Source organism: Spea bombifrons, chromosome 5 (assembly GCF_027358695.1).
Source record: "Spea bombifrons isolate aSpeBom1 chromosome 5, aSpeBom1.2.pri, whole genome shotgun sequence".
NCBI classification, from domain to species: Eukaryota; Metazoa; Chordata; class Amphibia; order Anura; family Pelobatidae; genus Spea; species Spea bombifrons.
The window spans coordinates 70,548,279-70,620,367 of record NC_071091.1 but is presented as its reverse complement, the minus strand read 5'-3'; positions in this window follow the sequence as shown (position 1 = coordinate 70,620,367).

Sequence of the window (72,089 nt, the reverse complement as noted above, 5' to 3'; positions counted from 1 at the left end):
AAGCTGGCCACTCCGGCGGAGGTAGCAGGCGTTGCCACACCGCAAACAGAGGCAGCCAGGGGGGAGAAACTGCCCTTACCATTAGGGACATTTTGGGCATGACTCTAGCCAGGAAGCGAACTGGCAGAGAAGAGATGCTGGCACCACCACCAGCAGCAGCATTGAAAAGGCGAATGAGTGGGCAATTGGCGACCCACTCACCTGTTTCACCCCAGGGCAAAGCACCCAAACACTGTCAGTCTTAGACGTTTGGCAGCAGACTTCCAGAGCTCAGACACAAGGCCCTAGCGTAAGCTGGCCACTCCGGCGGAGGTAGCAGGCGTTGCCACACCGCAAACAGAGGCAGCCAGGGGGGAGAAACTGCCCTTACCATTAGGGACATTTTGGGCATGACTCTAGCCAGGAAGCGAACTGGCAGAGAAGAGATGCTGGCACCACCACCAGCAGCAGCATTGAAAAGGCGAATGAGTGGGCAATTGGCGACCCACTCACCTGTTTCACCCCAGGGCAAAGCACCCAAACACTGTCAGTCTTAGACGTTTGGCAGCAGACTTCCAGAGCTCAGACACAAGGCCCTAGCGTAAGCTGGCCACTCCGGCGGAGGTAGCAGGCGTTGCCACACCGCAGACAGAGGCAGCCAGGGGGGAGAAACTGCCCTTACAATTAGGGACATTTTGGGCATGACTCTAGCCAGGAAGCGAACTGGCAGAGAAGAGATGCTGGCACCACCACCACCACCACCACCACCAGCAGCATTGAAAAATTGGAAAGGCGAATGAGAGGGCAATTGGCGACCCGCTCACCTGTTTCACCCCAGGGCAAAGCACCCAAACACTGTCAGTCTTAGACGTTTGGCAGCAGACTTCCAGAGCTCAGACACAAGGCCCTAGCGTAAGCTGGCCACTCCGACGGAGGTAGCAGGCGTTGCCACACCGCAAACAGAGGCAGCCAGGGGGGAGAAACTGCCCTTACCATTAGGGACATTTTGGGCATGACTCTAGCCAGGAAGCGAACTGGCAGAGAAGAGATGCTGGCACCACCACCAGCAGCAGCATTGAAAAGGCGAATGAGTGGGCAATTGGCGACCCACTCACCTGTTTCACCCCAGGGCAAAGCACCCAAACACTGTCAGTCTTAGACGTTTGGCAGCAGACTTCCAGAGCTCAGACACAAGGCCCTAGCGTAAGCTGGCCACTCCGGCGGAGGTAGCAGGCGTTGCCACACCGCAGACAGAGGCAGCCAGGGGGGAGAAACTGCCCTTACAATTAGGGACATTTTGGGCATGACTCTAGCCAGGAAGCGAACTGGCAGAGAAGAGATGCTGGCACCACCACCACCACCACCACCACCAGCAGCATTGAAAAATTGGAAAGGCGAATGAGAGGGCAATTGGCGACCCGCTCACCTGTTTCACCCCAGGGCAAAGCACCCAAACACTGTCAGTCTTAGACGTTTGGCAGCAGACTTCCAGAGCTCAGACACAAGGCCCTAGCGTAAGCTGGCCACTCCGGCGGAGGTAGCAGGCGTTGCCACACCGCAAACAGAAGCAGCCAGAGGGGAGAAACTGCCCTTACCACTAGGGACATTTTGGGCATGACTCTAGCCAGGAAGCGAACTGGCAGAGAAGAGATGCTGGCACCACCACCACCACCAGCAGCAGCATTGAAAAATGGGAAAGGCGAATGAGTGGGCAATTGGCGACCCACTCACCTGTTTCACCCCAGGGCAAAGCACCCAAACACTGTCAGTCTTAGACGTTTGGCAGCAGACTTCCAGAGCTCAGACACAAGGCCCTAGCGTAAGCTGGCCACTCCGGCGGAGGTAGCAGGCGTTGCCACACCGCAAACAGACGCAGCCAGAGGGGAGAAACTGCCCTTACCATTAGGGACATTTGATTCATGACACTAGCCAGGAAGCGAACTGGCATCGAAGAGACACTGGCACCACCACCAGCAGCAGCAGCAGCAGAATTGGGAAAGGCGAATGAGTGGGCAATTGGCGACCCACTCACCTGTTTCACCCCAGAGCAAAGCATCCAAACACTGTCAGTCCTTGGCGTTTGGGAGCGGACTTCCAGAGCTCAGACACAAGGCCCTAGCGTAAGCTGGCTACATTGGCGGAGGTAGCAGGCGTTGCCACACCGCAGCAAGTGCAACCAGGGGGGAGAAACTGCCCTTACCATCAGGGACATTTAAGGCATGACACTAGCCAGGAAGCGAACTGGCAGAGAAGAGATGCTGGCACCAGCAGCAGCAGCAGCAGCAGCAGCAGCATTGGAAAAGGCAAATGAGTGGGCAATTGACGACCCGCTCACCTGTTTCACCCCAGGGCAAAGCATCCAAAGACTGTCAGTCCTTGGCGTTTGGGAGCGGACTTCCAGAACTCAGACACAAGGCCCTAGCGTAAGCTGGCTACATTGGCGGAGGTAGCAGGCGTTGCCACACCGCAGCAAGTGCAACCAGGGGGGAGAAACTGCCCTTACCATCAGGGACATTTAAGGCATGACACTAGCCAGGAAGCGAACTGGCAGAGAAGAGATGCTGGCACCACCAGCAGCAGCAGCAGCAGCAGCAGCATTGGAAAAGGCAAATGAGTGGGCAATTGACGACCCGCTCACCTGTTTCACCCCAGGGCAAAGCATCCAAAGACTGTCAGTCCTTGGCGTTTGGGAGCGGACTTCCAGAACTCAGACACAAGGCCCTAGCGTAAGCTGGCTACATTGGCGGAGGTAGCAGGCGTTGCCACACCGCAGCAAGTGCAACCAGGGGGGAGAAACTGCCCTTACCATCAGGGACATTTAAGGCATGACACTAGCCAGGAAGCGAACTGGCAGAGAAGAGATGCTGGCACCACCAGCAGCAGCAGCAGCAGCAGCAGCATTGGAAAAGGCAAATAAGTGGGCAATTGACGACCCGCTCACCTGTTTCACCCCAGGGCAAAGCATCCAAAGACTGTCAGTCCTTGGCGTTTGGGAGCGGACTTCCAGAACTCAGACACAAGGCCCTAGCGTAAGCTGGCTACATTGGCGGAGGTAGCAGGCGTTGCCACACCGCAGCAAGTGCAACCAGGGGGGAGAAACTACCCTTACCATCAGGGACATTCGAGGCATGACACTAGCCAGGAAGCGAACTGGCATTGAAGAGAGACACTGGCACCACCACCAGCAGCAGCAGAATTGGGAAAGGCGAATGAGTGGGCAATTGACGACCCGCTCACCTGTTTCACCCCAGGGCAAAGCATCCAAACACTGTCAGTCCTTGGCGTTTGGGAGCAGACCTACAGAACTCAGACACTAGGCCCTAGCGTAAGCTAGCTACACCGGCGGAGGTAGCAGGCGTTGCCACACCGCAGCAAGTGCAACCAGGGGGGAGAAACTACCCTTTCCATTAGGGACATCTGAGGCATGATTTCAGCCAGGAAGCGAACTGGCAAAAGATACTGGCACCACCACCAGCAGCAGCGTTGGAAACGGAAAAAGGTGAATGAGTGGGCAATTGACGACCCACTCACCTGTTTCACCCCAGGGCAAAGCATCCAAAGACTGTCAGTCCTAGGCGTTTGGGAGCGGACTTACAGAACTCAGACACTAGGCCCTAGCGTAAATTGGCTACACCAGCGGAGGTAGCAGGCATTGCCACACCGCAGCAAGTGCAACCAGGGGGAGAAACTACCTTAAACATTAGAGAGAAAAAATTTAACTTTCCAAGCTAAGAGCTGGGTAACCCAATTTGGGCAGATTGAATTTAAGAAAGGCAATCTGCTCCATCAGATGAGGTGCCATGCGTGAGCGCTGTGGACTCAGTATGTTTCCAGTCATAGAAAACACGCGCTCACTTTGAACAGTGGTTGGCGGACATGATAGAAGCTGCTGCGCAACCCATGAGAGTGCAGGCCACACACTCTTCTTTTCATCCCAGTAGCTAAGAGGATCAACATTAGGAGCAGAAGGAACTTCACAGAGGTAAAGTTTGACCATTTCAGCAGCACTACTCTCCTTTCTGCTGCTAGCTCTGTCAGATGGTCCAACTATACTGCCAAGTGCCTCTTCCCAAAACGCAGCTGCTCCACTCAGCTGTGTTGTGCTGCTTGTGGCACTGCTGCTGATGCTGCTGCTAGGGGTAGCAGACCACATCATCTCTTCCTCCTCCTGCACCTCACCCTCCTCGGACAGCATTCCCATTTTACGCTGCCAGTCACGCACCTTGTTGACCAATTGCTCCCGGTAGCTACTGAGAACATTGAATTTCAAAGCTAGCTTTCCCTTAATTCTTGGATCACAAAGGCACGCTAGCATCATTTCGGGACTCTCTTCCATTCGCTTGCGAAGGTGTACTTTTAGCAGATCCTTCAGCTTCCTGACTATGGCTGCTACGTCAGGATGTAGAGTGCCACCTTGAACAGCCTCACGGTTTCCAAGGAACACATCCATCTTGCTGCCTAGATGGGAGAACACTGGGATTACCTGGGCCAGACTGGCAGTGTTTGAGCTTAAATTTTCTGTGGCATCCCTGAATGGTTTAAGGACTGCCACTAGCTGGGCGATCACTGTCCAATCCTCCCTATTCAATGGAGAGGTAATCCCAATATTGTGCTCTGAGGCAAGATTATGGATTGCCCTCTGCTGCTCCAAAATCCTCTCTAGCATGTCTAACGTGGAGTTCCACCGTGTACTGACATCCTGACGTAGGCAGTGTACGGGAAGACCTGACCTCTCTTGCTCTTCCCTCAAAAGTTGGCTAGCCTTAACACTATGGTGAAAGTGCCCAGCGATCTTTCTGCAGCGGGACAGAACTACTGCTGCCACATTAGTTCCTTCTGACATTGCTGCCTTCACTACAAGATGGATGATGTGGGCTGCACAGCGCACACCAACAATATGACCATCTCGCAGCGCTTTCACCATATTGGCACCTCCGTCAGTTACCACAAAACCAACTTCAACATTGGTGCCCGCCTCTGCTCCCACCCAAAGGCTAAACATTTTCCTAATCGCATGCAGAATATTTTGGGAAGTGTGCTTTTCATCCATCACTTCTGCATGGAGAAGGAATGATCGGTAGCCTGCTGCAGCAACTTCCTTAGACACACCGGGCTGCCACCAGTGTGCTGTCAAAGAAAGAAAGGCATGCTGGGCGCTAGGTGCACTCCACAAATCTGTAGTGAAATGAACACACTGACCAGCAGCCTTGGAAAGCTCCTCTTTCACTGCTGCAACACAGGACCGATACAGCGAGGGGACAATGTTCCTGCTGAAAGTGGAACGTGACGGAACTGTGTATTGTGGAGCCACAGCCGCCATCAATTGTTTGAAAGGCTCCCCTTCAATCATGGAGAAGGATGCCCCTCCAACAGCAATGAACTGACCAATAAGTCGCGTTACTTTATTGGCCTGCTGTTTGGGCATCGTTCTCTTGGAGTGGAATGCCCCAAAATCTTCCAGGGTGGGCTGGGCATGCAGTGCTCCAACCTGCCTTGGTCTCTGGCTGCCAGCACTAGTTGCTGCTGCTGCTGCTGCTGCTATTGGCTCAGAAGAAGAAGCTGTTGGGGTTTTTCCACGGCCACCAGCTATGCTGCCTGCACTAAGTTTTACCTCTGCATCTTTCCCCAATAGCACAGCGTTGTGTTGAGTGCTGAGGTGATGCTTCATGCTAGCACTGGTAAAATGGCCAGACACTTTCCCTCTGCTTATTAGCTTCCCACAATGTTTGCACTTTCCATAGCGCCCTTCTTCAACATTTTCAAAGTGCTCCCAAATTGGGGCGCGCGTAGCCTTGGAGTGTGCCTTGGGTGCTGCTCTTACTGCTCGGGGTGGATGAACAGAGGCAGAACTAGTGGTGGTGGGACTGGTGGTAACAGTACTGGCCATAGTGGGACTGCTAATTGCTTTAGATTTGCTAGGTTTTGCTGCTGCTGCTGGTGGTGGTGATGGTGATGATCGTAGCGGAGAAGGTGGAGGCTCAGGGGAAAATTGTGCACTAGTCATTTGGACACTGCTCCCTGAGGAATCTGATTCCTGACCACTCATCTCCTCTACTTCCTCTGGCTCATAGTCTAGCTCTTCATTAGCCAGATCGAATGGAATTCCTGCTAGGCTGGAGCTAAGACTGATATCGTCGTGAGACTCGTGACTAGTAGTAGTGCGAGCAGGAAGAATAGACTCTGCACTTGGCCTCTCAGTCTCAGGCTCCTCTGCTACCTCGCTAGGTGGAGTTCCACTATGTGTAGCCCTCTCTCTAACTGTCTTTACAAAAATTTTGTAAGGACTTGGTGGCTTGCTAGAGGTACTAGGAGGACATGGCGTGGCGGTACCAGTGGGAACAGTAGGCGCAGCACTAGTGGTGGTAGAGGCGGTAGAGGTGGGGGTGGTGGTGGTGGTTTTCCCTACAAAGGAATGAGATCGCTTTGGTTTGGGACCCCTCTGAGTCTTGCTGCTAATTTGGCTCTGCTTGGTACCTTGCATGCTGCTGGTGGATGGGGAAGATGCTGCTTGGGGCAAAAGGCACTTCTTTTTAGTCACTGGGCTGGTACTACTTGTGCTACCCTTTAACTTTGAACGTGCTTCTGGTGCTTTAGGCTTTCCGTAAAAAACCATAGAGCTTGTGGGCCTAGCCGCACTACTACTGCCTGCTTTTGGTGCCTTTCCTTTACTTGATGATCCTTCAAGCAATGCTTCCCCAAATGATAAGCGAGAGCTTGGCCTACTTGGCCGACTAGACTGACGCAAAGGCTGCATCTTAGAACTGGTGGTGGTGCTGCTGGTGGTGGTGGTGGTGGTGGTGGTAGATGGAGCTTGTCCCTCCTTAGTCCCAAAAGGAGGATCCATTTCAAATTTTGTGTTGTGTGTGTAGTGTAGTGTAGTGTAGTGTAGTGTTTAAAAAACTATAAAAAAAAAATAAAAATAAAAAAAAGGAAAAATGAATTAAAGACAAAAAAATTAGAGGAAGTTCTCTTCAGTGCTACTGCTTAAAAAGTAAAACTATGCACTACTGCACTGTGCTGTGTGCAATCTGCCAAAATCCTAAAGTTATTTAAATTATTAACTCAAGATTAACTATTTAATAACTAGCAGTATTTTATTTTTAATTTGAATTTACACGGGCCTAAGAGCTTAGCCTACTACTATGCTAGCCTAAAGCTATATTTCCTTACTATAAGTCTACCTCTAGGCAGACGCTCTCAAACCCACTAAGCTAAAGTGAGGTTAAATCAGATTCAGTATATGATTTATTAATTAATATTAAGTTATATAATATTAATAGATTAGAACTAATTTACTTATATATTATGTATTATAGATAGAAGAATATAGATTATGAATTAGAATTTAGAATTAGAATTACTTATATTATAGATTATGAATTAGAATATTATTATTTATAATATATTATAGATTAAGATTAAAGAAGATTAGAATTATTTTAGTACTACAGCTAGTAGCTTGAAGCTTTGCTTAGTACAGCTCGTCACAGTCAATTTTTCTTGAAAAGAATTAGAAATAAAATAAAATGTCACAGCAAAACAGTTATCTTCACTGCTTGCTGCACTCACTAGCCCAACAAGTTCACTTCACTGATGGACTGAGGTGAGCAAAACACTAAGGGTACTTTTAATAAAATTGAAATAAAATGTAAAATAAATGAGAAAATCTTTGCAAAACAGTTAACGTCACTGCTTGCTGATCAAAAAAAAACACAGCACTTATTCGGCTGCACTCACTAGCCCAACAAGTTCACTTCACTGATGGACTGAGGTGAGCAAAACAAATGAAATAAAATGAAAGATTAATTAAGAAAAATTGACTTGGTCTCTTACTGTTGCTAAAACAAAGCACAAACTATAGAGCTGCAGCACCAGTACTAATAAGATTAGCTGAACTATACGCTAGTAGTAATTAATTAATATTATTACTTTTATTTATAGCTAATTTAATTAACTATTAAGATAAGAAAGAATTAGAGAATTATTGATATTACTGATTTTAGATTAGACACTAGTAGATGTTCTGAATGTCTACAGTACACTCTACACTAGTATACTATTACTAACTATAACTGACAAATATATATATAATTTTATAATGAATTCAATTATTAATTATATTAATTAATATTACTGATTTTAAATTAGACACTAGTAGATGAATGTCTACAGTACACTCTACACTAGTATACTATAGTATATATATATATATATATGACTGACAAATATATATATATATATATAATATTATAATGAACTATTAAATTATAGATTCTATTAAATTGTAATTTATAAATTCTATTTAATTTATTTAAGCAGGACAGGCAATAGGCACTAGTGCCAGCCCAGGGCAAGGGCACCCCAGTGCCACTGAGGCACTGGGTGCACTGTCAACTCAACAGCACTTACACTAAAGTTGATGACAAATTAATTTAAAAAAAATTAAATTAATCAAATTATTATTATTAAATATATTAATTAAGTAGCACTGAAGTGAGGATGAAGTACACAGTGAGAAATGGCAGGCTAAGGCTTACCAGTCTCACACAGAACAGAACAATCTCTCTCTGTAACGCTCGGATGCAGCACAGCAGTGTTGCCAAAGCAGTCACAGCGAAAAATGAATGGATCTCTCAGGCAAGCTCTGGTCTTATAAAGGCGCCTTCAGAATTCAAAAAACAGCAGCACAGGCATTGGACGAGACCCTTAGCGTTACGTCACAAGAGTGAGCTGATTGGACAGACGAGGTGCAGCTCACTCCTGTTTGAAATTTTGGCGGTTGCGCGGCAAAAACGAAGACGATCACGAAGAATCTTCGATTCTTCGTGATTGTGAGTCTTCGTCTTCGCCTACGGTTTGCCGGCACTGTATTCTGTTCTACGTTCCTTCGGAACGAACAAAAAAACGGCCTCTTCGTGCTCGTTTTCATGTTCGCCCGAAGACGAATGCACAAGTCTAGTTTCCATAGAAAATGAGTGTGGTTAGAAGGGGGGGGGTATCAATATAGCCACAATCACTTGGGAGTGCCAAAAAAAGATATTGCACCCAGCCGTCAGTGACCCTAGGATCGGCCCTGACACTCATCATCATTTTGGTAGCATTGGGAGTTTACAGTTTGTGTGCATTTTTTACGTTTTTACTTTATACATTTTTTATACAGTTTTTGGATAGAAACAAGTAAACCAGGATACAGCATAATATTAAACAGGGTACATTACACATTGATACTGTTCTCTTTGTTACATCTCCCCAGATTAAACATTCAGATGTAAAACACTGTGATACCAGAAAGCAAATGGGAAAACTCCAAATGTCTATTCCCCCCCCTACCAATCAAACTGTAGCAACATGGTTGTCTAAGAGAGATAGAGCTAGTCACATAGCGGTACTCTGTCCGTTATCACTTAGTCCAAGAAAAGTCTCATGCACATGGATTTCTGCCCCTGAGTAAATGTGCACCAAACCAAGAGGTATCTTGGAATGTTTGTTTTATCAGATGTTTCATCATTTAGTGTATAAATAAATTTAAGTTTTTTAATAAATTTATGGGAAAAGTATTCAGGTTATATCAGATCTAATCCTCTCACGCAAACAGGGATCACACAATTTCTCCTGCACGCTGACAAGCTATTGAATCATTTTGTCATAACTAATGAAAATAGCATGTGCACTAAGCTCCTGGTTTAATTCACTGATCCCTGCTTCATTGGTGACATTATTCACCCTATCATTTGTACATTTGGTAAGCAATAGGCTTCTCTGTATTAAGAAAGAGTTGTGTGTAGATTCATATGATCCAAGGGACCCGGTGAGAAACAGTCTTGACCAATTACCAGGGGAGTCCAGAGTGCCATTATTTATGAGATAGATGATTGGCCGCTGAGGACAACTTTTTGCCAACCACGTATCTCCTTTGTCGTTGCCCCTTACAACATTAAAGTTAGCATATGTAAAACTACAAGGACTTGTAAATAAATAATACAGGTAATGGTTTTGAAACAGAATGTTTTAAGATGGCATGTGCCACATGGGAAAGAAGTATATTGCGTTTTATATAGTAAATGTACATTAGTGCATTGCAGTTATCTATCCTACCTTTTGATATAGTTGTACGTAAAAAGTAATGTTGCAACTAATAAAGCCCTTCAAAAGTATTATTATCTTTTATTTACATAGCGCCAACAATTATGCAGTGCTTCTTAAAATACATATATTCAAGTAGTAGAATTGACAGACTAAATCAAACCGATACATTTGGTGGAGAGAGCACTGCTCGCAAGCTTACAATCTTGAGGATGCACTTCATTTGTCATACCTTGTCCATCAAACTGATCGGAGTTTACCAATAAGGTCTGTAAAAATGGCACAACAACTATAATGTTCCTCCACATTTTTCATTATCCTTGCATTGCATGCTACCCTGGCATTGATCAGGTTAAGAATAAATAAGCATAGTCATGCATGTCTAGCAAAATAAGGGAAAAAGTATTTCAATGAAAATGTTCCTGCAGCACAACACCAATACCACGAAAACGCAGATGTGGATAAAGAATACTGACATCTAAAGTGAAACATTTGCCAGCAAAGCGGCCAACTAGCATGGTTATTGAACATTTTAAAAGCAAACAAATTGTAGGCCAGAGGTCCTTCTTATATTTTGTTAGAAGCCAACTTTCATTGATACTACCTACATGTCAGACCCTTTTAGCAGCCATTTGTAAAAGGGACTGTGATGTGTGATTGATGACTTAAATACTTCATCAATCAATGCTTTAGCCAATGTGTTGTTCAGTGATTGGTGGAGAATTCGAGCAATCCATCTTATACTATAGTCTGATCTCTATTCTTTTCAGGTAGTGCAAATTTCTTGTCTTTGTAGAGAAACACTCGCTAGAGGACAAATCCTAAAGTGCACATATAGAAACCTTAACAGTTTAATCAAGAGTCTCAAGTACTAAATACTGGCTAGACGGCTTCAAAGTGTTATAGTATATACATATATATATTAATATTTATAGTTATAAGTGAAGGAATATATATATATATATATATATATATATACACACACATACATGTTTATCATGCACTACTGAGATCTAAGACTGAATCATCTGTATGTAGGTGGAACACTCTGGCTCATGCAATTCCAAGTAAATGCTATGCGTAAAGCAATGTATGAATTTGTATATATACAAACAAGGAAGCCCATGTTCCACTGTTTAAGAAAATCGGATGATACAGTGTTTATGTGTTTCACGTGTATTAACAATGGAAACTAAACTTTACATAGTGTGAACATAACAAGAAAAATGATCACATTTCAGGACAGTAATATACTGTATCACCTTAACAATGTTTTATATGACTGCTCATTATAAGTGATACAGATTGAGGTTTGTAACGTGACCTCACAGGTGTCCTCCCATTCACTTCCACAGCTTCCCGTAGGTCTGCCTCCCATTTTGCAATATAGGAGGGGCAGTAGCAAAAACTGACCTCAGTACTTGTAAACGTCAACCTCAGAAGCCTGTATAAGAGTAAGCTGGGATGAATAATAATCCAACTGTCAGGAACTGGGTCCAAACGGATCGCTGTAATGACCCAGAGCTCCCAAGGGTGGAGAAATTCAGGGATTAAGCATGCAGAAGCAGAGCCACAGGACAGGGCCTGGTGCAAGGCCACTGCACTCACCCGGATGTTGAGCATCTAGGGTTGTGCAGCCACATACCAGCGCCCTGACAAAGCAGCGGAATCATGTGCAGGATGCTGCAGGCTGGGAGTATGGAAGATAAGCAGAGTAACAGCTGAAACATAGCAAGCAAGGGACAGGGAGACCAAGCAAGAAGCATAATCAGACAAGACATACATGATACAGTGCACAAGGCAAGGAACACAAGGATGGAGTGAGGAGCCAGAATCCTTGGACGCGTCTCCTTTAAGCAAGGATAGGACATCTTAACTGGGATATGGGGAGAGGAGAGAGGAACCGAAATCCTCAGATGATTCAGGGAAAGGGAGGCAAAGGTTCATAAGAGACAGACAAACATGAATATAGGAACTAGCCTAGGACTATGTGATAACAATTGGAGATCCCGTCACATCATATGGCCATAGTATGCTTAGCCCACCACTACCCCAAAGAACTCCAATATTCGGTGGGTCCTAGCACTAAACCCTACCTACAGCGGTACTAAACATGAAATCTAAACACATATTAAAGAGACATACCTGTAGACTGCAGACTGAGACAAACATAATGGGTGGGGCACACCTTATCAAGGAAACAGAAGCTGAAGCCAAGAACAGGACTGGAATCCAGGAATCAGAGGTTCAGGACAGAACATACAGAAATCCTGAAATGGACCACAGCAAGACAGGGGAACAGCAGCAAGACAGGAAAAGTGTAGCAAGACAGGAACAAACTGACATGCAGCTCCACAGCCTGGGTAGAGTGTGACACCAACATTGTCATTAAACAAAGATCTGATACCAAATAGAAGCTAGATAATGAAAAGTCTCTGTTCGACCTACCAGAGTAGGCTGCCAGATGGCTGCCAGAGTGGTCCTGTTGGGCTGCTAATCGGTCTGTGACGTGCAATAAGGGGCACACCAGCAACACGCAACAAGAGGCGAGGAAAGCTTGCGGCAGATTTGAAAACCTGCTTTATCATAGTGTGGTCCTATTTGGCAAATTGATTTCTAAATGTTACACTTTAACTCCTGGCTTGTATGACCATCCTCTGCCTAGATATTTTGTATTCTTCTGACCTGATCTGTGTACCATACCTGGCTTGTCTGACTTCCTGTTCCATGTAACGATCTTGGCTTGTCTGACTACCTGCTTAGAATACCGGGTGTGGCTGCAGTATTACATATACAGGTTTCTGGGTATTCATACAGTCTTTTGCCACCTATATTCAGTGCCTATTTATACCTGCCTATACCTGATGGGTTAACTGCCCATACTGTTGGGATTATCAAAGTCCCTGTCCTCTTATTTTGGGGCTCAACCCCTCTACAGTGTGTGCTCCTGGGTGACAGCAGTCATGACATTACACTAAAGTCATGGACTAGTCTATGAGTTTGGCAAAGCTGTTAAGGCCAGATGCTGGTGCAGTTCAGTAGCATGGAGGCCAAGTTTGATCAGCTTACACATGCTATCCAGGTATTGATATCAAAATTAATCTCTAATTGCGATCTTAATGTCGCAGCTGGAATCGAGACTCATCAGACCAGGCAAAGTTCTTCCAGCCTTCTATTGCCCAATTCTGGTGGTATTTTGAATTCCCAGTCTTGTGTTCCAGTCCACAGGAGAACTTTTAGGCTAGGTTTCCACTTGGTTTTTTTTGCTAAAAACGCCTATAAAAACGCCAATAGCGCCACCTGGCGTTTTTTTTGTGAAAAACGGCTGCAGCCAGATGTTAGCTGTTCTTCAATAGGAAATCGCAAAATGCCATTTCCACTTGGCGTTTTTCTGTTTGGCGTTTTTTCAGTCCTCTTTGGCGTTTTTCTGCTTTTTTGGGCTCTGTGGCAGTTTTTCAAAATCGCAGCATGTTCACACTCTGGCGTTTTTTGCAAGAAATCTTGGCGTTTTTTCTCCAATAGAAGTCTATGGGAGAGAAAAAACGCCATGAAAAAGCCATGTGGGTTTATTGCCTTGGCGTTTTTTATGGCGTTTTTTCCACAGTTACAATGCAGAGGATGGACCCAGTATCTGTGTGTCCTACGAGAAATAGGCTGAAAACAAACAGTTTCACACAAAACAAAGTCCTGGACTGGTTCATATTGAATTTTACACCATTTGGAACAAACATGCCATTACAAACAAACATACGCGACTGGATCCTGCGTGCCAAAAGCAACAGCAAACAATTTGCACCATCATTTGGGGCCAATCTTCCCAGAGGAGCAGACATTCGAAATAAAGCATGCCTTGCAAACCACAGAAAAGAGACAAAAGGGTCTACCAAGTAAATGACATCAGGAGAGGGCAGATACTTGCCATTTATCCTAATCCCTTTTAGCTGGGTGAAACTTCTAACTTGTAAAGGCTGGAAAAACTGCCTAAGGTCAAAAAAAGCAATTTCCACAGAAAGGCTAAAGCGCCAGAAAAAACTCCAGAAAAAACGCCAAAACGCAGGTAAATGCAGTGGCAGTTTTCTTGGCAGTTTTCCTGGCGTTTTTCATCCAGAAAAAAACGCCGGACAAAAACCCAAGTGGAAACCTAGCCTTATAGAATTATAGAGTTGGGAAATTTGCTAAGAGCTCCACCTAGAATTCTTAATGTGAATTGGAAATGTTTATCTTAAGAGCAAGTTTATTTTCAGACATACCCATGTTTACATGGGTATTTTATTTTGCCAGATATATGCAAAGTTATATATACAGTATTACTTTCTATCCTTAGAAATACCACTCTAAATGTCTTATTATGTGGATAAATAGTTTCAAAAGAATGCATTCATAATTCTATAGTGAAAATATGTGTGTTTCAAAAAACTATTGTTTTTAGTGATTTAGATTCTGAATTATGATTTTTTTGTTTTTATGTAAATTGACAGTACTAATCTATTTTTACTAGAACAATGAATAAGTAGGATTTTGGTGTGTTTTAAAAGGCAAATAAAACATAATTCATAAAATACACATTCGTTATCACATAACTACGAGAACAAAAAAATAATAAAAAATGTATTACTTGTGCTAATAGGGAGTGAATTAAAAATGAAACATAGAAATTAATGTGTCATTGTTTATCCTTGTCCGGGAACAACCTGCAGAGAACAGAAAATACGCTGTGGAAACTTGACTTGCACCTGTGGGGTTGTAGTGAGTTTATGGTTCAACAATTTACTCCTATGTGGCTTGGATCCTCCACACTGGGAGAAATGTTATGTTACAAAGACGAAGTGGAAATGAAGAGCTGTGTAATTATTAGTTGTGTTCCTAACAGATCAATCATTGGAGATGAACTGCTTACAAAGGTCATGTATGACCTTTCTGCTGGAATTTAACTGGCACTGCAGTTGTGATTTGCTCACAGTGGCAATCCCCTGCTGACTGTATTATAACAATCTTGGCAGCATTAAAAGGCGGTCCTGCATTGCATGCTGTTGGTACTCTTATAATTATGACAAATAACTAAATGTGTTATTTTTCAGAAAAAGCAATAGCAGTCAAAAGGGTACTTAGAGTTTGTAAGCGGGGATAGCTGGTGTGATTTTTGAAAGCTTTTATTTTTGAGTGCAGATTGAATCGTACATGGCCACCCCACTGATAACGGAGCTGTGTGTTTAAACCATTTCACACAAGGCCTGGGCTGTCAACAGCTGCGATGATGCTTCCTTTTTTCCGCACTAAATGTGAGAGGTCTCCTGCTTCACAAATGACACTTGGAATAGTCTGTACAAGCAATAATACATGCTTTGTTCTATACAAAAACAATAGAAAAAAGGTAACCTAATCATTACATGGCTCATTATATATATATATATATATATAAATGAGCAAACCGTTTGGATCACAGTTATAATGGTATGAATCAAACACTTAACATTGTATTCAAACAGAAATGCTCACAATAATAATATTTCTTATTTTTGTACAAAAATTACAAATTTTTTAAAATTTAAAATTGTTGAGAGAATCTTTATTTTTTTAATGATATTTCCATATCTATCCATGCAATTTTTAATAATACATAATAATAAAAATGGTAAACAAGTTTAATGATGGGCAAGCAGGATTAGATGTAGTAGTATTCATATTCGGTCATATTCGGGCGAACATGAAAATTAACACGAAGGGTGCGTTTTCATTGTTCAGCCCCAATACCGAACATGACGGTGGCAAAGTGTATACGAAGACGAAGACACACGACCCTTTAGCTCCTGACAGCGAACCTACGGATTTCCGCTCCCGTTAACCCCTGCGATGCTGCGTAGATAACGGGAGCGGAAATCCGTAGGTTCGCTGTCAGGAGTTAAAGACATTTAACTCTTAGAGCGGGGAGTCAGGCCAAGTTCCCCGTCAGGAGTTAAAGGCCTGTGCAAGCGGTCGATGCCAGAGGAGGCCCCTGCAGGCGACCAATAGAGTCACCCGCATTTCCCTTTAACTCTTGATGGAGGAACTTGGTCTCCCTGCTCCAAGAGTTAAAGGTCCGTACGAGTGACTCTATTGGTCGTTCGTATGAATTTTTAACTCTTGGAGTGGGGAGACTAGTGGACTCCCCGGCCAAGTTGCGGTACCAGGATTTTAAAAGTCTGTATGAGCGACTCTATTGGTCGCTAGCAGGGGTCTTGTCTGTCATCAACCAATCAAGTGCACTTGCACTTCATTGGTTGATGGCAGAGGAGGTCCCTGCCGGCGACCAATAGAGTTGCTCGCAGGGCCGGCCTTTGGGGTGTGCGACCTGTGCGACCGCACAGGGCGCCACACTCCAGGGGGCGCCGCCGCCACGGGGTCCTCCGCCGCCGCCACGGGTTCCTCCGCCGCCGCCGCGGGGTCCTCCTCCGCTGCCGCCCCCTCTGCACCTAAATGAAAACGTTGTTTTTTTTGTTGTTGGTTTTTTTAACTTTATTTAATAACCTCCATGTTAAATAAAGTTTTTTTTAACTTTATTTAACATGGAGGATGTTAAATAAAGTTAAAAAAACCAACAACAAAAAAAACAACGTTTTCATTTAGGTGCAGCGGGGGCGGCGGAGGAGGAGGACCCCGCGGCGGCGGCGGCAGCGGAGGAGGACCCCGCGGCGGCGGCGGAGGACCCCGTGGCGGCGGCGGCAGCAGCGGCGGCGGTGGAGGACCCGGCGGCGGCGCCCCCTGGAGTGTGGCGCCCTGTGCGGTTTGAAGGGGCAGAGGGGGGGTAGTTTGAAGGGGCAGAGGGGGGGTAGTTTGAAGGGGCAGAGGGGAGTAGCTTGAAGGGGCAGGGGGGGTAGTTTGAAGGCACAGGGGGGGTAGTTTGATGGGGCAGAGGGGGGGTAGTGAGGGGGGGCGCCAGAGGAGTAGTTCGCACAGGGCGCCGGAACACCTAAGGCCGGCTCTGGTTGCTCGTACGGACCTTTAAAATCCTGGTGCCAAAGCTGCTGCGTAGTCCGTACCTTGTTAACCCCGTATTAACCCCTTCTACAAAAAACGAAGAAAAAATAAAACGAAGATTTTTTTCCCCACAAGGACAAACACGAAGAGTTGGCGGCTCCCAAGTCTAGTTTTTAGTACCTGTGTTCCATAGATGTTAAAAAGAATAACCAGAACCTATAGCTGGAGAGCCAGAATTGTGTTGGTCCATTTCGTCTCATTAAGAGTTCAGGAACAAAAAGTGATCCCTGACAACTCGTATGAAGCAACATTATGTACATATTTTATTTGATGCGTTCTTTACTGTCAACTACTAGACATTATAAAATCATAATTCAGTATATCCTTATTATTTGAAGTAGTGGGTAGCATGGGCATTTTTATACAGAACCACACTATTGCATTCTCCAACACAATGACAAATTTATAAAATGGTTTTAAAATCCATAGTTTTTTTTTTAATTTTCTGTGTCGTCTTATGCCGTTAAGAATGTGAGCATTTTTTTTACAGTCAATCAAGTGATTCAGAATAGCAAATTAAATTGCATGAGATCCTAATCATCTATGGCATTTCCATGCAATTCAGAATGTAAGCATAAATTTTCATTTGATTGTGAAATATCTATTTTAGAGTTATTTTTTAGAGGTTTGACATGGCTAGGCACATGTTGCCACTCAGGAAAATAATTCGGCCCACACTGAACCATGAATTCCCCACACTGCAAAGCTCCAGCAATATACAATACATTGTATTCAATTTCAAATATGATAAACTGTAATAACTTAAAAGCAATAAGAATAACAGGTACAATATATTTTTATATTAATTAATTTAAGTAACACTTTAATTCCCTTAGACGGCAATCATTATGTGTAACTTCTACACTTAAACTAATGTGCATATAACTACAGTATATGTTTAATGCATCAAAATGAGTTCTTATTATGTCAACGGGATACAAATAAATATTTTAACATTAAATGTATAATAAGAGATGTTCAACGAGTAACAGTCATCTTTTGTTTCAGCTTTTACACATTAATTCCGGATACTATACGTATAATGAAGAATCTATGATCAGACATCAGTGAAGCTAACCCTGCTTTACCAATCCCTTTTATTTGTGTAAAACAACACAGCAGCTGCCTCCTGATCTCCACACCTGCATATGCGCAGCTTCACACACACAAGCATCTAGACACCTGATAACCTCCCAGGAGTGGCTTTAAGTAGGAGCAGACAACCTTTAGTATGAGCAAACTTAACTGAGAACAGGGAAAAGTGGGTGATAGGTCAGTGAAACATATGTGGAAACTGGTGGGCAACATACCGCTATGATGCCAAGAGAAAGAAGAAACCGACCTGGAGATATGTGCTAGTAGGTCTTCACCCAGAGACTCCTGGTCAAACATTGGCACACTTGTCAAGCAGACCCTAAAACATGCATTCAAACTGTTGAGATTCAGGTCATATTATGTAGTAGCATATGCAAGGAAGAGGGCTTAGATCAGTGATCCTGGCCTAAAAGACCACAAGCTTTGCATGTTCTTAATTGTTTGATTAGAAATGTATAATAGGAATATTAACACTATGGAATATTTTCAGAAATTGAGGACTTTGATGACATTGTTTTATGTAGACTTCAAGTAAAAAAACGTTTAGATTTTCTTGTTTATGGCATTGTTTGTACATTTAAAACTGTTCCAACAAGAAAATGTAAATTATTTTTCAATACATACTATATTTTTTATAAGCTATCCTGTGGGTGTTGAAAAAGTTATTTTCTTTTAGAATTAGTAGATAGAAATTGCTTGCATGGAAAAAAAATGTTTTGGATTTTGGAGTCCAATGACAATAATGCACATTGCATAAAATCCATTACTTTATGGTGCAGAAAGGGCTGACATTTTAAATTATGACAAATGCAGGCAATATGTGTGCTAAATCTAGAATATAAATTTTCATTGCCATTATTTCTTAATCAACCATGCCTTTTCCAGATTTTTATTTTTCACTTAAACGCTTCTGTACCGATTGTTTTGCCACATACAAAAAATACAAACAAAATTAAGTGGCAGTATTATATATATATATATATATATATATATATATATGACTTTTAGACATACCGTATTGGCTCGAATATAGGCCGCACTTTTTTCCCCCACTTTAAGTTTTTAAAGTGGGGGTGCGGCCTATATTCGGGGTCTAGCGCCCGACGCCCGGGACATGCAGTCCCGGGCGCCGGGCAGGCAGCGGGGTTAAGATACAGATCCCCCGCAGCGGTGCAGGGGACCTGCATCCTTCTCCCCGATACGCTCAGACAGCCTCCCCTGCCAGCACTTCCCACGGGGGGGGTGCCGGCACGGGAGGTTATCTAAGCGTTTTACCTCTGCCCACCCCCGACTTACCGGAGCAGACTCCCGGGTGTCTTGCGGGGCCGGCGGGAGACATTTACGCAATACGCAAATGCAACTTCCGGTAACGGTACCGGAAGTTGCATACGCGTATTGCGTAGATGTCCCTCGCCGGCCCTGAAGACACCCGGGAGTCTGCTCCGGTAAGTCGAGGAGGGGGGGCAGAGGAGGACAGCGGCAGCGTATCGCGGGGAGGGAGGACAGCGTATCGCGGGGAGGGAGGGCAGCGGATCTCGGGGAGGGAGGGCAGCGGATCTCGGGGAGGGAGGGCAGCGGATCTCGGGGAGGGAGCGCAGCGGATCGCGGGGAGGGAGGACAGCGGCAGCGTATCGCGGGGAGGGAGGACAGTGGCAGCGTATCGCGGGGAGGGAGGACAGCGGCAGCGTATCGCGGGGAGGGAGGACAGCGGCAGCGTATCTCGGGGGGGGGGGACAGAGTGGCAGCATGTTTTTTTTGGTGCTTTTTTAAAGAAAAAAAACTTTTTCTTTAAAAAAGCACCAAACTTTTAGGGTGCGGCCTATATACGGGGGCGGCCTATATCCGATCCAATACGGTATATTAAACTCTTCATTTAAGTGACTTTTGTAGAATTGTTTTTCTAATATCGTTGGAGAGCTGTAAATAAAAATTGTGTTATAAAAATATATTTACTAAAAAGGTTCTGAAATAATTGTATCCCATTGCATCTCAGTGTTTGGGTAGACCGTTATTTGGGACCTGCAGTTTGGCTTTAAAGTAATGAAATGTTTCACAAATTCAGTGCCGCATCTGTGCTAAATATCTCATCTTGGATATCTTGTTTTATCTGAACAATGTACTTGGCATGTCAAATTTCAGAGGCATGAGTACTATACATAGATGTCACTAATGAGTTAGAACTAGACTTAAACTCAAAGTACAAAACTGAGGGATAAGTTGTATCTAGAACCAGATATATTTAACATTTTGCCTACCACACCACCATTTCCTGGTTCTCTTCAAATAATGTGATACCTAAGTACATGTGAGCAGGATATTATGGGGTAACTGCCACCTCTAATTTTGAGAGGCCAAATGCAACAGGTCAGAAGGTCAGAGAAAGGAAGAACACACCAGGTGGAACCAGAAAGGAGCATGAAAAAGGCATGACAAAGGCATGTATTTGGCACATTAGGCAGCATCAGGTTCTTTTGAGTTAAATATTTTGGGCCACTACCTGAAAGGAGCTAGGTACATTGAGTGTGTTCTGCCAAATGTGATTTGGACTGCTTTATTACTGGACTGCTTTCTTAGACCTGCCCTCTGCGCTGAATGCTGGCAACCCTTCAGACCTAATGTAAGAGCACTAGGAATATGCAAAGTCAAGAATGTACAGTCTAGTAGGGGAGTATTAGTAGATGCAAATTTATACCACAATAATTGTTTTATAGTATTTATAGTACTTGTCAAAAAGTGCCAAAATGTATCAGTGACTGAGTGACTGAAGCTCAAGAATCAGGTCTGTCATACAACTGTTTTCCCGGTATTTATCTATTTTTTTTATTGGAATTTTTATGTTCATGATTGATTGACAAGGTAATATTGCCAAGGAGATCACTTAGAAGCAACACTTGCATCAAAAGCTTTCTTAGTGCTTTTTTTTTGATCCCAGGAGGTCATTGATCACATATCAGGGTTATATTAATTTCATTTATTGAAGTCTTCACTCTAAAGGGATTGATGAGATTAAATATTTATGCTTGAGAGCATTTTTAAAAGATCTCTAGAGGTTGTCGTTACAAACCTCAATTTTTCTACTCAGAACAGTGAAGCATTTACTACAAAAGAAGAACCATAGCAAATACTTTGGTAATGGTATGTTAAGGGATTACTAACCAAGAAAAGAGATAAACTCCATTCATTCCCTCTGGAAAAAGTTTTTTCCCCAATGTTATTATGCTGAATTATTACAAAAACCAAGACCTAAAAATATCTTGTCCAAGTGATATTTCCTAAGACCTGTTGAAAGCCATGTGAGTGAATTCTGATTTGTAATCTCAGGTAAACAAAAAATAAAACTACATGTTTTATTAAGTTGATTAAAAATCAGGAACTTTCATACTTTCAATAGTATCAGATTGAAAGTTAGGCATTTAACTCAGGAGTATAGATCCATCCATTAGATATGAGGAGGTAGAAGAACATACTGTAAAGGTTCACATTATTTCAATGGGTGCACCACACTGCTAAATTAAGTTAAATGTGCTTTTTTCTCATATTACATTTATTAATGTTTATTTTACATCAGCTTCTGTTGTGCATCGCATACCCACACTTCTACTTGTGCATGTTTTTGTCTGTACATGTGCGTATCAAGCATGTGGAGGTTAAAGACTATATACTCAATATATTTATGCTTAATACTAGATCTTTATGATACAATATTACAAAATCTTACAGGACAGTTCATTGATAACAGGCATTTCTAGTTTAGAAATATTACAGCCAGCCATGTGTTTTTGTTTGTCTCTGATAGAGAAAGCATGATTGCTGGGAAATGTTATACTGAAGACAAGGCAGGACAAAGGGTTTTGTTTCCCAACGTAAACTATGTGTCTGGTAACCCTGCCCCGACTCATACACAAATGTACCACATGCACTTCTTTGTGTGATTAACAGTGAGGTGTGATGTTTGAGTTAGTTGGTGTCAGTGTGAGAGTGTGTGTGTTTGTTAGAGTGAGTGCATATATATTCAAGATTGTAAGCTTGCGAGCAGGGCTCTCTCCACCTAATATATCGGTTTGTCTTAGTCTGTCAGTTCTAGTCTTGTCATATCCCTTGAATATATCTATTGTAAGATGCACTGTGTAAATTAATAACAATAGTAATAATAATCTTCTATGTGGGTCCAGCCCACTTAGAAGATTAAGCTTTCAGCTTAATGTAGTTTTCCAAAATATTGTGTTGACAGCAGAGAAAAAAACATTCAGCGCATCCAGTCTACCCATTATGATAGTTGTTAAAATCTCAAACCTCATTGGTTCATTGATCTTGTATTCAGGATAGCCATAAGTACAGCATATAACATTCATAACCCACTACAGGGTTATGAATGAAATAACCATGTGAAACTTTTATCATGTACATAATATATAACTGTAAAAAGAACCTTGCTGAATTTGTTATCATATCCATGGCAGCTTTTTGTGATCATCAAGTTAATATCTCCTTTTATTTTTTGTAAAAGAGGACTGTTGTCCTCAAAAGAACAGCCATGAAAAAGGTCATTAAGGTTTGTTGGAAAGGGTGATATAACTGCTCATCTTAAACCACAGCAAATCAATCATAATTAACAGTGAATTACTTCCTGCATATAAGGCCCCTGGAGAAAAAGGTCAATACAATGAATCACTGGGTAATATTCAAAGATGCATCCAAACAACTAATTTTTCTACTTTTTGTCAAGCCTCAAGACACGTCAGTAGCCATATAATTTATGTATATTACAAATCATCTGTTTCTTTGGGGTGCATAAGTATGTGAAATATCTCGTAGATCACAATCTTTAAAATCCTTTTTCTATACGCATTTTCTATATACATTGTTCCCCATGATGCGTTTTCAAATAAATTTGGTTGCCTACAATTAGAAACATAATTGAATATTGAATATGCCATTTATCCTGGAGCACATACAGCCTTTATTTTGTGATTGTTACTGTTATTATTATTATTATTATTATATTTTCTTTTTGAAATAAGCAGTAAAATGAATATTTGGTGGTACATGTTCTAATAATGAGATATTGTATTTTTATACACATTATATTTGCAGGGTGTTGGATGTACCAAACTTTCTAGATGAGACCGTATTTTTCCAATGTGTGTTATAGATATATATATACTGCTTGAAAGAGAAAATGTTTTCTTCTAAATAGCTTGAAAAAAGTTACAACTGGTGAATGAAGACCCTCAGGCTACTGCACACAATCCCCTTTAAACAAAAGACAATTCCTGTACTATACCACAAAGCTCGCACCCGGCCTACTTCAACTACTTTTTGCTTCCTGTCACACATTTTAAACATGCTGGAACAAAACAACAGACACCTTTGCCCAGATTAATAAAAAAAATCCCACCTTTTCATACAGGCCTGAGTTTAATTTGTTTAATATTCCCGGCACTAATGATTTCTTTTTAAGACATCCTTTAAAAAAGTTAGTAACATTAATTTAATGGAAAAATGCCAGCACTGCTTCAAAAACTCCATTAGACATTTCCCCGTTAAATTAATGTTACTAACTTTTAATGGATGTTCTAATTAGATGTTATTATTAACAGAAATATTAGTCAAATTAAAATCAAACCCTAAGAGAGACAACTTAGGTTTACAAGTATGTTAAACATTAGTATCTGGATAATGTATATGCAATGTGGCGATGCCAGATGGCCTACGTTTTATTTTTTTCCCTCCAGTAACCCTCTGTAGTACTAGGCACACATGGTTTCGTTAGTCCATAATACCTGCAGAAACAGGGCTGTTATTAACATACCCACTTATTTAAGGAAGGGGTGGCTTCTCTGTTTACAGTGCACTACACTTGAGATTGTATAGGGAGCTCCATCTCTCAATTTCACACTCAATTGAAAGGGTCATTTTGGAGGTGGACTGATTAGTTTACGCAGTTTAGAATTGATTGGTTTGGTTGTAAAGCTTCACAAGAAAGAAAGAAAGAAAGAAAGAAAGGAGGAAGGAGGAAAGAAAGAAAGAAAGAAAGAGACCCTGCCACTACACTGTAATTGGTAGATAAATGAGCAGAAAGAACATACTGAACTAGCCAAATAATTGTCTTAAACATTTCTGTATTATTTAACCAGAATGATGTTTCACATTTTTTCACAGAAAATATCTTAATTGATCCATCCTTGCCTCAAACAGCTTGCCTGTGACATCCAGTCACAAACAGACCCTCTATGGCATGCTTGCCTCTAACAGCCTCCCTGTGCCATCTTTACCCCCCACTTACACGTCCATGCTATCACACACATACTCATTAATTCCCTTCATTCAATGTACACCTCCCCCCACCCTCTTACACCAACTGCAGATTTGTCTGTGGCGGTCGCTCACTTCCGCACAGGCCGACAGCTTATCTCTGCGTTGCTTGCACACCGTGCGAACAACCTCTCTTTTACCGCACATGATGTAATGTGACTCCTGGATTCCTGCATCCACAGGAGGGATGATTGCAGGGGTGGTCTGGGTCCCCTAGAGTTGTCAAGGAGCAGCTGCTAAGGGCCCCCCAGGAATGACTTCTTACTTATTAACTCTTTAGGCTAGCTTTATGCACCCAGTCTTTCTTGAACTCCTTTACTGTGTTTGTCTGTACTGCTTACACTGGAAAGATATTCCACATATCTACTACCCTGTCTATAAAGTATATTTTTTCACATTACGCCTGCATTCCATATATTACCTTTCAATGTTAATTTCTGTATGGCCGTGTCTTATTTTACTGGCCCTTCCTTGAATTCTGTCTGTTACTTATATGCTTTTGAGGCCACATTCTCCTGAACTGGACACCATATTTTAAATAAGGCCCCCACAGTGATCAATTAAGTGGAATTTCCAGCTGCCGATGACTAAACAACATCCTCACTTTTTACGCTGCTTCACTATGCTGCCTGCTCACCTTTAACTCTCAAGTGCCCTTCTTCCCATGAAATGTCAGTAAACTACAATTAAGTTTGTATTGTCTTTAGATGCTGGTGTCCTAAACGTATTATATTACACTTTACCACATTAAAATTTAAGTCGCAGATATTTGTCCATTCCTCTAGTTAACAAAAACTTCAAACTAACAAATTTATTTCAGACATTCAGACATGCATAAACTATATTTCATATGTTGAATAGAGCTATGTATAAACTAGTTTGGATGCCAAACACAAAGTACATTTCCAGACAATTTTTACAAGCCTTTTGCTCTCAGATAGAGGTGTGCAAAAAACATTTACACAACTCTCATCATGGTTTGTAACTTTCTGTTCTGAACCTTTTCTGGGAATAGTTTTAAACCCTGGTAAGAACTAAAATAGTAACAGTTAGACATCTGGATTATTATCATTGATTGTTGTCAAGGAATATAAAATTGTGATGCATTCAATGTATTAATTGACGTTTGACACAAAATTGATTGAACCTTCAGAATTAAAACTCTGCTAAGATTTATATCCTTACATACAAGAGAGAGCACATAATTTCCTTCTATGCTCCAGCGGCTTCCTTTGCAGAGTGTAAAGACAAGAATGTCTAGGATGGGTTCCTGGAATTATGAACCAGGAACTTTATTGATTGACCAACAGCATAATGTAACTAGGCTATTGGCCTACATTATCTCATCTTCTTTCTGAAACCAGGAACAACAGTTTATTCTAAGCCAAATCACTGTCAAGCCATCTTTAATGACTAGGGAATTATATGATGATATACCAGATCCTTCTGCTGACATGCTACCCCAAGCTCACACATCCCTTCTCATTATGAAAGGTGGGAAGGGGTGTGAGGTAAGCCACATAGGAGCAGGGCTATACCCTAATATACCTCTCTGATTGTACCTTCAGCGCCTCTGTCTCCAGTAACACTTCCCCTCCCCTTCTCAGTGGGGGTACCCCAAGGCTCAGTTCTAGGACCCCTTTCCATTCTCTTGCTACACTTCCTCACTTGGCAAACTACTCTCATCCTTTGGCTTTCAATACCACCTGTATGCTGATGACACCCAGATCTATCTATCTATCTATCTATCTATCTATCTATCTATCTATCTATCTATCTATCTATCTATCTATCTATCCCCTCCTGATCTCCCTCCTTCTGTCTTAGATTGTGTAACTAACTGTCTCGCCTGTCTCTCTACCTGGATGTCTGCACGTTTCCAATCGTTTATCATCTTTCCTCCCTCCAGCGCTAAGATTATCACTCTCTTGGTGTCACCCTTGACTCCGACCTTTCGTTCACCCCTCACATTCACTCTGTCTCTAAAAACTGCCGTCTCCATCTTAAAAGCATTGCCCGCATCCGTCCCTTCCTAACACAACAATAAGGCTCTTGTCCATGCCCTTATTATCTCCCGCCTTGATTATTGTAACTCTGTCTTAGCTGGTCTCCCTCTTAACCGTCTCACCCCTCTACAATCCACCATGAATGCTGCTGCCAGACATCTCTTCCCTCTGTCAGTCTCTTCACTGGCTGCCTGTGCGCTTTAGGATTCATTTCAAGATCCTGATTCTTACTTTCAAAGCCCTTCACAGCGGTTCCCCTCCGTACATCTCCTCACTCATCTCTAAATACACTCCTAACCGTTCTCTCATCCAGTGATCTCTTTCTATCCTCTCCTTTGATTTCTAGCTCTCATGCACGCTTACAAGATTTCTCAAGGGCTGCCCCTGTTCTCTGCAATGCTTTCTTCCGGCCTATCTGTGCCTTTATTCCTTCAAAAAATCCCTCAAGGCCTACTTCTTTAAGAATGCTTATAATATAGTACATTAACGCTCTCCCATATTCCTTTAGCTCACCTTTCTAGTCCCTCTCCTGCAATACTTTTACCAGTGTGGCTGGTCCATCCCTAACAACGGCACTTTTACCTATTGTGTAATACACCCTAACTCCCTGTAGACTGTAAGCTCGTATGAGCAGGGCCCTCCTCATCTGTTGTTTCTGTTTGATGGCACTATATAAAATAATAAATAATAATAATACCTATAGGGAGCAGGCTGGTAGATTAAGCATGATCAAATGCTACTTCCCCATCTAGACACTGAACACTAACCTAGTAATCTATAATTTCTGAATCCCATATATATTGAAAGCAGACGTATTTTGACAAATCTTGACAAATAAATTATATGAATCCTTTGAAATGTATGTTTAAATTGTACAACTGTATTTTTTAAATCATATGATAATACAGCAGATACATACACCAACAAACTCATTTAAACCCATGTAACACACACATATGCAAGCAAGCCCATGTATATGTGATTATTATTAATTATGTTTTATTTATATAGCACCAACAGTTTACGCAACGCTTAATTCAACACATAAATTCAAGGGGTATGACAAGACGAGAATTGACAGACTAAGACAAACCGATACATTAGGTGGAGAGAGCCCTGCTCGCAAGCTTACAATCTTGACGGAATGAAGGGGGTATAAATATATATATTGTGGTAAAGTGTATGGGAGAGTGGTTGATGGGATATATATCTCACCTGGTTTCCTCAGCCAGGCACGGTAGCAAACCCAGGAGCCCTCAGGTGAGGCTTCCTAAGCTCATTACTGGGGAGGAAGCCTTAAAAGAGACGGCTGTTAGGTTTGCAGGGGGGAGAAGAAACTGAGTGAAGGAGCAGCTACAGCCAGCGCTGCAGCCCACCAGGTATGAAGCTTTACCTAGGGAAAACCTGTTACTTTGCTTTGTGCCGGACCTTAGGCTTGTAGAGAGGCATCCGGATGTTTAGTTAGAGCCGGACAGGCTTAGAGTTTGTTTTGTTTACAAGGTGCTCTGTGCCTACAGCATTTAAATAAACACGCTTTACGTTTGAAACCTGTGTGAATACTGTCATTGCCGCCCCATGCGTGAGCTGTTCTCTACAATATGTGTATATATATATATATACTTCAGGCATTACCTGGCATTACCCGTGACACAGACACAGACTGAAACATAAGTGTGGCTATAGCAAATATAGATGTTTTTAGTGGACAGGTTACTCTAAATGAGGTGACTAACTTGGAAAAAAAATCTTATTACCGGTATATTTTATTATTAACATATACTTTATATTTAGGAAAAGATAATGTGGGATATTTTAATATCACCACGACAAGGAAACCACAGGCATCGGTTTATCTGTAACTGCAAAGGAGGCACTTCACATGCACAGAAATGTCAGAATGGAGAATCGTATGGGCAATCCCACCACATGGTCCAAGTCTGTCACATCCGTTCTGCATTCTTCCTAAAAAAAAAACACATTAGAGATCACTAATAACAGGAGGACCAAGTATTAAAGTATGATACACAATTGTGATAAGTACACCAACTATTCATGGTAAAGAAAACAATTTTAATGCATTGACAATACACCTAAAAAACAACGTTTATCAGAGTCTATTTTTCAGTCAACGTCCCGGAACATACACTGCTTGCACCTTATCACAACATTTCTTGGTCCCCTGGAATTTGTTTGTCTGGATACTTTGGCAATAGTTTCTCTGATATGAAATATACACAAACATACACAGTACGGTTTATCGAGGCAGTCTAGGCAGAGAAGACCTCTGTTTATGCAGCTTGTGGGAATTCCTGTTGAAGGAGGAGTCATCATAACAATCAGATGTACATCCCCGGCCTGGGAAAAACAATCATCTCCCAAATGCCTTTTACTTGTATTTTTTATCAATACATTTGACATCAGGAAATGAAACATTATCGTCCTTTTATAACTGTCCTCTTAAATTCACTCACAGTAGCCAAGTTGTTCCACAGATGATTCTTTTTAATAATAAAGGTAAATATTTTTGGGAAAAAAATATTGAGCATTAGCCAGGGGTGATACTCACAGCTAAATAATGAAATATTTAGTACTCTGACAATCAACAGTTAAAGCGAGAAGGAAGCTCATATTAGGACAAATGCAACATTTTTCCATTGTCCTAATAATTCTGCTATTGAATGTGGGGAAAACATGCAAATGTCATTATTTTTCGATGAATTAACAATCTCCCATGGGATATTTTTATTATTATTATTAGGAACATCCACAATATTTCCTGTATTATTATTTTCTTTTTTGTTCAAAGCAGATGAAAGAAGTCTCCTGCTGGCTACTGCATTTCTCCAAGTTTGTATGTGTGTATGCGCTTTTATGGGGAATTAATTTGCATTACCTGGATCTATAGAAAACAAATTAATATTAACTTATTGTTAAAAACTCGATGCTAAAAAGATCGAGTCATGTAAATAAATATATATTTTCATTTTGCAACATTACCATAGCTTGTTAAATTCAACTCTACGGAATCTGCTGGCACTACATAAATAACTGTAATGTAGAGATCCATGAAACACAGTACTGAAATTAAATGGGAAAGTCTCCCAAACATATCATTACTAGAAGAACAGTGGGAACCCCATTCCTTGTTTTCACCGACCATTCCTATCCATTCATAAAGTTATTAAAATGAGTATTTGCCATTTCCTTAACTTGTTAAAGTTAAAACATGAATAATTCAGTGTTTCTTATGCAGTGGATTATATTTGCCCTTTAGACGCTGTGAAATGAGAAGTATCTGTGTTAAAATAGAAGAGATTATGTATTTTATCATTGTTCGTGTGCATTTATTCAATGCATACAAGAAACCACTTAGCGGAATTTCAAGCAGGTAAATGGTAATAATCATTTTGTTTAAATGTAGAAGGTTGCACTCTGCCTGCTTGGAAGCATATTGTCCTTGCTCATTATATTAGTGAATTAGCAATCATTACTGTAATAGTAGAAACATCCACAGGCAATAATAATTTACATGGTGTTTAAGATGATTGAGTGTTTCTTTCAAATGGCATAGTATTAAAGGGTCAGATTTTCCGGGGAAAGCAGTATATTTGCTGTTAACTTGAGTGAATGGCTTGGTTAAAGCAATATCACAACTGCCTTGTAAATAACCAGAGCATTTATTAGCCACTGAAGTGCCAGAAGGGCATGTAATGTTTTTCAGAGCATTGCATTTTCACCTTAAGAGACATCAGAATCAAAGGACTATTTTACATATGTAATAAATATTAAGCCTATGTAAGAAATTAGGTGTTAAGGTTTTGCTTTCACATTGCTGAATGAGTTTCATTCTTTTTTTTCTTTTCTTTTGTTTTTTTTGTTAGCTATAGAGTATAGTATATTGCAGCCAACTATCATACTTCCCAACAGTCTTGATTTAGATGGAACAGTCCTAACAGTAGCAGTGTAATATAAAAATATAGTAATATAGCATAGTTATTATCTATTCCCTCCTACTCTAGTCATCTATAACCACCATCCCACTTTGCACTGGGTTGTAGTGAGGAAAGTGGCACAGTTGGCCTTGAAAAGAAAAACCTCCTCAAGTGGTCTAAGTATAACCTTTCATGGCGTGGCAGAATAGCTGCCTATAAAATGTCTGCATTCCCAAAGATTTTATATTTCTTTTGAATGATTCCTTTTGCGGATCTCGAAAGCTCTGATCTCTAAAATACAAAAGGATGTCCATAACTTCATACACATTTCTAATGAGGACTTGGGGAAAGTATTGACTTGGAAGATTGGGAAGACATAATCTTGAATCTACATTGGAGTGTCAAGTACTAAACACTAATGATTTTATTAAGGTGGTTCCATGCCCCTGAAAAACTTCATGCTGTGTTCTTCTGTCCCGGTCACATGATGGAGAGAGTGTGGAGGGCAAGGCATGCTGTTACATGTCCTATCGTCATGTCCAAAGATTGTACCTATGTGGAATTTAGTATTTGGTTTACTGGAAAATGCTTTACGAAAATGCTTACAGCCGGTGGCTACCCAAAAGTTACCTCTTCTTGTGTTTTTTTTTCCAGATTACCACAAAAGGCTTTTTAAATGATTAGGTTACATTTCTCTTGCCACTTAAATAGCAAAACTGCAAAACAAATTTTAATTAGTTCTGCACCTGACAATGACAAAGGATTCTAGAGTGTCTGCTGGTTGCAATTATATATTGCATTTATATGTACTCTGTGCACCAGCAGCCCCAACGGGATAGAAGATGCATTGTCCCTTCATCTCAAAGGGCTCTGAGTTACTTATGTAAACTCAACTGTGCTGCAGTTGATATGAGTCGAGTATAATTTGATGCGAGATGACAGAAGTGAATATGCACATCAGACGTTTTAGTCTAACTCACACAGGTTTGCTTCTACAAACTCACCCTCAGTGCCAGGTTGCAGAAAGTAAGACCCAACTGTAATTAATGCAATCAAAAGATATTGGTCCTCTGTTATAGGGGTAATGTAACATACCACAATTTTTACTAGATAATATGCAATTTTTTGTGTTACATTTTTTTGTGTGTAGAAAATAGGATGTATTTTTGATTCACGGTCGGTATTGAAGAGCAGGTTTTCTACTCTAGAGATTGTAAGGCTGCAACTTAAAGCAGTGGCAAAGGTAGGTGTGCGGCGATCTTGGCCACCGGCCCCCCGGGCATTTACCAGATGACCAGTCTGGGGCTGGTAACCGAGCTAGGGTAGAAATACTTCTCTGGAAGAATTTAAAATTAAGTCATGAAAATGAAAGGCTCATATATTAAACACATCTATAAAATAGCTTTTTTAGCAAAATTTGTTTGTTTCTTTTTATAAAAGTGCAATTCTTTAACAAAGTGCAGAACAATCTCCATACCAACCAAATGAATGTACCTGCTGAATTGTCCCCACTTAGTATTTCACTCTATTTCTTGTCCCCAAACCCTTACTTTTATAAAGCTTTATTCGACGTAATCTTCCTAAATGGTTTATTAAATATTTGTAACTTATTTTTACAACTGTTACAGGAATAAATTGACCATTTCAGTTGAAATGTTTATACCGTTACTAAATGTTGTTCTATAATGACTTTGTTTATTTTATCTGTGTTATTTTGTGGGATAAAAAATTGTAGTTGTAATGCAGCACACAAAAAAAAGCAAATTTACAATTACTATAAGCTCTGTGTGTTATCAGAACGCTTAAAGAGTTTTAAACCTTACAAACCAAAAACATTTAGATGAATTTTATGCATTTTCTTTTCAAGGAGATTAAATGGCATTTCAGCCTGTAAAAAATGTTCCAGCAACATGTTTGAAGCTACAGCTGCCTGATATCGCTAATGAATTTTACAATCAAAAGCTAAAGTGAATTAGCTGCAGCAGATGTTTTTACTCTGGGAACTACCAGACCTTTTTGGCCGTTCATTTATCCTTAAAGGGGATAGAACTTTGCTCCTCTATTATGTGTTGTCATCGAAGCATTGCACAACTTTATCAAACTTTTTTTTTATTCTGGAAACTGAATTAATTTTCTGCAAGGGTTTTTTTGTGTGGCTTTTTAATCACATTTACTAAGGAACATGTGTACTGTAAAGTTGAAGAGACGATTATACCTCTAGAAAGGCCACTTTCAAAAGGAAAGTGCCCTGGTTGTAAGGCCTCCATTTGAAGGTCTTCAGGTTTTGTGAAGAGGAAAAAATTAATTACTATTTTAATAACGGAGCCAAGCCTGCTGAAAATCCTCTTAGAAAGTAGCTGAATGATGTAATGGCTTGCAGGGGGGATATTGAAAACAGTGACCACACAGTCTGTCCTCCACTGCTCTATTCAAACTCTGTAAGATGATATATGCAGAAGGGTCACACTTAAAAAGCTTTACAAAAAATACACTGTTTTGTAAATTACTGGATTTCGGTAAAAAAAAAAACAACAAAATCTGTATAATATTTTGTATTACGATTTTGTAATAAATGTAATGCATTTTTTTTATCACTTGGCATTTTAATGTTTGATACTGCTTGACTACTGGTGTAACCTTAAATGAAAGGCTAGTATCGTACATTTGGTATGCAGTATGCAGTATCAGCTACCTTGTTCATCTAGTAATTGAAACTGTTACAAAAGAGAACCACCTGTTAAACTCATCTAATATCAGAAGGAAAGCATCTGATAAACTAATGACATTAAATGTTTTGGAACATCTACATTTGGACCTATAAACACGTGTTTGGATTGATTTTCCTCTCTAATTTATGGAAAGGTTGTGGAGTGTGTTTTCAGAAAAACTTCTTTTCGATTTAGGTCTGTTAATAAAAAGTGTTGCTTGATTATCCTTAACTTCAGCAGCATATTTCGGCCTAGGCAACGGCTAGGCAAGAAGGAACATCTACCTTGCTGGATCACATGACGAAGCCCCTTCTGCGTGATGTAAATAAAGGGAGGCACAGAATTTAATTTTTTACCAATGCATATTAAGTGTCATTTTGTTCTTGGATACACATATAAATTTACGGTATTTATCATAATGAGGACACGATATATAATCTAGGGTTGTTAATGTTGTTAATGACTATTGGAAATGGCTAATTTTTAATGGGAAATCTTATTGACTTACAGATGTCCTTTATTAGCAACCATCAATCCTGTTTTCCAATGGCACATTGTGTTAGCCAATCCATGTTTAAACTTTTGCGCCTAATTGATCATTAGAAAACCTTTTTTTCAATGATGTTAGCACAGCTAGAATATTTATTTCCATTAAATAAGGTAAGTGACCCCCAAACTTTTGAAAAGGTCCATACGAACCACAACGCTAATATAGATTTATTTTTGTCCGTAATGCCACGGTTGAGCAACATTTGAGTCTGATTTATGATTGGAAAAGTTATGCCTACTCATAGTAGATTAACAATCTCATCTGAATTATATATGACTCTAAATTTAAAAAAAAAAAAGGATCTGGAATGGGTTCTTGGTTTACCGCACCTAGAAATAAACCAACTACATATCATATCTGGAGAGACTGAAATGGTGTTTGGCTACTCCTTTGAAAAGGTGTTGGTTGAATTAATGGTCGAATTTCCTTTATTTAGATTATGCGCATAATCGAGACAAGGCACACAACACACAAAAGTCGAAGCGTTGTCTAATTACATATTTGGATTACATGGTTTATATAACTTCTTATACTTCTTATCTGCTTCTAATAGCATGCATCATTCTGATTGGTTACTTTTTATGCAGGTTACGCCTCTTAGTAGATATGTTGGCGCAACTCGTGATATATCATAGACTAGACATTTTCTACTGTCTTTGTCAGCAATAATATTTATGATAACATAAGCATTTTTCTAACAAAAGGTATAATGCCTCATATTACAGACCTACCTCCTTTACAGGTAGATTCAGACGGATGGAGTATTTCCTCTGCAATGTCTCTACTGTCACTTATCATAGGCCAAGTTGTTTTTCTTCCTTCGTCAACATTACAGCTAATCTCAAACGCATGTGCATTATAATGGTATGGATATTCATTAAGCAGGGAGTATGCAGGATAGCTGAGCAGTATCATAATGTAAAAATAACAGTGAAGCTTGTTCTATGGTGAATTCCTTGCTTGTTTGTTCAACGGATGGAGTATATTCTGCAGAATAGGGAGTGAATGGCAGGGTATGATGGAAAGTGAGGTAAAGTGTAAGATGATAGTAGATTTGTGGGAATAATCTGTTATATGTGGTGATATAGCCTGGAGTGTTATGAGTAATGGCTTTGCAACGTGATATGAGGGTTTACAATTTAGCCCTGGCAGATTCGGACAAGGGATTGGCAAAGATACATGGGATTGGATGAGGAGTGAGAAGGGTAACTCCCAAGCTTAGTGTATCCTTTTTTGATAATGGAGCTAATAAATATTGTAATCACACTCTACATAGACAATGCAACCAAATCAAAACATTGCTGTTTTCTAAAGAAAGGTTTCTTCCACAGCAAAAAAAAAAAAGACTGAAATAAAGGGATGAAATACGGGTTATTTAAAATGTTCCAACCATTCCACACGCAGAATGATGTATACTAATTTCCTGCTACTCTAAATATTTTTTTCCTTGCTGATTACTAGAAGAACAAAAGAGATTCCGCTATAAGACACTGACAAGGAAGCAGCTTCTATGTCTTGTAGCATCACTGACAATTGTAATGAATTCAATTTGTAACAATTAAACTAAAACAAACCATATTGGGGGAACTTAACCTTGACATTATGAGTTAATTCACTAAATTTCCCTAGCAAAATTAGGTTGTATAAACAGTAGCAGTAATTAGTTTTAAATGCCCCATTCTATAGATCAGACATTGTTAGACATTATTATTCTTCTGCCATAAGACTTGAAGAAGACCAACTTTCACTTCTAAAGAAAATTAAAGACAATGCGTCAGCAGCTGAACTCAGTCAAAATGTATTTGATTGCACAAAATCTAACCTGCCATTATTTTAACAGGAATTAATTCATTATACACTGAGTTATCATGGTGGTTAACACAACAGCATCCAGTCTATTCACTATAAGTCAGTTTGAAGCTGATTATAGTCACTGTGCAAAAGCAAATGTGTGCAAGTTGGCAAATCAAGTGGATTTTGACTTCATCATTTTTCACTAGACATTCAATGAGTAATAATTTGCATTGGGATCTCTGTTCATTTTTTATTTAATTATTTATTGGGGTGAGGGGCAAGGAAGGGGACTTATGTCAGCTCAGCACATCTTAGATCACTGTTACATTTCAGGATGTAACTTGACAGCAACTCAGCAAATGCATGACCTCCTAACTTGCTGCTTATTTTCAACTTGACCCAATTTGACCATCAAGCAGTTATGTCCAAGGGTTATTCCATTTGTTGTCAAGGTGACTTTCATAAATAGGGAAGCAGGATTGTGTGAAATTGGGTTGGTTGTATGATAAAATCTTGTATAAAAGATCTATGTCTAATGCTCTTGCCCTTGTGTACACGTTGTCTCGCTAAACACCAATGTTCCTTTATTAAATCCTTACTGATCTAGTGCAGTCAGATATCAATTTATCATATTATTTCATATCTCTTTAACTTATCTATCTGTATTACAATATACACACACAGTGGACATGAAAAAATACATGTACAATGAAAAATATTTTACCCAATGCTAAAATTACAGCATTCTTCATGTAGATTTCCTTCTATAGCCAAGGTAAACCACTTGCTTTGCCAATTTTAACTCAAGTAGATGAAAATTGAAATTACCATCCATGAAACTTAAATTTGTTTCTTACTCAAATTAAATATAATACGCCTGTGACATTACATGTGAAGTCAAAGATTTTCTCCCTTGCTTGAAATTAACGGGAACACTTTCCACACATGTGTATTAAGGGTCTGCACAGACCACCGCATGCAGCATTCACCAAGTCAGAGCTGGCGTGAGTAATCACATGCAGGGAGATGTGTTCATCCTAAACTATCTCTTGCATGGCATTTAGTTGGAGGTTATGAATTCCCAATGGATTTGCAAATTGGATCACATAATTTAAAGGGATCACACAGTTATCATATGCATTAAAGTCCTTATGGTGGCTGGACTGTCCCTTTCAAGTGTAGCTTTTGAGGTTGCATGCCTCCGGAAACCTATGGTGCTGAATTTAATGAAGTACATCTAGTAGGAGTTGAGCTATTAGCAAGCATAGTTAAAAAATGCATATCAGATGATTTTCTAATGTTGAAAAAAAAAATAATTATTTCAATTCTCTATGGTGATTATAATGTATTGTGTGTTATTTTTTATTTTTATGTTTTATGGTTTGGGCAGATTAAAAAGTAAAAGTAAGTCACATTGGAAAAGTTATCCCCAAAAAAGTTCCTGCTCTCAAAGTATCTGATCTAAACATAGCACTGTCCCTTTAACTGTGTGTTTTTTTTTCTCTCTTCCAAGATTACATTTAATATCTATTTCCCAGCAGTGTACAAACTGACATCATCTACTCATAAAAGCAGAATGCTTTGCTTTTTTTAAGCTTCAAGCTGAATAACAAATTGCCACAGATGACAGCATAAAAGAATAACAGAATGGAATCAAAAGAAAATTCATTGTCAACAGAAACCCCCTGCTGAGGAATTTCAATTTCATATATCTAATTATCCCTGTCAGTTGGAAGAACTGACAAAAAGCATTCTTTGTTCTCTCTTTCTGCCTCCTGCATCTCACTCTCAATTAATTCCAGCATACAAATATGACTAATTGTCTTTGCGGTGCTCAAGAGCTCTGTATATAAATGTTCATGAACTGAAAATGATTTGGAGAGTATTCATGCATCGATTTATGATATTTCAGGACAATAGGCATGCATAATTCAGGTGACCATGTTAGTCCCCTCACAAGCCCTTATTACTGAGATTAGACTAGATTCTTTTTTTTTTCACATGCTTTTTTCCCCACTTTGCACCTACTGAAAAATAGGACGTTACATGTCTGCTGCTTGCCATGAACAAGATTATCAGCATTACAATCCAACTCTGTACCAAAAACACCAAACTTGGTTACATTTTATATTATTTTTTTTATAAATGTTTGTTTTACACAATTATATACTGTATATTATATGCAATAATTAATATGTTTATTGTTTTGTGAAGTTGGTCAACATTTTGTTCTGCAAATAATACTGTAGTCAGTTTGTGTTCCATCCTTTAAAATGGTAAAACCTCTCATTTTACATTTTACTCCTGGGATTATAATGTAACATGCTTAAAGTGTATAAGCCTCTCGACAGAAAAGCCTGTACTTCACAGTTCCATTTAAGTACCCTAGAAATCTCATACAACAACAAATGAATTTACAACTCATTAAATCTAAATTGTTCATAAGCAGCTTTATTAATTAAAGGAAAAATAATATTATATATATATATATATATATATGGAAGAGCGGCAAATGAATTTCTGTGAAATCCGTGCATAAATTGTAGGCTAATAAAGTTAAATTAGTACAAATGTAGTGTTAATTGGGTACAGATTAACAAATATGAAAGAAATGAACATCCGAGTTAAATGAAATGTATACATAATAATTTAATGATGATATAGATACAAGATGAGTAGATAATAAATAGATAGATACATATCAACCGTTATAAAATCTTGTACCCCATGTAGGAGGAAGACCTTTACCAGGTTGAATTCCGCACTTGTTTCAGTGATATGAGGTACTTAGTATGTGTATGACTTAATAGGAGTTTATTGCATAACAAATTCAATTCTCATGGACACAGTGTGAAGGAAATCTTTTCCGTTGAAGGTTTTTACTAATAGCTATTGTACATGAAAATTCCAGCAGTGTAGAAAATTTCCGTGAACAATCGTAGCTTTTTTGTAGCGTAAATGCATTTGTTGTATAATAAGGCTGATCAGAAACTCTATTATCTACATAATATATATAAACACACATATTATACATATTTATTAATCTCCTCTTTTCAGGTATCTACAGAAAATAAAGATATTTAAATATCTAATTTGCTCCTATAAGTGCTTAAATGATCAATTATGTTGCTAGCCGTATAACTGCGTAAAGATTGGTAAGAGTGTGTAAACCTATGAGAATTCAGAAAAGCCGGCTATTATTAATCATATTAATATGGCTAGAAATAGGTATTCATTCACAGGTGATATGATTATAAATAATTTTGTAAGCAGAAGCGGATGCATCATACGTTGTTGAACTGAATAGCAAACATCATAACCTCTGCTCATTTTTCCCAATCAATTGATGTCAGAAAATTATTGACATGATGTCATTTCATGTTAATGGTGTGACTTAAAACACCTAAATATCCATTCACGATTGATTTCACAGAATTAAATTCATTTTGTTCTCTGTCTTCATGTAACATAACACTGTTCACCACATATGTCTGACGGATTTCTCCGTGAAGCGTGGTGCCACATAGACGAATACAAAAAATACTGCTTTTCCTTAAAAACATGTCTTTTTGGTAACACAGTTGGTCAACTTGTTGATGACCTTTGTGTGCCAAGTACACCAAATTATTATTATTATTATTATTATTATTATTATTATCATTTATTGTTTCATATAGCGCCATCAAATTCTGTAGCGCTGTACAATGGGTAAATAAGGCAAAACCACAGACACAGTTCATATGTCATAATTGACAAAGATGAACCAATCCATTAGGTAAAGAGGGTATTGCTTGCTAACTTATGATGTTATACTGTTACTTCATGACTTTCAGAAATGAGGATGAAAGCACAAGCTATAGGTAGTAATGTTCTAAAGGGGACAATTTCCCTTTAGGTCTCTAAAAAAATATATGTTGTTGAAATATATCATATGTCTCATATGTTTGATAATGGAACAAGCTCACTTTATGTTTTTTTCCTATTTATTTACAAAAATAGTGTAAGGTTTCATTAACAAAATATTATATATAAAAAAAGGAAAATGTGTTTCTGCCCCCTCCCTACAGTTTAGCAAATGCATAAACATTTAAGTGTAGTAATTAACTGTAGGTTTTTTATATAAGGAAAGACAAAACAGCAAATTTGCATAATTCAGCTTTGCCAGTAATTATTTCTTATCTTTCAGGAGGAAAATGTTTCTGTTTTATTACGCTTAAAGCTATAACTACTATCCTTTTGTACTATTTCTTTGTATATAAACACTGTGTGTATATATAGACAGAAATAATCATTTGCTCCTACTTTTATTTATAGATACAATGTATATATATATATATATATATATATATATATATATATATATATATAATTTTATATATATAAAATCAAAATATTTAAATGTAAAAACACATGCAATGTAAATCAGACGTAAATGGAACTGCATGTAGCCCCGGTAGCCCAATGAAGCACAGGTTCACAGTGTATTGGAGTATCAAGGTATAACTCTACAAATGCAGTAGTTTCCAATGCTGCACAACAAAATAATGTAAAGTTTCAGCATCCAGTATAAGGTTTAGGCATATAAAAAGTAAATCTTTATATAATAACCTCAACATAATCTCATAAGCATAAGAAAATGTGTTATCAACCCAAGTGAGGTATATTTTGAAGGATTTGCACACAGTCACTAGGTGGAAGCCAAAATGCCATATTACCAAGAGCAGATTGTCCTAATGTGTGATCAAGCTCTTGTATGACCTGCCATGTAACCAGTCCATTCACACTATGGACATCAGCCTCAGAATGATCATGTCATTCATTTCATGTCCTGGTGATCAGCGAAGACAATGCACAGTGGGAGAAAGAAAGCTTCCACAAGGTGTGGTAGCAGGAGGTGCTTCCCTTGGTCAGGCCTACCGCAGTGACCATCATAAATACACCACAGCTTTTTCCTTTGTGACAACAGCACACAATGCATGTTTTTTGGGGGTGAAAAAATAAATATAGGCTCACCTAAAATGAGATGTATTCATATTTATAATAATGATAAAACAGAACAGAAACTGTTATATATAAAACAACATATATGAACGTGCCACTGCTAACAAATTCAAAATAATAGGCAATAAAATTAAAATGTATCTGCAGGATAAAAGATTTCTTGAAAAGAAAAAGTTTAAAAAGTGGAAGCTGAGCTCAAGACTTTATTAATAGTATTTTTACACAGTATAGGAGGCTCTACAATATTTCCTTCTAGAAATTAGTAATATCCTGACCCTCTAATATCTCTTGTTAGAGGGAGCAGTTCATTAACATGACATCAAGGCAAAGAGGTCAAAATGCTTTGTCCAATTTATGATACATGATGACAGCAAACTAATGGGGGCCGTATCTCAGTCTAACAAAGTTATAGCTATTTAAATCATAGAGGAAAAAGCCTCTGGTGATCTGTATAATGTGCTGACAGAATAAACGATCTATAATACACACATTTTTTTAACCAGAGGTCTGTGAAGCTTTAATAAGATGATAATTTTATCTACAATTTTTCATCCTCACGAGAACTGTCTGTTTATCTGGAAGGTTATTATGAAAGGTTTTATTTTAAATGTCTCCAAGCAGCATTTGTAATGATTTTCTTCTCAACGGTAATTATATTATACTACCTAAGCATTTTAATATAACAGGGCAGCACTCCCTCCCCACCCCATACACCATTTGATCAATGTAAAACAAGTTTATTTTTATCTGCATGACTTCTGAACCATAATTTGATAGCTGCAATGCCAATAAGGTTAAACATATTTATGAAGTACAGAGAGAATTTCTGAGCTCTTTCCGTCTGCGTGTTAATGCGTGTTGCTGTACCTAGTCTGAACCTCTGCTTTAATGCAAAGTCCTTGGGCTGTTGAAAGTTATAACTTAATAGCATTGTTATTAACGCTATTAGGAGGACAGTCCAGGATGCTAACAGCTCCAATAAGACAGTGCCTTTTTTATTTTTATTATTATTATCTTTTATTTAGATAGCGCCAACAATTTACGCAGCGCTTAATACAATACATATATTCAAGGGGTATGACAAGACGAGAATTGACAGACTAAGACAAACCGATACATTAGGTGGAGAGAGCCCTGCTCGCAAGCTTACAATCTTGAGGGAATGGCTGACAAACATAAGGCACAGAGAAAGGGTGAGAGGTAGTGTGGAGGTTGTATCAGTGACAAGGAAGTTCTAGCAGCTAAGATTGTGCGGCTTCTGTAAAAAAGTGAGTTTTGAGATGTTTATTGAATGCTGAAGGTTCAGTGGAAGTAGATTCCAGAGATATGGTGTAGCCAGAGTGAAATCTTGTAGATGGGAAAAAGAAGTAGTGATACGTGAGGAGGAAATGCCTTAGCCCACGCTTTTCTTGCTGGACTGATCAGTGATCATGTTAGAGGGGCAATTTTACATTTCTGTTTTATTAGCAGATTCTAGACTTGTGCATTCCGATTCGCGTAAACCTTCGTTTAAACCAAATCTGCCAATTTTATTAATTTGTATAAATGTCCGAAAAAGAGGAGGAACCCCCGACGAAACAAACTAAAATGAAGCAGAGAGCTTGGAATTTCATTTGCACTTGGTTTCTTTTTCACTCTGGCTCACTCCTACTCAGGCTCTCACACTGTCAGTCACATACTCTTGCTCTTACTCACGCTCACTCCCATTCTCTCTTGCACTCATGTACACATGGGTACATGGGCACTCCCCATCCTAAATTTAAACCAAAAAGGGACCAATTGGGGCCTCATTTGATAATCATGATTTAGGGACAGTTGTTGTGACTTTGGGTGTGGCCTCATTTCTGTGGTATGGGGCTGAACATGTCAGTCAAACTCTGCGTCAATATGTATAAGCATTCTCCCACATACACATAAAATATTGACCGCAATATACTTTTGTGTATGGCTTTCCCATCTCTATGATGTCATATTCCCTTGTATTTTGTTACCATTTTATTATTTTACAAATGCATGAAGATTCTACTTGAAGCTACCAGCCAACTCAGCACCAAAAGTGCTAAACAGACTGATTTAACATGTCTTTAGAGGATAGGCAATTTGTTAAGTTGTCCCAAGATAGGGTTTTGGTAGAATTGTCACAGGCAAGTTTTTCTGATGTCAGTGGTAGTTTCTGTGCTTGCCTTCTCCCTTGCTGGTTACAGATGTAGGATGCCTAGTGCAGCCTGTAGTACCTTTACATCATGGAATGGAAAGGCATGGAACAGCTCCTTTGATTTAGAAACTCTCCTAGGCAATCGAAACACCTTCACTCTATATGGGGGTTATAATTTGTCCTTTCGAGGAAGTGCATGAAGTGAGCCCATGGATCGAATATAAAGACTTGAGGGCATTAAGTGTGGTAGGAAAGAGTAAGGCAGATCCTTTTCTCTTACGTGTTGTCAAGGGGGTGGACAGTGATTTACTGAAAACGGTAAATTGGTAATTTATTGCATCATTGACCATCTTATATAGAATTCATCAATTCACACCAGGCTAGTTAAAATTAGACTTGTGCATTCGCATTCGGGAGAACATGAAAACGAACACGAATGTTGTGTTTTCGTTGTTCAAACCGAATAACAAACAAACTAATATGGCAGCAGATAAACGTACACGAAGACAAACAACACAAAAGATCTTCATTTCTTCAAGTTCGTCTTCGTAAATATCTCCTAGCTAATCTCTCTGGTCCCCCCCCCCATACAAGATACAAGTCACTGGCTCTAGCCTATCTTGAGTCTTCCGTAGTATATCAAGGGTTAATACAGGAATCCATAGAATTGCGTCAGGATTTAACAGTCCGTGGTAGCAGCTGCTCTTCATTGGTTGATGCCAGATGAGCCCCCTGCCCGCGACCAATACATTCGCTCTTACGGACCTTTTAGATCCTGGCGCCAAAGCCATTGGTCTTCCGAGGCCAAGTTGCTCCGAGGTGTACCTAGCCCTGCCCTTTGCCAGGGGGACTAAAATTTCCAAAGTCAAACATGAAGGCGAACACCAAGACTTCACTGGCACCCAAGTCTAGTTAAAATCTTGTTTAGCTTTTTTTGTAAAGTAGCACTACATATTTGAACTGCATCAACCAGTTTTAATACTTTGACCCTTTGTTCTGAAATATGTTTCTCTCTTTTATTTTCTACAGACCGTTTGACATTTGACAAAAGTTAAAGCTTTGCAATAGAAAAGAAAAAAGACTACAAAAAAAATTACATATACTTTTTCTCAGACCTTCGCTTGGTCTCCTCAATCCCTGTTCACCTGCTCTTTAATGTTCATGCCTTTATGTTATTTCAGTAACGACTATTATGTTACAGTCAAACAGAAATTTCTCTGAAGTTTCATTAAATGCTTCCTCTTGTGGTTACTTTGGGATCCACAGGGCTTCCCTACATACAGTAAATCTTATAGCAAGACTGCCACTTTTCCCAAATCTTACATTTTACAGATCAGTACACCCAATAAACCTCAGTAATGATGTTTAGGAATAAGAATAAGCAAACTTTAACTACAGTTATGCTTATCTTCTACTTTTACAGTACCTCCCAAGGTAACCAAATCTATTTTTTTTTCTAGCTATTGTTTTCTTCTTTTTTGTTTATATTTAAGTTGTTAAGCATTTGTTGTTTTTTTATCGCTCTTCAATATATTTTAATGTATTTTATACATATATTTTATGACAGTAATTATTATTTTATGCACATGAACTCAAAATTACACAAAAATAGTTTTTTTTATTTTCACAAGAATTATGGTTAGTATAATGTAGCGGCAAATTTACAATGTTACTCCATTAATTAAATACATTACACGTGTATGAACAAACCTTCACAACCGCTTGATTTGAACTATATATATATATATATATATATATATATATGTATTTTCTTTTTTTCCCTAATCCACTGTTTGTTCTCCAATAAAAATACAAGCTAAAGTGGAAGCCTGACTGCTGCTTGGAGATATGTATCAAGTACTTCTCTAATTTTAAACATAGATTAGTTCCTAAAAACAGATTAAATTATCAGCACATTATATGAGCCAATTTAAATCACCAGGTGTGCTATCCAGCAACTATGCGGTAAGGGAAAATTGCCTCAAAACACAAACATTAGTTTTAAAGTGCTAAAATGACAATAATATACTTAAATTGCATTTCTAAAAATGGATTGAATTGTTACAATTAAATTTTCCTTAGATTTCTGTTAATTATCTGCTCACGTACACATAATTTCAGCACTGACAAACATTTGGGATATATATTATCTTCCATTTAGAATAGATAGAGGTGTATTGTTTGTTATGATATTCTTCTAAATGCTTGAGATAATTTATAAATACAAAACATTGCTTATTTAAAGAAAAAAAGACCACATTATTAAAATACAAAGAAAAGTTAGTTTGTGAACAAAAAAAATTATCAATCAGCCCTTCCTTCAAGGAGCTCAAATTACTTTCAAGGTTCAAATTTAGAAAAGCCACACATTTTACATTTAAACAGCTTTTTTCTGTGCTCAGTATTGTGAACATAAAAACACCTCATAGAGAAAAATCATGTATGAAAAACAAAACAATATGGCAGATAACCAAGAGTTATCAACATTATCCCCATTATAAATTACATAGAGATTCATCTAAATATAATGTTGTATTTACTATTGACAACAAGTGTATAGAGCTTTCTTACTATCATCTCATAATTTCCTTTAATCTAAAATGATTTTCATTTCAAGAATAATTATTGACAATTGCAGTCGTGGCGCCTAAAAACTTATTGCTTTAGACTAGTTTACTTTGTGCCAAATGTTAATCTCAACAAATCCATCACTTACTGGGTTCCCAAAAACTCAAGTGGGCTCTAAATTCCAGTTAGATTTCTCCCACTTTTTTTTTTTCATGAAGATACAGATGAGCTCTTGGAGACCAGACAAACATCTTAATGTTACATAAATAAGAGTTACGCTTTGAGAGCACAAAAACGTCAGAAATGATATAACCTAAGTGGAAGTGTGAGACATCTTCACTGAAATCCTGGTTGTTGCTAGTCTCTTGCAAAATCCTGTTTTTGGCCCATAGCACACTTAACTAGGGATTTAAACAACAGTTCATACACGCTCTCAGCATTCACCAATATCAAATTGCATATACATTGATCATCAATGTCTTGGATGTTCCTAACAGGGTTCCCACTGCCTGCTACATCAGTTTGTCCTCCTTGAACAGCATGATCGCCTCAGATCTGTCACCAAAAGACTCTGAGATTCAGGTCCCACACCTACATATGCCTGTGGCCTGTGGGTATCTCTCTAACGTTTATTGTTTGACCTTTTTTGCATTAGGGATTACTTAGGGATTTTATGGCATTTTATATCAATTTGTTTTTAAAACATCTATCAGATTTTATATTTGATGTATGGTTTTTTTCATGTTTATATATACTTTCCATAACACAAACACCAAAAACAAGAAGAATCTCTTAAATTCTAATTTGTTCTCGTACAAATAATATGCATGACCGTAAAAGCAAGATTTTAATGTCCCAGGATCCAAGCAAATACAGTAAAAGTTCTTCAAAACAATCTTCATCTGCTTCTTTGTTGAAATTTTGTTGCATTTTTGTTGGGGTTTTTTGTGTTTTCTTCCTTCATTTCTTATTACCTTTAATGCAAATTTGACCGATATTGATCCATGTTAGCCGGGGCTGTGTGGGAGTATAGTAATGGACCCTTTTCTTCATGTGTGATTCCAATGCTAGATATAAAATGTTAAACACATATGTTTACAAATGCTAAAAAAAAATTACTGAATAAAAAATAACTGTCTAGCAACCATTTTTTAAAAAAACGTGAAATGGAAAATTGAGCAAAAAATATTTTTGCCTAAATCAAGAAAATTAGAGTCTTGATAAAAAAAAAGTCATTTTAAGAAAATTAACCCTGGGAAAATCGAAAGCCTGGGATTATACAGGACATTCATCCTAAAACTGATTTTTTTTTTTTTTTTGCACAATCCTGTGTTGTGCTCAAAACAAAAAAATCTGAGAATACTTCTTAAAACAGAAAACAAAGCTCAGCCCCAGCCATACATCTGTGAGTTTTGAAACAAAGGTTTGTTTGTGTGCCTCAATCACTCTTGCCCATGAAAGCAGACACTTACTTGAAAAACTTTTCAGGGAAACACTCTAAACCAACATCCTGGTATAAATTTGCAAAATGCAATACAGGCCTGATTGTCTTTGGAGTGGATGCAGGCCGCATACGAATAGCTCTTTCTGAAACGTAATGTTCTTTGCATGGCTCAGTGACTAATGTACAATAAATCAACAAAAGAATGCTTCAATAACGCTATTGGGCAGCAGCAAGGCCACTGTTATTTTATCTTTTTTTACAGTATTTAATTGGAAGTTGTTTTTTTTTTCTTGAAACTTTACCCAACCTTCAAATTACTAGGTTCTCTATAAGAAGAGATTGATAAGATGATGTTAATTTTTTCTTCCCCTTTTTTTGAGGGATTTTTTTTTTCTTACAAGAAAGCAAGTTTTGCAGAGGGAGAATAAAGTTACAAGTGTCTAGCATTTTGCTGAGGGAGAATGAAATTAGATGCTGAATGGAGCGGATAGGGAAGGCTGGGAAAATGTAAAGTTGGCAGTCATACCAGGTCAGTCAAGAGCTTCCACTGCCCTTCCTAGTACACCAGGTGTCCACTGCATTCAAATGAAACTATTATTCATCGACTGAAGCAGAGTATTAAACCCACCCCCAAAAAAATCATTTGCAATTGAATAAAGATATAATCCTGGAAATATAACTCTCCATTAATGGTTACTATTAGCAGAACAAGAGCACCATTGTAAGAATGTATGTATATTTATCAAGTTGTTATTTTTTCTGGGGGTTTTTTAGAAGCAAAACACTTCCACTGATAACTTGTTAACAGAAAACTTTTTTTATAGCTGAAAATCCTGAAGTAGTTATGCAGAAGATGTAGAGCATCTATAATCCTTTGGAAAACTACTATTTAACAGTTGACAGTGAATGCTAATATACACAGTGTTGGGCAGAATGGAAAATGTGGTCTCTATCAACTAAGAGATTGCAGTGATGTCTGTAAAAAAAGAGAGTTTGTCTTCTGATGTTATTCTCTGCTATTAACCAAATAAAAGGATTTCCATACTTAATCAGTAATCATTCAATTTTTCACATTCTGATTTTACTAAAAGGATGACAATGTGTATGTGTAAGAATAGTTTTCAATGTTTAGTTCCAATACCACTTTATTATGTTTTTATAAGCCTTTATATGGTTACTGCAGATAGGGTGTCATTTTATGTAGGCTTGTGGTTGTGTTTGGTTACATTCTTTGACTGTGTTAAGTGTAACCACAGGAAAAGGTCATGTAGAAGTAGAATGTCTCCATAACGGTGGGTGTGATTTGCTGGGGCAGTTGTCAGAAGCTGGTTGGAATCAATAGATACTTTATACATGGGGCTATTTCAAGAAGTTATGTTTATTGGCCAAGAAGAATATTCGGGAACGTTTTATCTCCAAAAGCTCGTACAGAAAGAGAACATACAAAAAAGAGAATGCAAAACAGCATCAAAATAATTAACGATTTAGAAAAGTTACAGTCCCTTGTCAAAATAATATAAGAGAACGTTTTTCTCTCTTATTCCCACTCTTATAGGAGTGTTCTTACTTTTCTAGGAGACCGCCCATTGGGTGTCACGTGGGAGGGGATCGTGTATCCCAGGCACTTTAAGACACTCTTAATGAGTTGAGTTATATACCTGGCAGCAAACTCATGCCCAATGTATTCAAAAACAACACATTTTCTTGTAACGTGTTATTACAGGTACCAAACATCCCCTATCTGCCTGTTGGATAGGTGGCCCATGGTTATTTCTCAGGACATATTTAACCCCCACCTGCCATGTTTTCTGTCATTCTGAAGGGCATGCTGTCATCTGGCACACAGAACATCTTCAGGTCATGATTTTACTGTGGAAACAAAACCATATTTTTGACATGTTTATAACTCTGAAGAAGCCAGGCTCTGCTCCCCCCCCCCAGTGCCTGGTCCCCTGTAATATTTTATGACACTCAGGATAGGGCATCTGGCATCCTTTGAAGATCGCCTGTTTGCTCTGCATGTTTCACTGATTTTATCATGGGGTTTGACTAGATAACATTTATGGCAGTATGTGGCTTAAGAAATGTTTGAATCTTCTAGTATTCATGCAAGATGCCTTGTTAACCCTTACTACGGCATTTTACATGACAGTATGTCAAGAGGAAATGTATTCTGGTTTTGAAGATGGTGTGTAAGAAGTCTATTAATCCTCCTTCTTTGATATTACATGATCATAGGCAGTGACATATTCTGTCCTAGACTGACTAGGGGGATGTCAGTCACTCTACTGCATTCCCTTCTCCCAGTGATGCCGCTCCTCAATGTTTGAAGAGAGCCTCCATGTTTGTAGCTGGCAGTCTGGCAGATTGCTATGTATGGTAATGTATGTTGGCAAACAGGCTGACCCATCTTTGGGTATAAATGCATCATATCAATGGAACAGGGACAGTTCAGATGAACAGCAACTTGTAAAAATGAAATAGAAACAGATTTAACTAAGCATACAGGAACCATATTGGTTTTAAAATGTATGTGATACAGTGTACAAATTGAGGATTCGCTATCTATTGGGACTCTTTCTACTTTTAAATTGTAGCATTTGATATAGAAATCTATTTCACGGGATTACAAAAGGGACAATTTAATGCCTGAATGGAGCAATCTGGCCCTTTCTGTTGAACATCTTTCAGTTTAGATGTTCAAAGAAGAAAAACAAGGCTTTCATTTGGTGGAAAATATATGCTTTAAAACATAAATGACTGACTGCATGGTAATAGGAAAATAAAGACATTCTGAAACAGAAAATAAACAATGGAAAAAAAACATTTTCTTTATCACTGCTGTATTTCCTTTCCCAGACATTTTGGTTTTGTCTAAAAGCAGCATTAGTTTCACTGATAACTCAAACTGGGACATAATCTCATCCCACTCTTACAGTTATTGCCTTCTTTTTGCACTATGATATACCTTGAATTCTAGAAGAAGAGTACAGACAAATGTACTATATAAAAGATAATTGTTCTGTTTGTTAAATGTTTCACGAATATAGCTCAATTAAACTGATGTAATGCTCAAAACCATTTTTGTGCATAGGCTTTGGGTGCAAAGTTGTTTGAGAGTATGTTTTAGTTATCTTTGATGTCATAGCTTTTCAACAATGCGGTCTTTACGGTTGCAAAGGCAAATGAAAATGGGACAGGAGTCAAACAATCTTAAAATCAATTGAACTTTGTTATAAATATTAAATAATAAGATTTTAAAGAAACTAAATGGCAGCCAACAAGTAGGGTTGCCACCTTTTCCTCAAAAAAATACCGGCCATAGTTGTGGCTACAAAAGGCAGGAGCCAAGAAAGGTGAGGCGATAATAAAATGCATTCGAAGTTATGAAGGTTAACCTGGAAGACTGGAGCAATGTCTGACCTCTCCTTACAAAACAAATGGTCTGGGCCCCCCAACCCAGATGACCCCCACTCAGCACCACTAGCCATACTCATCTTTTTTGGATATGCAAATATGGATAAGACAAGCTGTTTGGGGGCAAAGACATCAGATTACACGCCCAGGAAAATATTATATATTAGACTTGTGCACAGGGCCCAAAATAATATTGGAAATTTTTTTGTTCATTTTTGGCTCATTAGTTTTCGGACAACAAATTCCATTTCCTGAACTTTGGGAAAAGGGAGCCTTTTTATTTGGAAATGAAATCTCTCTCTGTCCCTTAATCCTGTCTGTGTCCCCTGCCCTCCTTCTTTTGCCTTGCATCTGCCCCACCACCTGCTCACGTACCTTCTTCAGCCATTTCCTGTATGCTGTACCCTGTGCCATGTGTCTTTATTCGTTTGGGATGTCAGGGTATGACATCAAATCTTATCATTCAATATGGATGGCAGCCACAATGTTAGGACCAGAAGGTAGGAAGTCAAGTCAGGGTAATACACAAATTTGTCGCAAAGTGTAGTCCAAAATTGAAGCAGAGGTCATGTTCATTAGGGGCATGTGCCTGCAACCACTAAGGCAACACCACTGGAGAGGCTGTGTATAAGAGAAACTGGGGGGGGGAGTAATAGTATCCACTCTCTCATAGCAACATCACCAACAGTTGTGGTGTGATAAAGGATTTAAACTCATTGCATAAACTATCCATTTACAAGGACAAAGCCAAGCTTTCTTGCAGAGGGAAACACTAGAACATAATAAAACATATTCAGGAAATGTGTGTTCATGAATTTCTAACAGATTTGGTAATTATTATTAATGACACAACTAACTATGGATTTAAAAGGCTGTATAACCAATCCTGAAATGATTATATTATTTGATACAGGAAAATAATCAATATTATTATAAATATTAAAAATGTATTATAAACATAATAAAACACTAATATTTGCCTAGTACCAAAATACACAATACTGTGTAGCTGTAGATGGTGAGAAACATTTTATATCATTAATGTGGATAAAACCAACCAACGCATGGTGAGCAGGATGAAAATTATGAAATCTCAATGCCCCTGCCATGGCAACTAAGCAAACAGCTCATGGGACGAATGGGAATAATAGAAAATGGTAATATTTCTAGCCTGACACTTTTATCTCCACATCTGCGTGATGATCAGTGCTGGAGAACATAGAACCCTGATCTTTTTTAGCTTCTGTTTTTTCCACACTTTTTCTTCTACTGTTTACACTTCAGAAAAAGGGTAATTAATCATGTTTTTAATGAAAATCATAGAGTTAGTGATGTCTAGTTTAAAAAAGCTGGGTATATTATAACTTAATTACCTGATTTCAATCATTAACATTAATAATACAGCTTGTAAACACTTTGTTACATTAAAGTTGCTGGACATATAAATGTTATTAGACATCAATTGCCATAGTGATAAGACCACTTTTGAAAATTTGTACCATAAATGCTTTTTATAGACTCCTTTTAATGAATATCATATATTTATTAAAAAAAAAATTTTATTACAAAAATGTATAGGTACAATATTACAAAAGCAAAAAATGACACTGCACAAAAAACATTTTATTGATTTTTTTTAGTAAAAAAAAAAGAAAAAAGCCCTGAAATGTGAAACAGAAGTTTATAAACAGCTGCTTAAATTATATAATTTACATCTTCACATTATTAAACATTATCTAAATAGGTTAATTTAAACAACATGGTAATCACATGTCTCAAAATAAAAGACAAATTGCATGGCCAGTTTTACTAATAATCTTGTTGGGGGAAAAATGGTCTCTGTTGTAGCCACTGAAATTTTGATACATTATATATCTAATAGATGTTGGCATTCTATTAGCAACTGTGTTAGTCTAATAAGTAATAAGATACACAAATCAAACTGTGCATTGCCTCATAAGCAATTTTCCACTGCATGTTATTAACCTCAACCTTATATTGTATGCAGAAGTACAAGTAAAATTGATTATCAAATACCCCAGATTCCGCATTAAGTAGAACCATAAAAACGCACAGAAAGTTAAAATGTTTTGGAGGAGGATAGATCATAGATTCTAAATGTTTTACATGCTTTTATTGTTTTCAAACACCTACAGAATATTTTGCATAAAAAGAAGGTGCTTCTGTACAGTGGTTTGTTGGGCTACCTAGAGATGTACTATAATAGTTTTGTAACACTGTCAAATACAGTAGATCTTGTAACATAAAATGACTAAATGAGTAAATGATCATTAATATTTAGTTTGCCAACTCTGCAGCATAATTGGATGTACAAATGTGGTAAGTCCTTGGACGTTAAAAGATAACAAAGGATATTATTACTGAAAGGTATGTGTTCTAAGTACAATATCAGGTAAGGTCATCACAAAATCAGTCCCAAATCAAAAGAAATACACGTTGACCCTAAGTAGACCAATTCAATAGAAACTCTAACCAAACTAAGTAAAGAATGTCTCCTGGGTTAAGCTCAGGCTATTAAAGCCATGTGTTTTAAATATACCTTTGATTCATCATTCTCGTAAAGATGGGTGCTAGAAAAAGAGCCCTCTTTTTGGCCATTTTTTATGTTCCCCAGGAATGAAGGTGGATAAGTATGATTTTGAACGTTTAGGAACATGTGCATTTTTAGTTTTCAAACATAGAATGTTTAGAAATTGCTTTACTGGGCCCATGTGCTATTTGTGAAAGAACTATAACTAGGGCTCTTTTGATGCTTGGGACAGGGTCAGATGTGTCACTTCACCTACCTCCAGAAGCAGTCTGCCATGCGACTTAACAGTGCCTTCACTTTACGGTGTCTGGACAGCTCTACCTTTTGCCTCATGAATATGTTTTTAGGACACTTCACATCTTTTCACGTGAGCCCCGCTAAAAAGGTCCCAAAGTGTGACTGGCCCTCCTAAAAGTTGACATTTGGGCAGTTGGTGTCTCTATTAAATTACCAAATAATTTCATTAACTGGCACTGTTGCAAGTTAAATTGCATGGGCTGGCAATAACTGCTCCCATTTGCCCCTCTCTGCACATTGCTACAAGTTACAGACCTTAAAAACAATAAGGAATTTAAGAAATTAGATGAGTCATGAAAGAGACATATTTTTTGTAAATATATTAATCATAATTTATTTTGTCACTGTGCCTTGTAGATTTTAGGGGGAAGACATAAAGTATTTCTCATTCGCATGTTCTCCAGTGACATATAGCTATATTAAATGTGCTCGTAATATTTCTTCAATATAGTTTCTTCCCAAAATCTGCCTTGAGCAACAGATGCATAATCATTCAATGAGGGTTGTGCCTCATTTGTTCCTGTACATTGTGCCTAATTAATGCTAACTTGTCTGTACATAAAAAGTACAATAAGCTGTCCTTTCCAATTTAATTCTGACAGTTTAATTGAATCTGTTTTCTTTAAAAAATAATTAGATAATTTACACTTCATTAACATGTAATGCAATGTTGAGACATTCATCATAATGATTTCTTATTTTTCTTCTGCAATATTATCTCCTCTAATGAAACTGTTAGCACCAGGCATCCTTTAATTAGCTTTATCATATCACTGACAATGTCTGCAGGGGCAAGGGTTTTAGAATTTAAATTGAATTTTGTCAACAAGGTATGCACAAAACGTGAATTATAATAGGAAATATCCTGCATGATTGTAATATAAATACATCCGTAGAATGTTTTACTTATTTGCTTCCTTTAGAAATATTTCTTGAAGGCCGTGATATCTTTTCAAGTTCCATTTCTAACCCACATGTACCTCCAATATATCAGTTTTTGCTGCTTTTTCTTAACTTACTTCTTATATTCTGCTGGGTAAAACTCCATAAGATTATGGGGGTGACTATCTTCCCGGGGAAAGGTCAATGTTCAACCAGAGACTATTGTCTTTGGAGCTACATTGAAACCCGGGATTTACCTTAAAATTATCAAAAAACATATCAAACCGGTAGGACTGAGTCTGAGGACTTTTTTTTTAGCATATGTAACTGTAAAATTTATGAATTGGGTAAAATGACAGATCTGCTTTAAGATTTGTAGGTAAAGCCTAATGTCAAGGATGTATGCCTTGTGATAAAAACTAGTACAAGAGTACTAGTTAATTAGTATTTTCTTTTGAAATGCACTGGACCTTTTGTCACTGAAGATGTAATTAATAGTAAGTCATTTAATATACTTCGTTCATTAATCATAGATAATAACAAAGAAAATTCATAATGGATCTTTAATGAGGCATGTTTACAGTTGTTTGTTTTTGACATATGGAGAGTAAAAGTTTGTAGTTTTCTCTGCCATGCTTTGCCAAAGCCAAATGTTATTGAATATCTTTATTTCTCGTGGCAGATGGGGCACAGCAAGCAGTACTTAGTCCAACTTTTAGCACTGATAAATCATACATAAATGTTTAAGGATTTTCCAGTAGGTCAAAGTAGGTTTTCTGTAGAATCCACCATTCAGCATCTTGTCTCTATTTGATACAGGTAGAAATAACACCTTGCTTTAGGTCCAATACATTTCTGTCTATCCAAAGGAAAGAAAGGGACCCTTGGTACACAAACATTGGTAAACAAATGCAAATCAGTTGCTCCTTTGTCGCTGATATAGTTATCTCTAGCACTGATCCAAATATTTGGATCTAAGAGAACAGCATGAGAAAGACTTTGCTGTTTGTGGGTGCAAGCAGAAGAGGGACTTTTTCCTGGGGTCCAGGAATGGAAATGAGTAAGAGAAACCACGAGTCTGGAATCTCAGGGAGAGGACTAAGAGATTAAATTATGAGCGTTCAGTAAAAAGATGACAGGGGAACAAGGTAGGTTTATGCAACATTTCTTAAGGTCAACTTTTCAGAACTTGATATATTCTATAGCATTAGAGGGAACGCAAGTTGGGAGTCAAGGTGAGTTTACAAGAACATATTCACTAATGGCAACACACACCTGCTTCAAATTATTTTCAACTTGCATCAATTTAGCAACTCAGACAATTACTGTATTAATGTTGAGATGTTTGTTAGTTGAAACAAATGATTACCCCTCTCTTTTCCAAAATTAGCAAATAAAATGTTGGTCAGAGACTCTGGTAGAGAAATAGAGCTTTCCCAAGCCTCTTCCCGCCATTCCCGGTGGTTCTATTAGGTTGTTGTAGGTAACAAGGTCTTCCACAGATTTGAGACTAGGACAGAGTTTCTCCTACCAGCAGGACAATGGCAATGCAGTGTTGCTTTGTAGAATGGACAAAAATCTCAGTGGTTAGATGTGCCAAGCTCTTATATTTGCTGCAAATAGTCGCTCTACTAAATATTGACTAGGAGGGGTGAACAGTTATGCATGCTTAAAAGTGGTAGGCATGGTGTGTAAATCAAATCATGTAGCCCAAAAATCAATTTTAAATTCAGTCACAGTCAGGGGCGTAACAATCATGACTGAACTATGACTGGACCCGCCACTCTAGGGGGCCCGCCTGAGTCCTGCAACCATTTGCCAGCTCCTTTAAAGTAGATATGAGTAGTACCCGCAGCTAGCGGTACGGAGAGTGTAGAAATCATCTGATTGGATGGTCTCTCTCACTCTCTCACCACACACTGTGTCTTACTGATCATCATATCCACTTCTTGCATGCTGAATCTGCACATATCATGGAGGAAGAGACACACAACACTCCTGCAGGTAAGTGTTGTAAGCAGGAGCACAGACAGGATGTTTGCAGGCAAATATGGCACAGATAGGCTGTTTGGGGGCAAAGATGACATAAACACGTAGTTTGGGGGGGAAATATGGCACAGGTAGGCTGTTTGGGGCTAGAGAAAAGCTGTTTGGGGGAACTGACAAGCTGTATGGGGACAATAAATCCACAGACAAGCTCTTTGGGGAGCAAGATGGCACAAGTAAGCTGTTTGGAACAAAAAATGGCACAGGCATGCTGCATGAGGTAGCTGACAAGGTGTTTGGTGGCAAAGATGGCACAGGTAAGCTATTTGGGGGCACTGATAAGCAGTTTTGGATAAAGATGGCACAGACAAACTGGGGGCATTTACAAGCTGGCTGGGGACAAACATGGTACAGTCAAGCTCTTTGGGGCAATGGAAGCTATCTGGCACATGGAAGCCATCTGGGGTAAACCAGCTGTTTAGGGGTAAAAATGGCACAGATAAGATGTCTGGGGCAAAGATGGCACAGACAAGCTGCTTAGGGACAAAGATGGTACAGAAACCTATGTTTAATGGCATTGACAAGTTGTTTGGTGGCAATGATGGCACATACAAACTGTTTGGGCACAAAGATAGCGCAGGGAAGCTGTTTGGGGTTACTGACAAACTATTTGGCAATACCAATGCCACAAACAAGCTTTTTAGGGGCACTGGCAAGCTGTTTGGAGACAATGATGTCACAGGCAAGCTGTTTGAGGACAAAGATGGCACAGACAAGCTGGTTGGCGCACTGACAAACTGTTTGGGGACAAAATGGCAAAGACACCTGGTTGGCACACTGACAAGCTGTTTGTGTACAAAGATGGCACAGACAAGTTGTTTGGGGAAAAGATGGCACAAAACAAGCTGGAGATACTTACAAGCTGGTTGAGGACAAATATGGCACAGGCAAGCTGGTTGACACACTGACAAGGTGTTTGGGTAGAAAAATGGCACAGACAAGCTGGGGGAACTGATATGTTTTTTAGGGAAAAGATGGCACAAATAAGCTGGGGCCACTTACAAGCCGTTTGCGGACAAAGATAGCGCAGACAAGCTCTTGGGGAAATATGGCATGGGGGAGCTGTTTGGGGGACAGATGGTACAGGCAGGCTGGTTGGGGTATACACAAACCGTTTGGGGCAAATATGGCACAAACAAGCTGTTTAGGGTAAAGGCAGCACAGATAAGCTGTCTGAGGAAAAGATGGAACCAACAAGTTGTTTGGTAGCAAATATGGCCCAGACAAGCTGTTTAGGGGCACTGACAAGTTGTTTGGTGGCAAAGAAGGCTCAGGCAAGCTGGTTGGCATACTGACAAGCTGTTTGGGGACAAAAATTTCACAGACAAGCTGTTTTGGGCAAAGATGGCACAGACAAGCTGTTTGGGGGTACAGGTGGCACAGACAAGCTGTCTGAGCCAAAGATGACACAAACAAGCTATTCAGGGACAAAGATGGCACTGATAAGCCAGGGCAAAGGTGGTACTGTGTGCATGAGGTTTCTAGTTATGGCCCTGTGCATGATTACTACAACTCCTCCCTTATCTGTGGTCATGTGAGGTCCATTTTGAGGATCTAGTGTAGCCTTGAGATTTTTCTCTGTTGGTGAATAATTCTTTTAGATATCATCTAAAATCATCTAGTTCATCACAAAGTACAATTTTATCAGATTACTGCATGAGACAGAATGATAGTTAAACAGTACAAAAGTATCAGCTGGCTAAAAGTGGTGTGTGAATAGACTTATAACTTATGATTTTTGTCTTTGCTGGGTACCAAGTCCAGTGGTTTTTGGTTGTTTTTTTAAGGTTTTATTTTTTTTCAAAAAGCATAAGGAACTATTTCTTACTTGTATAACTGTATAACAATAATATACAATAACCTGAATTTATGCTTTTATTTAATTTTAGACGTGTATGAAAATATTATCTTAGATTTAAATTTAAAACCTTCATATTCCAAAACACCTTAAATCAGGTACTTTTTTTCTAAACTTGTAATCAGTTTAGTTAACAAACCCTTTAAAGTAAGACAAAGGATTTCTATACAAGCACATTATTTTAGCACAGGCTCAGTTTTGTTGAACGATTTTAAATTATCATCTTGCCAACAGGTTTTGCAGAAGTAGCACTTAAAGTATCATTATTTTTAAACTCTAATTGTATTCATTTCTCTTTATTTATGTAATGTCATTGCCTGCTGTGGAAAGACTACCTGACCCTTGCTGATAAAATTGATATAATGCATAGATCCATGGTTCTCAGAGCTCTTTACTGTTTGAAGCAGGGTTCTCCAGTTGCACCTGATACAGTGAAATATAACAAAGTAAAACCTAAGATTCCTATTAGATCAAGATCAAAGTATAACCTTTGTAACCAGTCAATTATAGTTTCCAATCTTTCATACTAACAAAATGTAACAATGTTCTGACCCCTAAATTATATATTGATATAGTAACCTGCATAACCTGTATAATGAAATGAGATGATTTGAACAATATTGATTTTCTTTGTGAATTTCATTAAGGTTACTTTTTAACTTGTTATTTTTGAATCTAAGAAAATATATATGCATAGTTTACTTGCAAAGACTATACATTCTCCTTTATTTTTTATAGTGCCTAGTTTTAGCTTAGGTCTCAGCTTTTGTGTCATTAAGGTTTGCTAACATGGACAAATAACACAATTTTGCCTAAAGTATGAGCTATCTTTACTGCAGAGGTAGACAATGACTTGGTTATAGTCATCCAGGATAATCCCTGGTTTCAATTTGGTGCACTGTCTCTGAGTGTGAACAACCTACAAATTACCATCAGTAACTGGATGCATTTGGCAAGAACCCCACAACAATTGTGGGGCACATCTAGGAACTGTGACATATAGCCAGTGCTTAAAAAGGGTGCCCCCATGATCCAGGGCCAGTGCTACCTATAGACAAAGTAGGCGCCAGCGTAGAGCACAGATAGTTTGGGAGCGTCTCCCGCTGCGGCAGTCTAAGTCCACCCATGAGGAGGAGAAGGGCCTCTCAGGGAGATCATTGATCTCCCTCTATCCAGCAGTGCACCCAATGATATGACATGATATCCTGGAACTCAGCATTACTTGCGGGGACCTATGTGAGGGAGCAAGAAAAAATAAAGAGAAAGGGAGAGTGTTAAAGAAAAAAGAGGAGGAGAGATGAACAGAAAGAGATCGGGAGATAAACTGATTAAAAAAAGCGAATGGTTAGAAAAGAGAGATGAAGAAATGGGGTGTGGAGATACAGAGGGAAAAAAGAGATACAAAGAAAGGGGAAAAACATGGTCTCTCACTCTCCTCCCTGCGATCCCCCTGCGATGCTGGCTTTTGCTGTCAGGGAGAAGTCCAGTCTGTCAAACGACAGCCTGATCTCCCGTGTAGCGGCAGGGATGTGTCCCTGTTGCTGCAAGAAGAACAGGACATACCGGTACGTCCATAGGGGATTCTTGGGATGCGTTTTTTCGACGTACCGGTACGTCCATAGGGGACTGACGGGGTTAATGAAAGGGATAGCCCCATGAAAGAAGAATGCATACTAAAGTACTGTGTGAGTACTAAAAATGCATTCTTCAAAAATGAAAAAAAAATTAAAGCACTTACCTGAGCTAAAGACTGCAGCTGATCTGCAGCCAATTAGTGGCAGGAAGTTGCCACCAATAAAATCAATGGGAGCACTTTTCATCCACAGGGTTTGTGATGTGTGTACATCATCATGTGTGTTATCTATGTGTAGATGTTTTTGCCTGAAACAGTGTGAACATTTATAACTTAGAATGCTGCATCAACATAGATTTTTATTGAATAACCAATACATAATAATATCTATAGGCTACATTTCTGCATGCTTATGCTAGGCAAACAAAGTGACATAAGCCCTGCACTGTACAGGGCACTGCAAACAAATAAAAATACACTTTGTTGCGAGTATTATGGACAAAACGACCAAAGGAATGTTATTGTTTGATTCCCTACCCATGGTTACCTAGACACAGCTTTTGAGCTAGCACGTGGTTGGGATGTACTAGCCCGATTTTTCAACTTAAATACAGCTGTTTTGATCGCTTAGATCTAATCAGAGAAAGATAAGGACTTTTCGGCTCATTCAAGTTAATCTTTATATGCATAGTGAATGGACATATGTTTCAGTTAATTGAAGTATTATTTCAAAGGAATAGAACTTTACAAAATTTTAATACAATAAATTGTTTCATGGAGCCCAATAAAACATAATGTAGATGGGTATGCATCATAAAACAATCTTATTTTATTGACCCTTAAATATTTAAAGGCAACCCTGCCTTGTGTAGTATAAACTGAGAAAATTTAAAGTAGACTTATCAAAAAACAAATGCATTTATAGCACAAAGTCACAAGCAAATATTAAACCCTTAAGTGTAATTTCCCCCCACTATTTGGGTACTTGTAAAAGAGTCTACAGTGAAACCTGCACCCTAAATGCCCCCCACATACCCATACCCAACTACAAATCTGCCTTAAGCTCGATTTCCGCTGCAATCTCCTAGGCAGCTCCCCTTCTTACCCAACCCTAGTTACACATCCAAATAGATAATTCAACTATTTATTTTTCAACTATTTAAAATGTATCACATAGGTATGCACTCAGGTCTATTTACATTAACCGGCATTCTATTTCTCTTATGCTGTCTAGTAATACTTTGCTTATTCTTCCCTTTTCCATGCACATTTCAGTGATGCAGACTGGGTCATATAGCCTAAGTATAAAAAGTGTATCTTGAACCCATACACTTTAATTTAGACCTTTGTATGGGGTGTTTTGTTTATGCATACAATGTCCTGTTTCAAGGTGTTTTTCCGAGGCTGAATGCTGAAGGGTTTAAAAAATGACTTCATGGCTCTTTAACATAACTGTTAAATCCTGTGCATTGATTCCATGTTTGATGTGAGCAGAAATTAAAGCTCTGGTCTCATTAGATAACCAGTTCTGGTTAAAGATCACAAGGGTACTCTCTCTCCGTTTGTATGACACTGAATGGTCACAGCAGGCTGTTTCTTCCACACAATTGATTTCAAGCAGAGTTTTGTCTGATAGATGCTTCAAGATTATGACAAGAAAGCATTTTATAATCCTCCTGCCAATGCAGTTATGTTTAACAGACATTCAACTCTTATCGCTGATTGATAACACTTAACTCAAAAACATATTTAAGCTTTAGGAATGTCAATATTTTGCCGCCAAGTGAAGGTGACCCTTGCACCTCTTGTTTGTTAAATGCACACAGTGGTTTGCTGGTAAATTTGTAAGGGTGGTTATTATGTGGGAAGGCTGTTATGGATTTGCTATCTTAGCCTGAAGTGTTTGCTGCTGATTATGTGATTAAATCAATAATAATTTCTGTTGGACCCTGCGCTTCTTGATTCATCTTCTTTTTCCATGCTGTGGAGCAGAACAATGAGCTCCAGCACTTGAGCCTTGAGTGCTTTGTTGTGAACGAAATGCCAGAGGTATGGCAGGTGGCTTCCAAAATCGTTTCAGAGAACAAACTATTAGAAAAGCACCACAGGTAAATAAACAAGTGGACACATTGTGGCTAAAGAGGCAAACATGACAGATACAGAAAAGGGGCCTCGTCAAAATCGTTGTCACCATTTGTGCTGACCTTCTTGAAACACGAAACTTGCCAAAAGTGACTAAACTCCATAAACAACTATTCCTTTATTTCAATAAACAATCCATTTGCATTTTAAACAGATAAATGAATAACTTTCTCAGCCAACGAATGTTCTAACCTGCACAGTAGTTTTGCATTACAAGCCTTAAAAGGCCCGTTGATCTTAGCAGGAAAATGCAGAAGTTCTGCAACTTTGGGTGTCTCATAATACAAGGATCCTCTGTTTGATGCTCTCTCCTGTATACACTTTTTTAGTTTTAGTTTTTTTTCCCTTCTTTTATTTCTGGGTGTTTCTCCTTTTGTGTTACTTTCTTACATGCGTTGATTAAACCAAGATGAAATATAGCAATAATTATGTTGGGTACAATAAAAAAGGAGCTAATAAAATATATTTTTTTCATGGGTTTTAGTAGCTTGTGTGAGCAACGCAAAGTATCGACAGGGAAGAAAAGAAAAAAAAAAGGACATTCTACAATTATTAGTTTATTAATCTTTCCATATTGTAGGAATATTCATAGCACAGAGGGAGGGACATCCTTAATCCTTCTTTTTGCAAATACCTTATGTCTAGGAGGCCTTTACCTTCCATGCAACAGTCTGTGCTGTTAGTGATCACAGCAGGAAAATCTGGGACAATTCAGTGTCCCAGCAGAACACATGGGGACACCAGCAGATATAATAAAATGAGAACATCTGGTCACATTTTGCTATATGGGTGTGCAAAACTTTCTAGTATGTTAATTAGAATGTGCTGGAAAGCTGATCGAAACTCAGGCAGTTTAACAGTTTTAGTATATAGTCATTCGCTGTGTATTATTTGAAAGACTACAAATGTTGTAAACCCTGATGGACAACAACTGTGACAATCAATTATCTTATACTACAAATAGGCATGCCGGGCTGTCTTAATTGTCAAACGAGAAGGAACTTTATATTATACCAATATGTCTTCCCACCAGGGTGATGGTAGTTAACTTGGCGAATGAAACCATATTTGAAAAGTTTGCTATTGATGAATCATGTTTCTCTGTGAGAATTGTTAATAAAGGACCGAGTCAGAGGATCAATATGTGATATAGAGGCTAATATTTTCTTGTGCTATACTTAGATAGTGAAACGAATCATTCTTAGCAGCAGTGTTTCTCACAATAGAGTGAATAGATACAATTCTAATCATAAAAAATAATTATGAAAGCGATACAGTTTATAATGACCGTTTGCAGACTGGGTAACTAATAGGGTGACCACATGTCCCTGCTTGCTTGGGACAGTCATGGAAATGGAGGTTATGTCCCATGTAATGTCCCTTATTGAAAATATTTAATACAGTCATACATTATCTATCAAAGCTAGAAATAGCACTTAAATCAGTTGATACCAACTGAAAGACAAATTAAAACAATACATTTTGCACAATTCTGTAGATTTTTGTGGTATATATCACAACATATTCTGTCAGTTTTTGTGATGAGTATTACACAGCTAGAATGGTATAAAATTAACTTTACATATTTGATATAGCAATCCAAGTTCTTCTTTTTGTTGTAGGGTCCTTTTTCTGTAGAGCAAGGAATTCCGTACATTTGGCTCTTTCCTGTACTCTATATTTCTACTCCAGACTAAGTATTCACATATTACCGAGAAGTATTCTCTTTCTATGTGATTATCTATCTATAAACAGACAAGTGGGGGAGGGGACAAATAAGAGGTGGATCACATAGTTGTTTTTTAATCCCTTAATGACAAAGCTCTCTAAGTGTTTAGGGGCAGAAATGGGACAGGCAGACTGTTTAGGGGGGGCAGCAATTGCACAGGCAGGCTGTTTGGAGGGCAGAAATGGGACAGGCAGGCTGTTTAGAGGGGCAGAGGTGGCACAGGCAGGGTGCTTCAGGGGCAGAGGTGGCACAGATAGGCTGCTCCAGGGGCCGAGGTGGCACAAGCAGGCTTCTTCAGGGTGAGAGTTGGCACTGGCAGGCTGTTTCAGGAACAGAGGTGGCATAACATTATGCCAACATTATTTTTTTGGGGGGGGCACATACAGGATCCGCCCTGGGTGCCAAATACTCTAGGTACGCCCCTGAGTGGTGCTAAATGAAACCTTGATGTACAGAGGATACTACCATGTCATTAAAATGAGTACAGCCAACTTAAATTTAGCAGCAATTCTTAATTCAGACTTTTGTTTTTCTTTATTTAGAAGAAACCTTTTTGGCCCCTGTACATTGGCAGGTAACAAAGTTGAGCATCAAGTTTCAAGAGCAGGCTTTTTGTTTTAATGTCTGTAATTGATACTGATTTATGTTGTTGACAAGGTTTATAGGAAGAACAGAAAGGTTAGGCTTTCATTGAAATCCTACTTCCATCATTCTTCACAACTATATCTTTATACAATCTCTGTGATGAGTTGAATCAACATGGTGAGTCACTCATCTCTGCCACAATGAATAAGAGCACAGTTTTCTTGTTTACAAATCTTTTTTTTTTATTGAGAACCCCTCTACAGTCAAGTGCCATTGCACATAAAGTATGAGCCCCATAAACACGCTTTCTTTACACTGGTTAAAAAAAAAAACTATATATTTTCAAATGGTGTGGTTGAAATTCAAATAGAATTTCATAAAAGTTTATTTGCGAAACTTATATTTAATTTTTCACTATACTGTTACAGAATAAAGAATTTGGCAAAACACCACTATCGGTTCGATGATTATCATGAAAACAAATGGTTCCTTCTGTTCGTATATAAAAAGAATAAAAAAGTTCATGACCCATCCTCCATAGTAAACTTTTGTCATATAATGATTATATATATATATATATATATATATATATATATATATATATATATATTGTATACTTTACTTTCTTCTAATCCATGAGTTTATTAAGAAAGATCCATGCAAGGAGATTATTTGCTAAACAAGTATTACCAGTAACTGTTAAAAATATCAGGAAAAAAGTATTTATTAAATATGGGGGTTTTTTTAATTGTAAGAGAAAGTGGTTCCTAACTTTTATCTGTAGTAAATAAAGTAATGAAAATTTAAAAGCAATGGACTTTAATTGGAATGTAAGGTCTCTATAGTTACATATACATAATAATTTCTATATTTAAAATAAATCAGTAAATAATTATAGTGGAGAAAATGAAACATGACACAAAACTGAAACACTGTTTATCTGTTTATTTTTAAAAGTCATGAAAAATATATACTGGATCTCTGTTGTTTCTTAATATTTCCCTGTATTATTGTGCTATACAAATGTAAAAATGGTGATTTGTGAACAACAGCGAAACAAATATATTGAAACAAATTCCTGAGTACTGATCCTGATAAGCATACGTCTAGCGGTGTACAGTTTTATGAATTCAATGTGAGTACACTTTTTGTTTACTATTAGGCCGGTCACATACACATTTACATTTATATTGGTCTTTGTATCTTGTTGAAGAAAAAATAATGTATTTTATAGCTTAGTTGTTCAGCTGAAAAAATATAGTTCCTGGTGCTCTAGATGAACACTAATTTAGCTCATTGCCACTTATATGCTTCTTATATGTCATTTCTTTCTGATCCTTAGCATTGTATACCATGCATATGGGGCATTTTGATAAAGAACATAGAAAATGAGAGAAAATGGACAGAAAGCATCTGATTTGGATGACTGGTTGCAGTCCTATGGCCACCACCACCAGCATGCTGATAGGAGAGCGGAACAAAAGGGAACAAGTCAGATTACCAGTCTATGATTGGGTTAATATTGAACACCAGAACAATAAATGTATTTGCTCTACACTGAATTTCTGGGTACAATAATCCTAGTCCATCAGGTCCGTGTCACACTTTGCCATAGTGAATACATTCCCTTACTTTCAGAGTTTAAAAGGCACCTTCATTGTAAATTGGTAGATGGTAATTGGCTTGGGCAGTATTGGCTAGGTATGGTACTCAGGGTCTTCTGTGGAGCCCTGTTCATCCATGAAAACCCCACAACCTCTGTTGTGATATGGCATTGATTTAATTTCTCCAGGATTCTCCAGGATTATACTTCTGTATGGTATACACCCCTTAAAATAAAAACACTGGATGACACTGGTCTACGTGTTTTAATTTTTCTCATTGATGGAGATTGTTCTTTTATGTTCCTGTGTAAATTAAATATGAGCTGATTGAAGATGAGGGCCAGGAGGGCATTTGTGAGGTCAGGCACTGATGTTGGACAAGAAGGCTTTGCTCGCAATTGGCATTCCATTCAGGGGCAGGCTGGCTGCTCCAAACCTCTCAAAAAATGGCCCGCCCAACATGAATTGGTCCACTCCCTTAAGCAGGACTGCAGCCAGATTATGTGACCCGCTGCACAAGAAAGAAGCTTCCGGGAAGGTGAGGGGAAGGAGAGAAAGGGTAAGTGAGTGAGTGAGTGAGGCTGGGAGTGACAGAGTGGGAGAGTTAATAAAGGAGTTAGAGAGAGAGTGAGTATGTATGCATACATGTATGTTACAGTGAATGTGTATGTGTTAGCCTTATTGTGTGTATGTGTGTTAGAGGGAGTATGAGCATGTAAACGCATGTGTGTTAGCATGACTGTGTGTGTTAGCATAAGTATGTATTTGCATTAGCATGAATGTAGGATTGGTGTTGGAAGGGAGGTATGTTTCTCCTAGATTCCTTTCCTATGTGAAGTAACACCTGAGTCTTCCACCTGCTAGGTGATTAATTTAGGTGAATGAGAGGGTGGATATAAAAGGGAAGCCAGGAGGGCAGGTAGCTCTCTGGCTGAGGACACAGAAAGCCTGTCTGTGGAAGAGACATGTAAGTAAAGGTTGCTGGACATATTATTGTTAAGTTGGCAGAGAGAAGCTCTCCAGCTGGTAGTGAGGGACATCCTTTGTATAGTAAGTGCCGGACAGGCAAGGTTTTTCTTTTGTTGCTGTGTTGCTGTATTTTTTTTGTCTTTGCAACCTTTCCAATAAACCTGACCCTGTGTCAGATTGCACAAACCTACTGCTGTTTGCCTGGTGTGAATGAAGACGGGCACTTGTCCCTTGTCCTTAGCAAGGGTCGATCCCAGACCTACCTCACAGTATATATAAGAGTGTGTGTTAACATGTGTGTGTAAATGTGTATGTGTACATGTGTGTGTGTGAGTGAGCATGAATGTGTATGTGTGTGTATATATTAATTTATTTTCCGTTTAAAAGCTCATTTGTTTTACGTGCAACCTTAATTTTCATAAAATACATTTTGTTAATTTTGGATGTAGGCATATGTTTTTTATACAATTGATGCAGAGTACAACAAAGTAAACATTTCAAAACAATGCATTGCAGACAAAAGAAAAAGAATGAACAAAGTAAAAAAAGCTATTTTTTATTTTCTAAAAGTAAGCAGTTTAGTGACAGCTATTTTTCACTATCATTCACTCTTTATTTAGGAGAACAAGAGGATGACGCTAATTGTTATATCGATATTATCTTCTGTGGGTTCAAAAAACCTAAAATTCTTCATATTTCTTTCTTTATCCAGGTTGCACACCAGGCCATTATGAATTATACTGGTTCTTTCAGCATGATTTTATCAAAGCTTGAACATATTTTTAATAACAAGGAAATGTTCTTCTGTCTTGAGCAACTATGGCTAATAAATCTATTTCTGTATTGCTGAAACACAAGAAATGACTGGACTTTTCTCAGCAGTGTGTCTCTTTAAAGTAATTGGTGGTACATACTATCAGGCCTAAAACCAATTTATTATTTAATTGCTCTCATTTAAAACACTTTTTAGTAAATTAACTTTAATATAAAATTCTCTCACTAATAGTCGCTCCATTTGGCCATATACTTATCATATTTCCTATAAATGAATACTACAGGGTGGAAAATAACAATTCAGTAGGAGTCTATAGTCTTGATGATAAAAACTATAGTCTATAGTCTAAGATGAGTTCTTAGGTATGCTTATGTGTAATTATTGTGTTTCAGGTTTTGGTGAATAATGGCAAACCTACTGCATGACAGAAAAGGACAAACTTGAAGCTGTTATTTTTGACCACTGTTTTATGGGCCTGTGGAATTTAGGATGAATGTAATAATTCATATTCACCTCTTCTGTGTTTGTATTAGAGGCCCTGTGAAGATAGAGACATCACACCCTTCAAGTAAAAACCTTTATAAAAAATTGCCCCCCGCAACATGATTGAAATGGAATGTTCCTACCACAAGACACCGTAACTGGTTTCTTCTGCTGTTGCACACTCACCTACCAATGATCCTCTGATAGTTCTCACAACCTAGGAGCCTCTTGGAGACATAGTCACATAAATATTGTCACAGATGTCATTCTTATATGAGCCGCGCATTGTTGCAAAAAATGGAAAATGGGTCATTTTCGAAAACACTCTGATGCAACTGAAACAAACACATCATATTGAGAAACACATGGACACAGTCCTGATATACTGTGAGGGGAGCTAGAAAATCCTTTGGTAGAACTAGGAAAATCCTGGGAGTGAAATTATGCAACAAATATCCCAACATAAGTAAATAAAACTGTTATTTTTAATTATGTAGAGATGGGATTGCTTTTGCTTGCTATTTTTTCCCATTATAAAGTTTAAAGGAATAAAAACTGTCATTTCAAATTTTATTTTTATGAACAATACACTATTCATTGGAAGCGTGAAACAGCTATCAGAATTGAAATAAAAACATACTGAGAAGGCATGCTGGAATAGGTCAATTGAAATAAATCAAGCAACAGGAAGAGCTTCTCAGTCTATTCAAAGTGTTAGAGATTCTTCTAGTGACAACTGATATTACATAGTAAGGTTCACCTAATTAATTATAGGTGTAAATTAGGCAAGAACAGAACTCCAGTAATCCCTTTTGTGGCGCAGTGCCAGCTTATTTTAAGAGCTTTCTTTAGGTTCTCCAAGAAACACCTGGCAAATCGAAATCTGTGAAAGAAAAAAAAGAAAAGAAATTGTGTCATCCATCTATCCCTGCAAATAGAAAAAAGAAAGTAATGTAACTGAATGTTACATTTAACTAAATTTTCATACAGCTATTCTCATTCTTCGTAAGAGTCACTTTGGGAAACATTAATAATCAGTTGTATGAAATCGGTCAGTAAAAATATTATTTAGTTAAACATTTATTGCATCTATTGCATTTTTTTTGAAAAAAATTTGAAAACAAAAGTGTATTTATTACAAAATAACAAAAAAAGCAGAAACAGAAAAAAGTGGCCTCGGCTCTCTTTTATTCAGCTATTTACCATATCCAGGAACAGTTGGTGGTTAATGTAATTGGCTTGTAAAGCTAATTATTTTGTTACCCCTGCCCCACCACAACGCATGGAGTGGGGAAGAAAGGGGTTCTGGCCAACCTCAGTGAGTTTCTGCTCAATTTATATTTCCGATGGTCTCCTATAAAGGATATTTAGTCAGTTAGACTTCATGAAAGTCACTTCATCTATTGGACTATGCATTATGCAGTGTCAGTTCATCCTCTCTTGAAGAAAAAAAAATGCCAGGCATAATAATATTCATAGTGAATATGGGTAATTGAAACAACAACTGGGTAGGTGAGTTGCAAATTCTAATGCCAACACCAACTTTAGTGAATAAACCCCTAAACTACCATCCTTGTTATCCACTGGATTCATGCATACTTAGAAACCATCTTAATATGATTAACACACGTTAAGACATCTTTGTGTATATACCTTTAAGGTCTCCATAATCATGTAATTATGCATGTTATTAAGTGTTTGAAGTTCACTGTCAAATAAGTTCTGCGTAAAGGGAATGTCTGAAGCACAGCAGGGTAGGTCTGGCTGTGCTATTATGTGCTGCCATTAGGAATAAAGATGACAGGATGAATAAGATGTTTTGTAGGAGAATAACACTCACAATTTTGTAAAACATCAGATAACATTGTCCAATAGTAAAATAAGCTACTAATGTCCTACATTTTATGTCTTTATGGGTACTTTTAAATGTAAAATCAAATGAACTACAGAATAAATTAAAACACTGTATAAAACGTGTTCCATTTTCTCTCTGTCTTATCCCACTATATGTACTATACCTAGCTAATGGCTAATGGAGCAACATATGAAGAAATGGTGGACATGCTTTATTTTAATGCACCTGGCCTCAGTTTCTGTGTTTTTTAATTTTGTGGGTTTTACGGAACTCGTATGTCCTCCTATAAAACTAACAAATTTTAAAGAAAGATATCACTCTCTCTTCAATAGATACATTTAAAAAAACAGCATGTTTAATTAATCATTTAAATACAATAAAGGGGATGAGGATGTCGATGCTCCCCAAAGGTTGTTAATTTTCTTAACTTGTCATCCCACTTTTTGAAAGCCTTGCCGCATGGGCATCTATAGATGATTTTCAGCAGGAGACAAAATATTAGCTAAGCCTAAGAACTAGACATAAGAAAAAATGAGGATGAGCATGGCTGTGGATTAGTTGAGGCATCCTCTATCAATAAGTGTCATATCTTTCGACTGGTCTTGGATTGCACAAGATGGTTATGTGGGCCAAGAATACTAGAAATATTAAATGATAGAACTATAGGTTTATAAGTATAAAGTAATCGCAACATGTTTTTAATATTGTTGCAATGATATTTTTGATGAAATTTTTTTTTTTTGCATTTTTATTCATAAATAATTCTGACAATAACACCAAGCTAACAAAGGAAACACTTACTCCATGGCACAATTCCATCAACATAAAATTAACTTTTAATGTTTCAATTGTAGACTCGTGATGTGATGTGACTTAACATAATAGCTAACTATAATTTTCACATGACATAGCATTATACCTGTTTTGGTGGTAATAAATTAAATGTATTCCAGAGGCCAAAGAAATGGAAACCAAGGTCAATTTTTATACCTCTAAGCAATTTGAAGGAATAGTACTTTTTATTTTTCATTTGTACTATAGGTCATTCAAAAGATAAAGACATGTATTTTCACATTGGGTTATTTCTTACTATATTAAACTGATCATAATTTATCATTTTGCAGTTTCAAAAAAAGTCTTCTCAAGCTAAAAAAAATACAATAATATTAATTACCGTATTTGCTCGATTATAAGACGAGGTTTTTTTCAGAGCAAATGCTCTGAAAAATACCCCTCGTCTTCTAATCGGGGTCGTCTTCTAATCAGACCTCAAATAGAGGTCTGATTAGGAGACTAAGATCCAGATCCCCCTCACCGCTGCAGGGGACCTGGATCCTCCTGTCTCACCCCCCCCCATCATACACACACTTACCGGTGCTTCCTGCTGTGTTGCCGGGGCAGCGGGTTGACGTCTACGCGATCCGCGTAGACAACGTCCGCTGCAGCCGGAAGGAGGTGTGGCTAGAAGCGGGGGTTGTCTGCGTCCGTCGCGTAGACCTTCCCCCGACTGTCAGAGATCTCTGACAGCCGGGGAAAGTATACGCGACGGACGCATACAAACCCCCGCTGCCAACTCCACCTCCTTCCGGCTGCAGCAGAAGGCGACGTCAACCCGCTGCCCCGGCTGGAAGCACCGGTAAGAGAGGGCTGAGGGGGGTGAGGGGGGTGAGAGGGGAGAGAGGGGGGTGAGAGGGGAGAGAGGGGTGGGAGAGAGAGAGAGTGTGTGTGTGTGTGTTAGTTAAATGGGGGTATAGGGTGTGTGTGTGTGTTAAATGGGGGCATAGGGCATTTCTGGAGTGGCGTTAAGGGGGCATTTAATAGAGCACTCTGCCTCCTGAAATGCCTTATACCTCCCTATATGGCACTCTGCCCCTTAATATGCCTTTTAACCCCCTAAATGCCAGAGTGGCATATAGGGGTATAAGGCATTTCTGGAGGCAGAGTGCTCTATACAATGCCTTTTAACTCCCTTAATGCCACTCTGCCTCCTGAAATGCCTTATACCTCCCTATATGCCACTCTGCCCCATAATATGCATTTTAACCCCCTAAATGCCAGAATGGGATATAGGGGTATAAGGCATTTCTGGAGGCAGAGTGGCACATAGGGGGTCAAAAGGCATACCATGGGGCACAGTGGCATATAGAGGGTTAAAGGCATATCATGGGCCACAGTGCCATATTGGAGTGGCAAGCCTGGGGGCAGATGTGCATAACTGGGGGACAGGTTGGAAAATACAAGAAATAAAAACAAAAAAATATTTTTCTCAATCATAGCTTTTATTAAAAAAATAGTTTACATGAATTAACATTTACTGGTAAAACTTTTTTCCTTTGGGGTCGTCTTATATTCAGGCTTTTTCTTTTTTTCCTAAGTTAATATTCAGATTTTGGGGGGTCGTCTTATAATCAGGGTCGTCTTATAATCGAGCAAATACGGTAGTATACATACTCATTTGGTGGTGAAATTATTCTTTTTTTTAGAAATCATGGCTAATTTGGAAAATATTCTAAATATATGCTTAATGGCTTTAATTAAATAATAAATGTTCTTATTTGACTTAATGCATGATAACCAAGAAGGGTGAGATCTGAAGATGTAAATTTAGCTATTCACAATTATACCAGTGCAAAGAACGACATCACACCCTGTCCTTAAAAAGGTAAATGTTATTTATTA